This window comes from Lactuca virosa, chromosome 3 (assembly GCF_052849685.1).
Source record: "Lactuca virosa cultivar CGN04683 chromosome 3, Lactuca_virosa_CGN04683_v6, whole genome shotgun sequence".
Lineage (NCBI taxonomy): Eukaryota > Viridiplantae > Streptophyta > Magnoliopsida > Asterales > Asteraceae > Lactuca > Lactuca virosa.
This window is the reverse complement of record NC_136428.1, coordinates 109,413,220-109,485,308: the sequence shown is the minus strand read 5'-3', so window position 1 is coordinate 109,485,308 and position 72,089 is coordinate 109,413,220. Positions and strand designations below refer to the sequence as shown.

Sequence of the window (72,089 nt, the reverse complement as noted above, 5' to 3'; positions counted from 1 at the left end):
TCGTTTTTTTCATGGTGGAAATTGGTGAATCGTCATTCACCTACCTTCAAATATTTTATAGCTTGGATTATGGCATCCCTCTTCCAAGTTATAAAATATTGTGTTGGGTCCTAGCCTTAATATTTCATATTGGGTGTTATATTAAGGACTTAAAATCAACTAACTTGAATATCTCCCATTGTAGATGTCTGGTTTAGACAACTGTGATCTTCCCAAATCTCATGGAAATCATACTTCTCTACCTCCACCTCCTCCATTTATTCTCCCTGACCCACAAGCTCTAAGACTTAAAAAAATTCAAAGTCACTCAAGCCTTACTAGCAATGAAACATAAAGATGGAAGACCTGTGTGCACTCATGTCTTAGGAATGAAGTCACACTTTGACAGGTTGAGAATGTTGGGTGTCGTTGTCCCAAGGAAGTTGGCTATTGACTGGGTTCTTCAGTCACTTCCAGAGTCATATAGTGAGTTCATTAAGAACTACTATGTGACAGATCACGACATGACCCTAATAGATCTATCTTATTTGCTTGTTGATGCTGAGTCAGAAATGATGTGGCGCAATGGTCAAGCAAATATGGGTGGAAGGTCTATTTCTCAAACTTCCATGGACATTGACAATGGCAACATTGGAAGTCCAGAAAAACTTTCTCTTCCCAATGGAAAGGGATCGACCTTAGTCAACCCGGTTGACCAAAATGTAAAGGGAAAATCTAAGTATGTGATATTCTCGTGTACCATTCCCAACGAGTCTATATGTTTTCATTGTCAAGAGAAGGGGCATTGGTTGCGAAACTGCCCAAACTACCTGAAAGATCTAAGAGAAAAGGAAAAATCAAAAAGGTTTGACTCTGCTTCAGGTAAAGCCCATTATCTAACACTGTTAAGTTCCTTATTGGTGATTCTTAATACAAAATGTGACTCGGTTACATTTTGGTGTTTGGCAGGATCAAGCAAAGGGAAGGACACTTAAAGAAAGAGTATGCTGAATCTGATAGCGAAGATGGATTTCAATCGCATGGTTCGAAGATCGGATTCTTGAGCTACTACATAAGAGTTATGATAGATTGCTAGAAGATATGTAATAGCATAGTTTTCATTTAAAGTTGCATTGTAAGGAAAAAAAATTCCGCATTTATAAATAAATAAAATTTTGTTTTATTTTATTATATCTCCTTGCAATGGCATTTTATGAAAAATTGATGTTTGTATGGTTCTAGCAATAATGGAAATGTGCATTTGATTCTTTCATTTGTGGTAGTGTCTAAATTTATCAAATAAGGAAAGATTCTCATCACCCAAGGTTTCAATTGGACCGAAACTTGGAATCATGCAGGTTGTATTGCATGATGAATGAGAATTTTCATTTTTGGAAAGTTAAGACTAATTCCCTGACCACATGTATATGTGAGATAGGTGAAAGACTAAAGGATCAGGTACACTGGGTGTGTGCAGGTCAAAGTCCGCCACAAAGATCGATAAGACTATTCGTCATGATTTACTAAAGTTTAGTAAATATGGTTGTACCTACAAGTTTAAGTACAATTATGAAACATTGGAAAAGTTTCAATGTATGGCAGGGCGAATGGGAAGAATCAAATTAGGCAGAAAGATAAAAGTTTCTCAAATTTGAAAAGATGGGAGAGTACTTTAGTATCATGTTTTATGATCATCTTAATGATTATGGAACCATATCACAATTTGATTCTCTAAGGACATCTTAGTGCATTTGTATGGCTAAGAAGAGGATTCATGAATTGTTGGAATGGTTAAAATCGAGAAGATGAGTCATACTTCGTTCCAAAAACAAGTCTTAGAGTCATACTCCAAGATTATAACTTGAGTGACACATCTTAAAGAAGGTTTATAACAATTGTCAAATGTAAGAGTAAAATGTTTTCTACTCTTGTACATTTGAAATTGGTAAGTTGTGATGTTTTGGATAAAACAAAGACCAACTAACACCAATTGTGTGAAGTGTTTATCTTGATAAGAATCCGCACTGACTCTTGAATGTTTGTTTGGTTGTCAAGGAATGGTTCTTGACAAACAAAAACTTGTATGTCAAGAGGACAATGGGAGTCTTAAAGGTCTTGAAAATTTCAAGAGCTAATCAAGGATAAAACCTATAGTTTTTCACTAGCACACGACTTGAGGTTTGTAACCTATCGTGTTGACATAATTCTTGTTTTTGTGCCTATTCCGGTAAAGTTGACTATGTATGTGAGTTCTGTGAGTTCTCAATTGTGTGCATAACAACTTGGAAGCAATGGTGGGCCCTTGGGCTAACAAGAGGCAAGAAATCAAGATTGAACAAGTTCAATCCATATGGTTTTGAGTTTGTCACTAACCTTGTCTTGTGATTACGGTTTTGACAAATTCACATGGATAGGAACACATACACCATAAAATCTAAGTTTCATAAGGTTTCTTTCCGATTCATGAAAATGATGGTGAGGAAACGCTTTCACTAAGTAGATTTTAAGTAGATAGCAATTGTGATATTTTCATTCTCAAAGTCGTTAGTGGAGCGTGTGTGGTTAACCGGCACACTAACATGGACTTGTGAGAAATGGCAAACAGGTCTAAACATTATGATTACGGCATCCCTCTTCATAATTGTTTGGACACACATGTGAGCTATCTAAGGAAAGATGTATGAGTCTGAGAAGCTTAGATAAAGTTTTGTCAAAGCATCTCGTATCAAGAAATATGAACTTTGGTAATGAAAGTCAATAAAGTATTGATTTCTAGAAGTCGATTTCTGAGTACATGTCAAGGCTAGTGGGAGCATAATTGTTATGCTAAATAATTATTATGCCAGTGGGAGCATAATCAATTATGATGAGTATTGTTATTTATAGAAAACAAGAGTTTCACTTGGAAAAGGTTGTTTTGCTATAATTAAGGGAGAGAAGATTTTATGTCATTTCAATCCTAAAAGTTTAGATTGAGATTTCAATCATCTTTAGTCAAGGATATTGTAACGTCCGTAGATTCGGGCTAGTCAATTTAGACACAATGAACGTCAAAAATGACTTTTTGATGGAAGATTATTTAGAAGGATTAATCTTAACCAAGTTATATTATATGTCACAAGGGTTCCGTACATATAAATAACGCCGAAATCCGAGTTATAACAAAGAAGTTATGACCCGTCGAAGTTTTACGGCAAAACCGACACGACACCGAGAATCGTAAAAAGTGAATTTACGATAAAATACTTTCTAGCCTTAGTAATCTAAACAAAATTCATAGTATATGTTAAACCGAGAGTGTGCATAAAAAGAACGTCCAAATCTGACTTCGTATGAGGAAGTTATGATTTTTCTAAGATTTAGCATAGCAGTGCACAGCCCGAAATTCGAATTTTAGATCGGTCGATTTTTAGCCAAAATAATCTAAATGAGAAATGAAGATATCGTTAATAGGAGTTAAACGATAAAAGGACAGTCGAAAACGGAGCTCGTATGCGAAAGATATGGACGAAGTTTAGTCTCTACTCTTCAAGCGCGTCGAATTCGATGCAGTTTTGTAAATCTGAGATAGAATGAGAATTAGCCGACGTGTTCTAAATGAAAGTTGTAGTACTCATAAATACCAACACGTGGATATAAATAACGTCAAAAACGGAGCTCGTATGCGAAAGATATGGACGAAGCTTAGTCTCTACTTTTCGAGCGCGGCGAATTTGAATACAGTTTTGTAAATCTGAGATAGAATAAGAATTAGCCGACGAGGTCAAAATGAAAGTTGTAGTACTCGTAAATACCAACGTGTGGACATAAAGAACGTAGAAAACGGAGCTCGTACGCGGAAGATACGGACGAAACTTAGGGTCTACTCTACGAGAAAATCCCTATAAATAAGATATGAACTCTTCATATTTTCTTCACACCATAAGCCTTTCTTTCTCTCTCTAACTTCTCTCTAGAATCCATAAACCCCCCCTAAAGTCTAGGAAACTTCCCTAGCGCTAGAAGAAAGCCCCGGAGCGCTCGACGACTCTGAGAAGAAAAGCTTTCGGCTCGGAAACGCTGCTCCAGCGAATCCCGGTTTTTAATAACAACCCGTTGTAAGTGAGCTACGCCTATACTATATTTAATATAGCTTTTATTTAAATATAGTAATGTTATTAGGACCTTATAATAATTATTTGGGCTATTATTATGGGCTATATAAGTGTCGTTATAATATCTTTTTAACCACTCGCGGTACGGGGAATCCGGTTTGGAGGGCCGCTTGGGTTGCTGGATTCAGAAGTGTTATATGCCAAAATGATCCTGCCCTCCAGTGTTTCATGTCTGGCCCCTGTCTGTACATAGTGGGTGAAGAGTATTGTTTAATGCTTATATAATAGTAATAATAGCTAGACTATTAATTAGTCTCGTTGAACATTAGACTAAACTCTAGTGGTAATGATACTAGGTTTTGTCAAAGGAATTGTTTTAAGATTGACGAAGTGCTGTCCGAGTGCAGAATCACCACCTTAAAAGGTGAGTGCATAGTTACTTTCATCTTACACATAGATATGAAGTATTTAATATAAATTACATGCTATGTGTGCATATTGTCTGTATACTTACCGTCTATGTTGGGTGAAAGATTTTTATACATGCTTTAAATGATTTAAACTGTATATATGTATTTTATATCTACAAAATGTGTTGGGTAAAACGTGGGTAGATGAAATAATTGTTGTGTGAAAAAAACAAAATGATGAGAGATGATACAGACCATGAGATAAGAGTGAGAGGTAAACCATGAGAGAAGTCTTTTACCCATGTGTTGGCCTCGTCATTCAGCAGAGTATGGATGACAACCACAGACTATTCTAGACAGTCCAGTGGACACTAGCAGGCTCGCAACCTGTAGGTGTTTTGAACTGTGTATTCACCAGCTGTACTCTAAAAACCCATTGACATGTATTGCGAGTGGATTCTCGGAAACGATACTGTCGATAAACGAGATAAAAACCCATTGACATGTATTGCGAGTGGATTCTCGGAAACGATACTGTCGATAAACGAGATAACCCTGGCAGTTATGGATTTAGTGCCTGATGAGCAAACCCTGGCAACTACGGATTTAGAGTCTGTTGAGTAAATCCTGGCAACGATGGATTTTGTGCCTATTCCTTAGGATAATCCTTAGGAAAGAATGAACGAGGAATAGCTAATTCTTAGGGTAAATCCTTAAGAGTAAAGAAGATAATGGGGATGGGTAATTGAGTTAATTGTTTGATGATTAAACATAATAATTATATTATTGTGGGTTGAAAACCCTATGTACTCACCAGGTTTCCCAACCTGACCCACTCCAGCTTATTTCTATCACAGGTGTCGATATGAAGCTACTTTACACTGAGAGATTTAAAAAAGATGTAGATCACTAGTGTAAATGAATGTAAGCTCTATTTATGCTTATGTTTCTGTATTGAGGATGACATCCCAAATGTTTTGAAAATGAATAAAAATACATTTCTTCGAAAATGCTTTGATAACGTATTTATCATGTTTTTCCGGGAACGAATTTTGCAACACATTTCTTCAAAAGGGTACTTTGATTTTTATAAAGCATAAACAAAATCGGTCTTTTCTGGCCGTGAAAATGGGGATGTCACAGTTGGTATCATAGCATTAGTTTAAGCGAACTAGGAATGTGAATTTATTTCTAGACTTAAACTTAGAATGCTAAGCGATGATTGTGAGGAGTGTGTCTAATAAAATTTAGGTAATACACCTGAATAGACACAAGCACTAGCTTATTTAGGGAAAATGCCTAACATTCTTTTATGTTCTAAATGATTTGCGATGCTTTATGCTATCGTTTGATCGGATCTATGGTCTATTGCCGACCAGATCTGGAAATTTTATGTGCTTAGGTTTCTAAACGTTTAATTACGATATTAGAACTGGCATGTAACTTTTTGGAGTAATAAGGAGGAATACACGTCTAAACCTTCCTCTATCTTTATTCTCGTCTCGACACACCAAACGACTGCTTTAGTGTGCAAAACATCATAGTGAAGACTCGTAGTGAATTGAGTAAATGGAGGAAATGAGAAGGCTTACGATATTGAGTGGTACCTATCGGAAGATATCGTAAGAGTGATATCTTGCCTTTAGAACGCGTCTAAGAAATAATACGTCTAGTACGGGAGAAGTACACTTTCGATTAGCAGAAAGAAAGATTTTTGGTATAATCCATGAAGTTATCCCATCGTCTGACATTTCCATCACCAACCGAGTTGAAGCAGAATTGATGATTGAAGATACGCATGGAAGAAGTCCTAGTAGAGTCTAGGGAAAATTATATGATTGTTTGGACACATTTGTATGTGTTAAAAATTGTTTTTGTGATAATGACTTGGAGAACTGCGAGACAATACTTGGGACGAGTAACAGTAGGTGTGAAAGGTAGTAGAGGCCTATACTACCGGAAGCACATGACTCACACTTGGATCAGGGAAAGTCACAAGGTTACCAAGAAGCTAGTAGTTGATTCCGTTTTGTTCATGTATGTCATTACCATTGTTTCGGTAATGACTAAGAAGATGATTGTTATTCCGACCCTAGTGGTCATATCAAATTGAGTCCTATTCCGATGAGTATGTTAAGTGGTTCAGAGAACCAAGTTCGATGTAGCACCTGAATTAAGCCGGAAAAGTTAATCAAAGCGATCAATAGAGGTATCGCGACGGTTGCTTGTAGCTAGAAATGCTACCTTTTAAGATGAGATTAGAACATGAAGGAAAGTATAGTCTGTTCTGGAAGACTGTAAGAGACCTGAGTCTAAGCGTTGCAACATACGATGATAGGTCATTAGAATATGACACATCGTTCCATTGTAGTAATAAAAAAAACTTATCTTAAGTTCGTATCCAGTGAGGATCGAGATTGTGACTTGAAGGTCATAATTTGGAGTCTAACGTGAGATAGGGAGCAAGTGCAAGATCGAGCACTGCCTGCAGTCGAGAAGTCCAAGAATTAGATACTGATTCGAAGGAATATAGAAGTTACGATTATTACCTAGGATGAAGATAGAACGTACGGAGTCATTATACAAGCCCTGTTTTGTTGATGATTCCGGGACGTAATCATCCTAAGGAGGGGGGGATAATTATAATGCCCGCAGATTCGGGCTAGTCAATTTAGACACAATGAGCGTCAAAAATGACTTTTTGATGGAAGATTATTTAGAAGGATTAATCTTAACCAAGTTATATTATATGTCACAAGGGTTCCGTACATATAAATAACGCCGAAATCCGAGTTATAACAAAGAAGTTATGACCCGTCGAAGTTTTACGGCAAAACCGACACGACACCGAGAATCGTAAAAAGTGAATTTATGATAAAATACTTTCTAGCCTTAGTAATCTAAACAAAATTCATAGTATATGTTAAACCGAGAGTGTGCATAAAAAGAACGTCCAAATCTGACTTCGTATGAGGAAGTTATGATTTTTCTAAGATTTAGCATAGCAGTGCATAGCCCGAAATTCGAATTTTAGATTGATCGATTTTTAGCCAAAATAATCTAAATGAGAAATTAAGATATCGTTAATAGGAGTTAAACGATAAAAAGACAGTCGAAAACGGAGCTCGTATGCGAAAGATATGGACGAAGTTTAGTCTCTACTCTTCAAGCGCGTCGAATTCGATGCAGTTTTGTAAATCTGAGATAGAATGAGAATTAGCCGACGTGGTCTAAATGAAAGTTGTAGTACTCATAAATACCAACACGTGGATATAAATAACATCAAAAATGGATCTCGTATGCGAAAGATATGGACGAAGCTTAGTCTCTACTTTTCGAGCGCGGCGAATTCGAATACAATTTTGTAAATCTGAGATAGAATAAGAATTAGCCGACGAGGTCAAAATGAAAGTTGTAGTACTCGTAAATACCAACGTGTGGATATAAAGAACATAGAAAACAGAGCTCTTACGCGGAAGATACGGACGAAACTTAGGGCCTACTCTACGAGAAAATCCCTATAAATAAGATATGAACTCTTCATATTTTCTTCACACCATAAGCCTTTCTTTCTCTCTCTAACTTCTCTCTAGAATCCATAAACCCCCCTAAAGCCTAGGAAACTTCCCTAGCGCTAGAAGAAAGCCCCGGAGCGCTCGACGACTCTGAGAAGAAAAGCTTTCGGCTCGGAAACGCTGCTCCAGCGAAGCCCGGTTTTTAATAAAAACTCATTGTAAGTGAGCTACGCCTATACTATATTTAATATAGCTTTTATTTAAATATAGTAATGTTATTAGGACCTTATAATAATTATTTGGGCTATTATTATGGGCTATATAAGTGTCGTTATAATATCTTTTTAACCACTCACGGTACGGGAAATCCGGTTTGGAGGGCCGCTTGGGTTGCTAGATTCAGAAGTGCTATATGCCAAAATGATCCTGCCCTCCGGTGTTTCATGTCTGGCCCCTGTCTATACACTGAGAGATTTAAAAAAGATGTAGATCACTAGTGTAAATGAATGTAAGCTTTGTTTATGCTTATGTTTCTGTATTGACGATGACATCCCAAATGTTTTGAAAATGAATAAAAATACATTTCTTCGGAAATGCTTTGATAACGTATTTATCATGTTTTTCCGTGAACGAATTCCGCAACACATTTCTTCAAAAGGGTACTCTGATTTTTATAAAGCATAAACAAAATCGGTCTTTTCTGGCCGTGAAAATGGGGATGTCACAGATATATATATGAATTTTATGTTGGAATGGTTCAACATAAGGAAATTCTATATATATTGCGTTCTCAAATTCAATTATGATTACGGCATCCCTCTTCATAGTCAATTTTTTAGAACATGGCAAATAAAAAAATATATTATAGCAAAAGACTGATCTAGTATCAAGTCTTTATGCGAGACATCATGAATCGTGTCCCATATGCTTCGGGTATAGGATCGATCACATGTGTTATAATATTTATCCGTTCTAAATTTTTCAAAAATGCTTAGGGCATTAAGAGGGAAAAGGAATAGAACCGGTATGACTGAAATGATTAAGCAATTGTCGAGAACAAATCTGAGGTTTACCTAAGATTGGTTTCTCATGGACAGTTGGAAGTATGATGTTGGAAAGGGCCATATTGACATATTCTGAAAAGAGGTAGCTCTTGTTCAGAAGTGATAGTCAAAATGGGAATATGAAAATGTTTTTCATATTGGGAGTTGGTTTTTAAGAATCTATGAGAAAGTTAGAAACTTTTATGTAAGAAGGATATTCAAAGGAATGTACTTTGAATGTGAGACTTCGTTTCCATGGAATTGATCTCCACTGGAATACTTTGTAATGTCTGTTGCCAGGTCTCTGTGACATTTGTGCATAGTCATTGCAATAGGAACGATGCATATGAGATTAAAATCTAACAGATTACAGTAAATGACAAGAATTTAATATCCTTACATTTACGGTAAGGATTTGGGATTGTGAAATGAGCATCATTGGAATCATGTTCAATTGATCTACTTCACAAAGTATGGATCATAGAAAAACATAGTTTGCATACTTGAAGTATGGCATGACTATTGTTTAGAAAAACATAGTGTACATGCTTGGAGCATGGGACAACTATTGTTTTAATTCAAGTGTTAAGTTGATAAATCGAAACAGAATAATGTGGAATCAATATGGTGATGAATAAAAGGTGTTTTATTTATATTCATAAGTGCTGAGACCATATTAGATTCAATTATTCTTGTGTTTCACTTTGCATGTTTTGACTTCCTTAATAACTAGGTTATTCTTTCCGAATGATTAAGTTATTCAAACTTCCACAGTCGATCATACGTCGGAAGTAGGTATGAATTAAGACTGTCATGAATTGGGCTTGTAGATGACTAAAGCTGTTTAGCCATAGCAATGGTTGCTACAACATTCATGAGTACTCATAAGTTCTGAGTATTGGAATAAACCCACGCTCACTTGCATCACTTCATGGAATTTATCTCGAGTGATCGTGAGACGGTAATATCATATAAGTCTTCAAACCTAGAGATATGAGTTGTTACCTATAAGTTGGTTGTACATTGATTGCACGAAAACGCATTAGTAACTTGATGTTATAAAACGTGCCTTTGTGTATAATTCAACAAGTAGTAGAAACAAGTATATGAGTCGAAGTTTATATGTTCCTTCTAGTCCTTGGAGGATTAGAAGCGATATTTGGGCCCCTCGATGATTTTGTTTTGACCTATGTACCGGGCTCGGTCAGAACCTAATTGATGTGTTCAATTTAGTTCTATGTCAAACAAATCGGAAATCGGGAAACAAACTGATGGACAATAAGTACGACGTTGTTCCATGTATTTGTCCGGCTGATATCTTGAGAACAGAGGATTATATGATCACTTATCTAAAATGGCGCTTCATATTTCAACAGAGTTTTGAGAGCTATGATTGTCGGTTGGTTCCTGAAGTCATATCTGCAAATATGATATTAGACTTATCCAAGTGGGAGACTGTTGGATAAGGTGTCTAAGTCCATAACATTATTTGAGATGCATTTGACCCGACCTGGCATGGTCCATTTGGGTTGCACTTCACCCGAATAATTTGTATGGATAATCTTTTGAGAATAGTATGTTCATGATTTATTAATATATTATAAGTTATAATATATTAATATGAAATCATATTACTTAATTAGTATTGATCATAAATTAATTTAGAATTAATTTGGTGATCAAAAAGGTGACTAATTAAATATGGGCTCTTGTATTTTACGTAGTGTGGGCTAATAATCATTTGGAATGGGCTTGGCATGCATGGGAGTCCATGGATAGTCCATGGAGCTTTTAACCCATGGATCCTTGGAAAGGAAGAGTCATGGGTATTAGGGTTTACATGGATGTAACCCTAATCCTCCACACTATATAAAGGAGCTTATGATGCTTGAAATGACACTAGTTGTGTGTGAACAAGAGTGGTGGCCGAATTTCTAGAGCACATATATTATTCTCTCAAGTTTCCAAAGTTTGTGGTGATTTGTGATTCCACTTGAGGCATTCACACTATTGGTGCTAGGCTCTCAAACTCCAAGCAATCAACTCACTACAAAAGGTATGTCATTCTTCTAGTGTATTCTGATTCTAGTTTTCCATGCTATGCTAGTTAGGATGTAAACCTTGGAAATTCTTATTTGCATGTATTTTAGAGAAAACATAGATCCAAGGTTATTAGGTTGCATGTACACCTTAGGAGTGTTAGAATGTTCAAAAACCAACATATTCAGCACAGGTGTGCAGCTTATTTGGCTTATGTAGTTGACACTCGATTTGGGGATCAAATTTCAGTTTTAGAGGTTCCAGTTGTCAGGGAGTTTGCTGGTGTATTCCCGGAGGAGTTACCCGGTGTACCTCCCGAGAGGCAAGTCGAGTTTAGGATTGACCTTGTGCTAGGTGCGGCCCCGATTGCCAAAGCATCGTACCACTTGGCACCGCCTGAGATGCAGGAGTTGTCATCTCAGATACAGGAGCTGCTAGGCAAGAAGTTCATCCAACCGAGTAGTTCTCCGTAGGGAGCGTCAATACTGTTCGTCAAGAAGATGTTGGATAAGGTGTCTAAGTCCATAACTTATTTGGTATATACTTGACCCGACCCGGCATGGTCCATTTGGGTTGCACTTCACCCAAACTGTTTATGGATAATTTTATGAGAATTGTATACTTACGATTTATTAATATATTATAAGTTATAATATATTAATATAAAGTCATGTTATTTAATTAGTTTTAATCTTGAATTAATTATGAATTAATTTAGTGATTAAAAGGAAGAATAATTAAATCATGGGCTATTATATTTATATGGTGTGGGCTAATACTCATTTGTTAATGGGCTAAGCTTATATGGAAGTCCATGGATGATCCATGGAGCTTTTAACCCATGGATCCTTGGAAAGGAAAAGACATGGGTTATTAGGGTTTCACCCTAACCATGCACACTATATAAACAAGCTCATGTTGCATGAAATAAGACACTAGTGTGTGTGTAAGTGTGGTGGCCAAAATCAAGAGTTAGTATACTCTCTCATACATTTTCCAAGTTTGTGGTGATTTGTGATTTCCATTTGAGGCATTCACATTATTGGTGCTTGGCTCTCAAACTCCAAGGAATCAACAATCAACAAAAGGTATGTAATTCATCTAGTTCTTTTATAGTTAAAAGTACCCCATGCCATGTTAGATAGGTTATAAACCTTGGAAAATAATATTTTGCATGTATCTTAGACAAACATAGATCCAAGGTTTAATAGGGTTGCATGTACACTTAGGAAGTGTTAGAATGCTCAAAACCCAACAGTGGTATCAGAGCCTAGGCTTGTTTGTTTGATACTTGATGCAAAATAGTGATAAAAAGTCGATTTTTTGCTGTCTAACTGATGAACTCGCCGAGTCCATGGGGGGACTCGCCGAGTTCATGTGTAAACTCATCCTACTCGCCGAGTAGGTTCGTGCACTCGGCGAGTAGGAGCCTCAGAATGCAGATTTTCTACTTTTGCTGCTGGAAATGGACTAGAAACATTACCCTAAACTGTTTTGGTGTTTTAAAACTTGTTTTAGTTGGTGTAATGGTAGTTCTAATCCATTTACAATAGCTTATATCAAAATTTCATGCTTTGTATGTGTTCATATAATTCTTGAAACTTTGATGATCATGTTCATGTTCTTATGAATTTAGAAGGTGATAGGAATTATTTGCTGAATTGTTTAGGATTAATTCTTGATCATTTATGTGTGTTAATGGAGTCCATAATTTGTCCTCAAGTTATGGATATCCAAAGGTCACATCTTTTAAACACACACTTAAAACACATAAGTTACATAAAATGAAGAGTCTTCATTTTTATGAACCTTTAATTCATAAGTTATGAAATGAAAAGTTTTGGATAGTTACAAAACTTGCCCTCAAGTTTTGGAATTTGTAAAGTTTCACACACTTTAATAAACTTTAATTCCAAACCCTTAGAGTTTTAAAAGTTAAAATTCAACCCTTATACTATTTATAACATTAATGGTTAATTATTATATATATGTATAAGATCAAGTCGTTTTACCGTTAGTAGGCCTCATTCACGAAGCCGGTCTATAAGGGGGGTATAAGGTTGTTGCCTATAAAATGGCAACTTAATGGGTGTCCATTCTCACCCACCGCTTCCTTGATCGGTGGAGGGTCGTTAGCCGAACGGGTAGGACAATGACTTTAAATTCTCATTAAAAGTATAATGAATATTATAAAGTAACTAAACCTTTTATAAATTCCCAATCTTAGTTACTTTAGGAAAATGTGAATATGGTGCTAACCCATGAAATTCACACTTTGTACCTTACCAAGTCGTTGGTGGAGCGTGTGTGGTTAACCGGCACACTAACTTGGACTATTAAGGATCACGAAGGGTGACTTAATGTTTATCATAGATCGGTGGAGCGTGTGTGGTTAACCGGCACATCGATTAGGTGATAATATTAAGGGTACCAAGTGAGTTTGCATGGTTATTCACACCTTGTTTTGTGATCCTCGGCATCCCAGTCACAAAACCTGAAGGGCACAATCGAGATTGAAACATGCCATTGAAAAGTTCAATGAATCTCAAAAGATCTAGGAGTTTCAAATCCAATTAAAACCTAATAAATTATTTCGTTTTTCATGGTGGAAATTGGTGAATCGTCATTCACCTACCTTCAAATATTTTATAGCTTGGATTACGGCATCCCTCTTCCAAGTTATAAAATATTGTGTTGGGTCCTAGCCTTAATATTTCATATTGGGTGTTATATTAAGGACTTGAATCAACGAACTTGATTTTATCCCATTGTAGATGTCTGGTTCAGACAACTATGATCTTCCCAAATCGCTTGGAACAAGCTTTCCTCTTGAAGATGATGTCCCTCAACATCATGCTTCACTCCCTCCACCTCCTCCATTTATTCTCCCTGACCCACAAGTCCGAAGACTTGAAAGGTTCAAGGTCACTCAAGCTCTACTAGAAATGAAACATAAAGATGGAAGACCTGTGTGCACTCATGTCTTAGGAATGAAGTCACACATAGACAGGTTGAGAATGTTGGGTGGTGTTATTTCAAGGAAGTTCGCTGTTGACTGGGTTCTTCAGTCACTTCCTGAGTCATATAGTGAGTTTATTAAAGACTACCATATGACAGATCCCGACATAACCCTAATAGATCTTTCTTATTTGCTTGTTGCTGCTGAATCAGCAATGATTTGGCGCAATGGTCGAGCAAATATTGATGGAAAATCTATTTCTCAAACTTCCATGGACATGGACAATGGTAACATTGGAAGTCCAGAAAAGCTTTCTCGTCCCAATGGAAGGGGATCGGCCTTGGTCGACCCGGTTGACCAAAAGGTAAAGGGAAAGGCTAAGTCTGTGATTGCCTCGTGTACCATTCCCAAAGAGTCTATATGTTTTTATTGTCATGAGAAGGGACATTGGAAGCGAAGCTGCCCTGAATACCTGAAATATTTGAAAGCAAGTAGAGACAAAATGTTTGACTCGGCTTCAGGTAAGTCCACTATCTAACTTTGTTAAAGTTCCTAATTGTTGATTCTTATTACATGATGTGACTAGGTTGCATCTTGATGTTTAACAGGATCGAGCAAAAGGAAGGTTAAAATAAGAGTGTGTTGAATCTGATCACGAAGATGGATTTCTATCGCATGGTTCGAGGATCGGATTTTTGAGCTACTACTTAAAAGTTATGATAGATTGCTAGGAAATATGTAATATCATAGTTTTCATTTGAAGATGCATTGTAAGGAATATTTTTTCGCATTTTAATAAAGAAAAAAAAGTTTTGTTTAGTTTATTTTATATTATATCCCCTTACAATGGCATTTATGGAAATTGATGTTTGTATGTTTCTAGCAATATTGGAAATATGAGCTTGATTCTCTCATATGTGGTAGTGTCTGAATTTACCAAATGAGGAAAGGTTCTCATCACCCAAGCTTCAGTTAGACAGAAACTTGGAATCATACAAGTTGTATTGTATGATGAATGAGAATTTTCATCTTTGTAAAAATTGAGACTAATTCATTGATCACATGCATATGTGAGTCAATTGAAGGACTAAGGAATTAGGTACACTGGGTGTGTACTGGTCAAGGTCCACCACAAAGATCAATTCGTCATGATTTACTAAAGATTAGTAAATATGGTTATACTTATAAGGTTAGGTATAATTCTGTAACATTGGAAAAGTTTCAATGTATGGCAGAACGGATGAGAAGAATCAAATTTGGCAGAAAGATAAAAGTTTCTCAAATCTGAAAAGATGGGAGAGTACTTTAGTATCATGTTTTTATGATCATCTTAATGATTATGAAACCATATCACAAATTCATACTCTAAGGACATCTTAGTGCATTGTTATGACTAAGATGAGGGGTCATGAATTGTTGGAATGGTTAAAATCAAGAAGATGGATCATACATGGTTTTATGATCATCTTAATGATTATGAAACCATATCACAAATTCATACTCTAAGGACATCTTAGTGCATTGTTATGACTAAGATGAGGGGCATGAATTGTTGGAATGGTTAAAATCAAGAAGATGGATCATACTTCGTTCCAAAACAACTCTCAGAGTCATAATCCAAGATTGTAACGTTGAGTGACATAAAGTAAGATTTAAAACACTTATCAAATGTAGTGTAAAATGTTTTCTACTCCTGTACATTTGAAATTGGTAAGTTGTGATGTCTTGAATGAGACAAAGACCAATTAAGACCAATTGTGTGAAGTGTTTATCTTAATAAGAATCTGCACTATCCCTTCAATATTTGTTTTGTCAAGGAATGGTTCTTGACTAGGGAAACTTATATGTCAAGAGGACAGTGGGAGTCTTAAAGATCCTGAAAGGATTTCAAGATTTAATCAAGAGTAAAACCTGAGTTTTATCACTAGCACACGACTTAAGGTTTGAAACCTATTAAGTTGACATAATTCTTGTTTCTGTGTCTGTTCCTATTAAGTTGTCTATGCATATGAGTTCTGTTAGTTCTAAACTGTGTGCATAACAGCTTGGAAGCATTGGTGGGCCTTGTGCTACCAGATGACAAGAAATTAAGATTGAACAAGTTCAATCCATGTAAGGCTGAATTTGTTACTAACCTTGTCTTGTGATTATGGTTTTGACAAATTCACATGGATAGGAACTCATACACCATAAAATCTAAGTGTCATAAGGTTTCTCTCCGATTCATGAAAATGATGGTGAGGAAATGCTTTCACTAAGAAGATTTTAAGTAGATAGCAATTGTGATGTTTGCATTCTCAAAGTCGTTAGTGGAGCGTGTGTGGTTAACCGGCACACTAACATGGACTTGTGAGAAATGGCAAAGGTCTAAACAATTAAGACTATGATTACGGCATCCCTTTTCATAGTTCTGGAAATTGTTTAGACACACATGTGAGCTATCTAAGAAAGGGTGTACGAATCTAAATTTCAGAAGTCCAGCTGATTTCTGGAAATATGTCAGAGCTAGTGGGAGCATAAGTGTTATGCTGATAATCATCATGTTAGTGGGAGCATGATTATTATGTTTAGTGTTGCAAGTTAGCAATGTTAATTATAGAAAAACAAAAGTTTCAATTCGTAAAGTTGTAGGGGTTGAAAAAGTTGTTATGCTATAATTAAGGGAGAGGAAATTATACTTCATTTCAATTCTAAAAGCTTAGATTGAGGTTTTAATCATCTTTAGTCAAGGATATATATATGAATTTTATGTTGGAATGGTTCAACATAAGGAAATTCTATATATATTGCGTTCTCAAATTCGATTATGATTACGGCATCCCTCTTCATAGTCGATTTTTGAAAACATGGCAAATAAAAAAATATTGTAGCAAAAGACTGATCCAGTATCAGGTCTTTATGTGAGACATCGTGAATCGTGTCCCATATGCTTCGGGTATAGGATCGGTCACATGTGCTATAATATTCATCATTTCTAAATTTTCCAAATGCTCAGAGCATTAAGAAGGGAAAAGTCTAGAATTGGATAAGACTAAAATGATTAAGCAATTGTCGAGGACTATCTAAGGCTCACCAAAGATTGGTTGCTCAGGGACAGTTGGAAGTATAGTGTTAAATTTTGGAAGGACCATATGGATATATTCTGAAAAGAGGTAGCTCTTGTTCAGATATGATAATCAAAATAGGAATATGGAAATTTTCCATATTGGGAGTTGGATATTAAGAATCTATGAGAAAGTTAGAAACTTTTATGCAAGAAGGATGTTCAAAGCAATGTACTTTGAATATGAGAGTTCGTTTCCATAGAGTTGATCTCCTTTGGAATCCTCTGTAATGACTGATGACAAGGTTTTGGTGACCTTGTGCATAATCATTACGAGAGGATCAGTGCATATAAGTTTAAAATCTAACAGTTTTTTTTTTTTTGGTAAATGGTAGGAATTAGGAATTCTTACATTTACAATAAGGATTTGGGATTGTGAAATGAGCATCATTGGAATCATGTTCAATTGATCTATTTCACAAAGTAAAGATCATAGACAAACATAGTGTGCATACTTGGAGTATGGCATAACTATTGTTTAGAAAAACAAAGTGTACATGCTAGGAGCATGGGACGACTGTTGTTTTTGTTCAAGTATTAAGTTGATTATTTGAAACATTATACAATGAATAATGTAATCAATATGGTGATAAATAAAAGGTGGTTTTATTTATATTCAAAAGGGTTCTGAGACCATATTGGATTCGATTATTATTGTGTTTCACTTTGCATGTTTTGACTTCCAGAATAGCTAGGTTATTCTTTCCGAATGACTAAGTTATTTAAACACTCCACGGTCGTTCATATGTTGGAAGTAGGTATGAATTAAGACTGTCATGAATCAAGTTTGTAGATGGCTAAACGTGTTTAGACATAGCAATGGTTGCTACAACATTCATGAGTACTCATAAGTTATGAGTATTGGAATTAACCCACGCTCACTTGTATCACTTCATGGAATTTATCTCGAGTGATCGTGAGACGGTAATATCATATAAGTCTTCAAACCTAGAGTATGAGTTGTTACCTATGAGTTGGTTGTGCATTGATTGCACGTAAACGCATCAGTAACTTGATGTTATAAAACGTGCCTTTGTGTATAATTCAACAAGTAGTAGAAACAAGTATATGAGTCGAAGTTTATCTGTTCCTTCTAGTCCTTGGAGGATTAGAAGCGATATCTGGGCCCCTCGAGGATTTTGTTTTGACCTATGTACCGGACCCGGTCAGAACCTAATTGATGTGTTCAATTTAGTTCTTTGTCAAACAAATCGGAAATCGGGAAACAAACTGCTGGACAATAAGTACGACGTTGTTCCATGTATTTGTCCGGCTGATATCATGAGATCAGAGGATTATATGATCACTTATCTAAAATGGCGCTTCATAGTTCAACAGAGTTTTCGAGAGCTACGATTGCTGGTTGGTTCCTGAAGTAACATACGCAAATACAGTTATTAGACTTATCCAAGTGGGAGACTGTTGGATAAGGTGTCTAAGTCCATAACTTATTTGGTATATACTTGACCCGACCCGGCATGGTCCATTTGGGTTGCACTTCACCCAAACTGTTTATGGATAATTTTATGAGAATTGTATACTTACGATTTATTAATATATTATAAGTTATAATATATTAATATAAATTCATGTTATTTAATTAGTTTTAATCTTGAATTAATTATGAATTAATTTAGTGATTAAAAGGAAGACTAATTAAATCATGGGCTATTATATTTATATGGTGTGGGCTAATACTCATTTGTTAATGGGCTAAGCTTATATGGAAGTCCATGGATGATCCATGGAGCTTTTAACCCATGGATCCTTGGAAAGGAAAAGACATGGGTTATTAGGGTTTCACCCTAACCATGCACACTATATAAACAAGCTCATGTTGCATGAAATAAGACACTAGTGTGTGTGTAAGTGTGGTGGCCAAAACCAAGAGTTAGTATACTCTCTCATACATTTTCCAAGTTTGTGGTGATTTGTGATTTCCATTTGAGGCATTCACATTATTGGTGCTTGGCTCTCAAACTCCAAGGAATCAACAATCAACAAAAGGTATGTAATTCATCTAGTTCTTTTATAGTTAAAAGTACCCCATGCCATGCTAGATAGGTTATAAACCTTGGAAAATAATATTTTGCATGTATCTTAGACAAACATAGATCCAAGGTTTAATAGGGTTGCATGTACACTTAGGAAGTGTTAGAATGCTCAAAACCCAACAGAAGAAGGATGGTTCATACCGGATGTGCATTGATTACCGAGAGTTGAACAAGTTAACGGTGAAGAACGGTTATCCCATTCCGCGGATTAATGACCTTTTTGATCAGTTGCAGGGTGAATCTTGGTTCTCCAAGATAGATATGAGGTATGGGTATCATCAGGTGAGAGTGAGAGAGGAGGACATGGAGAAGACTGCGTTTCAGACTCGTTATGGGCATTAGGAGTTCATGGTGATGCCATTTAGTCTCACCAATGCGCCTGTTGTGTTTATGGATTTGATGAATCGGGTATGCATGCCGATGCTCAATCGATCTGTCATTGTGTTTATTGATGATATTTTGGTGTATTACAAGACCAGAGAGCATCATAAGGAGCACCTTCGAGAGCTTTTGGGGGTACTGAGGAGAGAACGACTTTATGCCAAGTTCTCAAAGTGCGAGTTTTAGTTACGAGAGGTCCAGTTCCTGGGGCACCTCGTTAACCAGGATGGGATTTTGATCGATCCGGCCAAGATCGAGGCTGTGATGCAGTGGGAAAATCTGAAATCTCCCTCAGAGATCAGGAGTTTCTTGGGTTTGGCAGGGTACTATCGGAGATTCATTTAGGATTCCTCCAAGATTGTGGTACCCCTCACTCGTCTTACGAGGAAGGGGGTGGATTTCCGATGGGGCCTTGAGCAACAGTCTGCGTTTGAGACTCTTCGGTAGAAGTTATGTGAGGCCCCGGTATTGACCCTCCTGGAAGGAATTGAGGATTTTGTGGTATTCTGTGATGCATCCATCACCGGCTTAGGGGCGGTCCTCATGCAGAGAGGACGAGTGATTGCTTATGCTTCGCGGCAGCTGAAGCCGCATGAGACGCGATATCCCACTCATGACCTAGAGTTGGGGCAGTGGTCTTTGCCCTCAGGATTTGGAGACATTATCTTTATGGGGTCCGTTGTACGGTTTAAGAAGACCACAAGATTTTGAGACATCTCATGGATCAGCTGAACCTGAACATGAGGCAGCGCAGGTGGCTGGATGTGGTCAAGGATTATGACTGCGAGATCCTTTACCATCCGGGTAAAGCGAATGTGGCAGCGGATGCTTTGAGCCACAAGTCGGCTGTATCTTCGGTCGGGGAGATGTGTATGAGGATATCTGTTGATTCTCCGTTTTTGGGTTTGATTAGAGAGGCTCAGGTTGAGGGAATTTGGAAGGAAAATTGGAAACAAGAGAGGATCAGGGGTGAGATTGATAGATTTCGCACGGATAGTCAAGGATTATTGACCCAGTGTGGTCGGGTTTGGGTTCCAGTTTCTAGTGGGGTCAGGCAGATTGTGTTAGAGGAGGTTCATAAGTCTCGCTTTTCTATACACCCGGGAGCCACCACGATGTATCGAGATTTGATATTGAGCTATTGGTGGACGTGTATGAAGAAGGAGATAGTCTGGTATCTTGAGAGACGATTAACCTGCAGGATGGTCAGCGCTGAGCATCAGAGGCCGCATGGCAAGCTGCAGCCCCTGGAGGTTCCCATGTGGAAATGGGAGCAGATCACGATAGATTTTATCACCAAGTTTCCGAAGACGGCGAACGGTTTCGATACTATATGGGTCATCGTGGATCGATTGACCAAGAGTGCCCACTTTTTGGCCATCCGGGAGAGCTCTTCGGCCGAAAAGTTGGCCGATGTTTATGTCCGAGAGATTGTTGCTCGTCATGGGGTTCCGGCCTCCATTGTTTTGGACCGGGATGTTCGGTTCACTTCTCGTTTCTGGCAGAAGTTCCACAACGAACTGGGCACGAGGTTACATTTCAACACTGCTTATCATCCGTAGACTGAAGGCCAGAGTGAGCAGACGATACAAACCCTTGAGGAAATATTGTGGGCCTGTGTTATTTATTTTGGTGAGAGTTGGGATTCCTACCTACCTCTTGAGGAGTTCTCCTACAACAATAGTTATCACTCCAACATTGGTTCTCATCCATTTGAGCTCTTGTATGGGTGGAGATGTCGTACCCCGGTTTGTTGGGGCGAGGTTGGTCACCAGGCTATGGGAAGGACCGAAGTAGTCCTTCAGACCACAGAGCTTATCCAACAAATCAGGTAGAGACTACAAACACCTCAGATTCGGCAGAAAAGTTATGCCGACCGGCGCCGATCCGAGTTGGAGTTACAGGTTGGTAAAATGGTATTACTGAAGGTCTCACCTTGGAAAGGTGTGATACGCTTTAGGAAAAGGGGAAAGTTGGGTCCCCGGTTTATTGGACCTTTTCGAGTGATTGCTAGGGTTTTCAAGGTTACTTATAGGTTGGATCTACCTAAGGAGCTCAATTAGATTCACAGCACTTTCCACGTTTCGCAATTGTGAAAGTGCATATTGGATGATGAGGCAGTGGTCTCCTTGGGCGATATTCAACTCGACGAGCTCTTGAACTATGTTGAGAGGCCGGTAGTGATTCTAGAGAGAAAGGTAGAGGTCTTGCATAACAAAGAGATACCTTTGGTAAAGGTTCAGTGGAAACATCGAAGAGGCTCCGAGTGGACCTGAGAGTCGGAGGCGGAGATGAGGGAACATTACCCCGAGCTAATGGTCACTGCAGAACTTCGAGGACGAAGTCTAGTTTGAGTAGGGGAGAATTGTAACATCCCGTCGATAAGGTACTTCTAATTTTAACCCTTATGATTTTATTATTTTGTAAATTGGACCCTAGGGGCATGAATGTGTTCAATTAAGCCATAGTGGCACTTCCGTAATTTTGAGGGTATTGGAGTATGCCATGCGTATATGAGTACGTTGGGCGTACTAGGGCACTCCTTAGTACACTAGGCGTACGCTCGTACGATGGGCATACGTGGCCAGATCCCAAACCCTAGTTTTGAGGGTTTTTCACATATTTAAACAACATTAAGCCTCACTTCGCTTCTCATTTCCAACCTCCATCATCATACTCGTGTTTTCTTGAAAACCCTAGCCTCATTTGAGCACTTGGAAGATTTAGTGTGAGTTTTTGTGTGTTCCAAAGGAAGAGGAAGGTGGTGGTGAAGCTTGGAAGCTAGAAACAAGCTTGGATCTAGAAGTTTTGCATCCTTCTCCATCATTAGAAGGTATAAAGTTCAAACCTTGATGGCTAGTTCACTAGATCTTGCTTATGTGTTGATTTTATGTCCTTTTTGGTACCAAATTGTTAATCTCGAACATGGCATGTTCTTGACTCATTAGTTTGTACTTCCAGACTCTATTAGTGGGGTTAAGTCATAAAAAATGGAGCTTTAATGGCTAGTTTTATCCCATGCATGTTAATAGGAGTCTTAAGGAATTAAGATGTTGGGTCTTTATGGATTAAGCACTTTTTGTGCATGCAAGGTCATAAAGTTTCCAACTTTATGACTCCTTATGGCATTAGGACCTTAGATCTGCAATTAGGTACATTAAGTCGTTACAATAAGCTCTTAATGAAGGAATCACGTTTCTGGGGTTACGCCCCGCATACCTGGGAGTACGCCCAGCGCACGCGGTCAAGGGTCCCGATGAGGTCAAGAAGGAGTACGCCCAACGTACCTCCAGAGTATGCACCGCGTACTTTCTCTGGGTCGACTCGGCTGAGTTGACTCGGCTGGGTTGAATCGGTTGGGTTGACTTAGTTGACTCAGTGGTTTGACCACTTTGACTTTAACCTTGACCTAGTTTGACCAGATTTGACCTTAAGGGTATTTTGGGTATTCTGGATTACGACTAAGAATTGGTCATTGTGATGATTAGGTGTCGAATTGAGCTGAAATTTGGAGTTAGTACCTCAGCAGCTAATGTTCAGTCTGAGGTGAGTTTTCCTCACTGTATCCATGGTTCGAAGGCACCAATGTCGGCCCATTCTGTTAAGTATCCTGATATGTAGGGTGTTAGCATGCAGTAGTGATCTGTGGATCTGTTATCTGTTTACATGTTGCCTGGTTATTTTTTTATCTATTGTGCACATGTCGACATGTTATGGTGTATGATGAGACTGGACTGCTTTGTGCGTTAGTCAACAGACCAGGGGTATTCCAGCCCAACGCTGATTGGACCCGACATGTTAGTATTCCAACCCGAGGATGATTGGGCCAACATGCTTATGATACGAGGGTATTCCATCCCGAGGATGACTGGACCCATCGTGGACATGCCTAGTATTCCAACCCGATGCTGATTGGGCCAGGCATGAGTGTTTGTATATGTGCTTTGTTTTGTGGTGGTATTTTGGGGAACTCACTAAGTTTTGGCTTATAGTTTTAGTTTATTGTTTCAGGTACTTCGGATGACCGTGGAAAGGCGAAGGCGTGACCGTGTACATCCTCTTGTTTATGGGTTTTTATGATTTTGGGATACTCTGATATTATATAAACATTTTGAAACAATGGTTTTGTAAACATTTTTATACTTGTGGGTTGGTTTGAAAAGTTTAAAATTGTTGTGATTTTCACTAGTGTTACATCATGTGGAGGTTACACGTTTATATTGTTGTTTACACGATCGTGTTTTATGGTTACACAATTGTGTAACTTTCATGGGGTCCCAAAATAGCAACTTACTTCATTTAATATGAATTGGACACATTTTTCATGCTACATGACGCATTAATACCACTTACGCGCCACATAAGTGGTATGTTTTTAGAAAAAGTCTATGGATACAACTATTTTTTGACCTAAAGGGTCTTCACCAAGCATTACTCATTCCCTACCTTGTCCAAAACAAATTTCCGGCCGTTCTAACGTTTTATGGCAATTTATGAAGATCTAAAGATCATAACTCGACCAATAGTTTAGTTTATTCAGATTTATAGTTTAGACTTTATTTATATCGTTTTGATTTGTTTTTTGCCATGTCTAGCTAAAAACCTTAGTTTTCAATTTTGCAAAAACTTCTACTTTTTATGTGATTAATCATTAGATTTAGTTTTTAATTTGTGTTTTTGTTTAGTGGTTTCATTTTTCGTTTAACCCAACGTTTGATTTTAGTTCGATTTAGATTGATCACATGAATTAGGATTAGTCAATCTACTTAACCAGCTGTTAAAATTCATAATTGTTTTCGTAACTGGTAATAAGTAACAATCAGGAAATTGGTTCTTTGATGGGATTTAATGTTGATGTAAACTGAAAATGACATATTTTTACGCTTTTGAACTTATGAAAAGTATTGAATATTGTTGGGAATTTTACATAGATGATAATGCAACTTTTCTGATTTAATTAAGAGTACTAGATTATGACTCGCGTTAAACGCGGAGGAACGCATAAATAAAATACAAATGTATATAGATATTGCAGAATAATTTTAAAAAAATTAGGGTTATTGGTATTATTGAAATGTGTAGAAAATACACTGAAATTGGTAAATATATATAGTCGTTGAATGACCTCTTTGTAGACAATATTTTTTTGTTTTATTAGTTGAAGGACCTTCCTCGTCACATATAAGTACCTTTAAACATTTTTACTTGTGACACAGGAAACAACTACATATAGCTTATCATGCGTGAAACGGGTCTACGCAAATATAATCCAACATTTGACAATGTATATTCAAAATACATTGTTATTTTATGGTTATATTGCAAAATAGAACTGTTTATTTAAAAAATAACAACTTATTTATGTTCCTTCAAAATGAACCACATAAACCCCTCACAATATTAAATATAAAGAATCTCTAACCGATAAATATAAAAACAGTTATGTTTGCTCGATTTAGATATTGCCCTGACTCATTGAAAATGTCAAACGACAGAATTGGCACACAACTTACTTGTTATTATGAGACAGATAAAAAAACCTGAGGACGGGACAAAAAAAAGCATGTAACACTACAAAGTTGCAAACAACAAAAACACATGATGTTAAAAATCTAGAAAAAAATAAAATTAAAATTTATACCTGGTTGTAAGGTGAGCGTAAAGAACTTGTGTCAGATTTTTTGAGACATTTCATCAAACACCTAAGGTGCTTTGAATGTAACATGACAAAAAAATCCAATGTTACAGGAAAGTGTATGAAATGAACTAAATTAACATGTATTTAGATTATGCAAATTATTTTGAACAATGTTCCTTCAAAAATATACTTATTGTTGTTGCATACCTACATACAAAGTTTAATAAAAATATGTTAATTGTAATTATGCAATTTGATTCTACCATATAAATACGACCGTATAAAAAATTTAAGAATCAAAAAAAAAATTTGTCTATAATACCGTAAATATGATATTCAAGGAAATAAGATCATTCATAATTTGGATTCTAACTTCTTAGCATACTTTTGATATGATTCATGTACTAATATTTAGATAAACCAGTAGGCAAGGATGTTGATATTAAGTGTTGTATATTGTTGTTACCGATAAAAAACTAAGTTGTAGTTTAAAATTAAAAGTTTTTTTCATTGTAAGTATGTTGCTATAATTTGAAAAAAAAATACATAGCTCTTGATAGATAAAAAGAAACGTATGTTGCTATTGCAGTTTGTAGAGGTTGTTGAGGATCGAGTCCAAGTTAATAGGTTAATCATTTAATATGAAAAGTTATACATTGTTGTTTTGTTTGACTTAATCTAGACTGAATGATGTAATATGTTAAGCCAAAAAACCTTATGTAATGTTTTATGAGATTTAAAAAATAGAAACATAATTTTGTTAGTTAGAGAAAGTAAACTTTGAAAGGTTGTATTTAGTTTACAGAAACATATATAAATTAGAATAATTATAGTTTAACCCTTTCTGGTTTAAATTGTTTATAAAATCCATCCCCTTAATAGTGAATAAAAGATAAATTAAAAGAGACATTTAAAACACTAAAAAATCACAACATGTTACTGTTAAAAATGGTAGAACAATGTACTTTGAAAGTACATTCCTAAAAATGGTATAATATGAAGTTATTATATTCAACAATAAGGTCAGAAGGAGTAACCAAGTTGAGATAATCAAACAAATAAAAATAATAGCAGCAACCGATTTGATCCATTTTTAAATTAAATTACCAACTTACCCTTCTGATGAACATTGTCCATACTAAATTAATGATTTACCCTTCGGATAAAAAATGGAAGTATCTTGCTAAAAGAATAATTTTAGTACACATGTCATCTCAATATCAGCCAGCAATTTAAGATATTATATACAATAAAAAATAGTAACCAGGTTGAGATAATCAAACAAACAGAAATAGTAGCAGCTCACGATTTGACCCATGTTTAAATTAAATTATTGATTTACCCTTTTGATGAACATTATACATACTAAATTAATGATTTACCCTTCGGATAAAAATGGAAGTATCATGCTAACAGAATACACAAAAAAACTGATTACCATGAACAGGAAAATGGGTAGGGATGCATTTGTCATTCCATCAAAGTACTTTGCTATAATGTGTTTTAACCGGTTTCCATCAAAGTACATTATTTTTTTTGGATTAAAGGTACATAATATCTTTTCCTTTTTATTTGAAAAGATTTAGAAAAGTAGTTAACCAATTTCATGTAATTTGTGACAAAGAAAATCAAAAAATATATGTAACAACCAAAATTTTCAAAAGAAAATTTTCATTTTTAATTAATCCAACCATTTCTATAAACCATGAAATCCCAAAACAATTGTTTTCAAATCCACATTCATTACAACTTTATTTAAAAACATCAGAGTGTCCCATAAAATGTTGGTGAGAGAGTGCACCCCACGCCATCAAGCCTTGCCCTTGCCCTTGGGCTCAGATGTACCTGAAACAAATCCACAAACTGTAAGCTAATGCTTAGTGAGTCCCCCAGATCATACCCCACACACAAGCCACAAGCCACATATCATATTAGCTATAAAATCTATCTCTACCACATAACATATCATATTAGCTATAAAAGCTATCTCTACCACATAACATATTATATTAGCCATAAACCTATATCTCCCATATAACATTAGCTATAAAAGCTATCTCTACCACATATCCCTACATAAGGAAGCCATGGGCTCCTTCACATGGCCTTACACCTAAGTGTCATGGGCTCCCCCCCCCAATTGGTCTTTCTATGTCAGACAGCCATGGGCTCCCCCACTTGGTCTTATATCCAAGTGTCATGGGCTCCCCCATGGTCTTTCATGCAAATGTCACAAAATCACTAGCATACAACTTAGCATAAGGCTAACTATCATACCACATATCTCTACTACAACTACTGTACCACATATCAGAAAATGGGCCAGCCTTGGTGCCTTAGACCCATTGGTATGGTGAAAAGACTCACCTCTCACAAATGTTGTGCTAGAAAACTAGAATCAGATATGTACCACGTGCTGCTCCAACTCAACTGCCTATAAACATTAAATGATTGACTTGTCATGATCCCATAATTACTCTCAAAGTCAACCCTGGTCAATCCTGGTCAAATTCAAGGTCAACAGTCAAGGTCAACAGTCCCTGTTGACCTCAACTCGTCGAGTACATCCAGCAACTCGTCGAGTTAGCTGCCTAACTCGTTAACTCGCCGAGTTACCTTTGTAACTCGTCGAGTTCCTCCTGAGTCCATTCCACTAAATCCCACCTCGGCTCACCGAGTCACCCTAGTAACTCGTCGAGTTCATCATATGTCCAGAAAACTAATGTCTAAACGGACCAAAACCCTAATTCTTCACTGCACTTATCCAGAAACTAAAAACCAGGCAAATCCTACTCTGACTCGTCGAGTTAGCTAAGGCACTCGACGAGTTCCTTCAGTCCATTCCAAGCTCAGCCCTTTTCAGTGGGATCTATGGTCCCAAACTCCAGATCTAAACTCCCTTAGTGCAGATACCACGTAAAGTTGCAAACTTTACGTGCATGCAAGGCCCTCCAAGGCCATAACCTCAAAACTAGGCTTCTTACAATGTTTTTGTAGATGGAAAGGGGCTAGGATGCATAAAGTGAGCAACTTTATGCCATTGGAGACCTTGAGAGGTCCAGATCTGGAATTATATCCTTGTGATAAGTCCAGATCCAAGCTTGACTCCGTTTTGCACCAAAAATGGCCATTTACTTCCAAGAAAAGGGATCTAATAAACTAGAGATCAAGGTGACGACTTTATACCTCAAAATGATGGTCAAGACAGAGTAGATGTTGGATCTACTGCTCCTCTCCTTGTTCCTTCCTCTTCAAGCTCTAGAATCCTTCACAAATGCCCCAAAATCACTCACAAAAGCTCTTTCTCTCACTCAAGAAGCTTCAAGATCGATCTAGGGTTACCTCTGGATATTAGGGTGATAAGGGAGGCCACAAGAGGCGCAATAAGTTCTTTAAATAGGGTGCAAACCCTAAAAATTAGGGTTTCCTTTTACAGCTCCTACTCGTCGAGTCGGGACCTTCCGAATCGTCGAGTAGGACCCAAACCCCGCGTCCCTTAACAGTCTCTACTCGACGAGTTGTAGCGCCCCAACTCGCCGAGTCCATGCATAAAACCCTAAAAATTATAAAAATAAATCAATACCTGGAACAAGTGTTACAAGTCTCCCCTACTTGAACTAGACTTCGTCCTCGAAGTCTGCTGGCTCGAACAAATTTAGGTGGTGTTCTCGCATCTCGTCCTCCGGCTCCCAAGTCCACTCGGAGCCCCTACGATGCTGCCATTGCACCTTTACCAGCTTCACTTCCTTGTTCCGAAGAACCTTGGTCTTCCTATCTAAGATTGCGACCTGTCTCTCAATGTAGTTTAGGCTCTCGTCCACCTGAATATCGTCCACATAAACGATTGTGGACTCGTCAGTGACACACTTCTGAAGTTGTGACACATGGAAGGTGTTATGAATCTGGCTAAGCTCATTCGACAGCTCTAATTGATATGCCACCTTGCCCACCCGGGCCGTAATCCTGAAAGGACCTATATACCGTGGCCCTAACTTGCCCCTCTTTCGAAACCTGGTGACCCCCTTCCAGGAGACACTTTCAATAACACGAAATCTCCCACCTGGAATTCCAGATCCGATCGCCGCCGGTCGGCATAACTTTTCTGACGGCTCTACGCGACTAGCAGCCGGTCACGCACCTGCTGAATCAGCCCGGTAGTCTTGAGCGCCACTTCAGTGCTCCCCATGACTCAATGTCCAACCTCGTCCCAGCAAACCGGAGTCCTACATCTCCTGCCATACAACATCTCAAATGGAGGTCGGTCAATACTGGCATGGTAACTGTTATTGTATGAAAACTCTGCCAGTGGGAGGTATGTATCCCAACTCCCTCTAAAATCCAACACACATGATCGCAACATATCCTCAAGTGTCTGGATCGTCCTTTCACTCTGGCCATCTGTCTGGGGTGGTATGATGTACTAAAATGCAGCTGAGTGCCCAGTTCCTCGTGGAATTTCTTCCAGATGTAAATCGAACATCTCTGTCAGAGACTACCGATACTGGCACCCAGTGCCTCGCCACCACCTCCCGTACATAAATATCCGCCAACTTCTCAACGGAGATACTCTCAGAAATCGGAATGAAGTGGGCACTCTTCGTCAACCTGTCCACGATCACCCATATGGCATCCACACCCTCGCCGTCCTTGGTAACTTCGTGATGAAGTCCATAGTGATCTCTTCCCATTTCCACATGGGAATGGGTAGCGGCTGAACCTTGACATGAGACCGCTGATGCTCGGCCTTGACCTTCCTGCAGGTCAAGCACCACTCCACGAACTAGGCGATCTCCCGCTTCATGCAGGGCCACCAGTAACTCAGCCTCAAATCTCTATACATTTTTGTAGCCCCTGGATGTATAGAGAATTTGGACTTGTGTGCCTCCTCCAATATCTTCTGCCTCACTCCTCCTGACACTGGTACCCATACTCGGCCACACTGTGTCAAAAGGTCGCGACTATCCTTAACAAACAAATAATATTGCCCCCGAATCCGCTCTATCTTCCATTTCTCCTTCTTCACCCCCTCGACCTGATCCTCCTTGATCATATCCAACAATGGAGAGATCACAATCATCCTCAAACAGACGTTAAGGTTCTTTTGATCCATCAAATACTTCAAACTCTTGTGATCAGTATAGATGGTGCACCTCACTCCATACAAGTAATGCCTCTACATCTTGAGGGCATACACCACTGCCCCCAATTCCAGGTCGTGAGTGGGGTAATTCGCCTCATGAGGCTTCAACTACCTCGAAGCGTACGCTATCACATGCCCCCTCTGCATCAGTACCACACCTAACCCTAAAATCGATGTGTCATGGTATACCACCAAATCATCTAACCCCTCGGGTAGTACTAGAATTGGAGCCTCACATAGCCTCCGTCTCAGGGTCTCAAAAGCCAATTGTTGATCTGTACCCCATCGAAATGTCACATTCTTCTTGGTCAAGCGGGTCAAGGGCACATCAATCTTGGAGAAATCTTGGATGAATCTCCGATAATAGTCCGCTAGGCCCAAGAAGCTACGGATCTCGAAAGCATTCTTCGGTACTTCCCACTGCATCACTGCCTCAACCTTAGCTGGATCAACCGAAATACCCTCCTGGTTGATGATGTTCCCCAAAAATTGTACCTTCCGCAGCCAAAAATCACACTTGGAGAACTTGGCATACAACCTCTCCGCCCTCAGGGTCTCCAATACCTCCCTCAGATGCTGCTCGTGCTACTCCTTGGTTTTGGAGTAGACCAGGATATCATCAATAAAATCGATCACCGACCGATCTAGCATCGGTCTACATACCCTGTTCATGAGATCCATGAATGTTGCTAGGGCATTGGTGAGCCCAAACGGCATCACCACAAACTCATAATGCCCATACCGAGTCCTGAAAGCTGTCTTCGGTATGTCCTCATCCCGGATCCTCATCTGAACGTATCCCGACCGAAGGTCAATCTTGGAAAACCTAGACGCACCCTGTAGCTAATTGAACAAATCATCGATCCTCGGTAGCGGATAACGGTTTTTCACCGTTAGTTTGTTCTGATCTCGATAATCAATGCACATCCTGTGTGATCCATCCTTCTTTTTCACGAACAGGATCAGAGCTCCCCACTGGGAACTGCTCAGACAGATGAACCCTCGGTCTAGCAGCTCCTGAAGCTGCATAGATAGCTCCTGCATCTCGGACGGTGCTAAACGGTATGGTGCCTTCGCTATCGGAGCGACACCCGGCACCAAATCAATCACCAAATCAATACGAAACTCAACCTGCCTCTCCGGAGGCACTCCTGGAAACTCCTCGGGAAAAACATCACGAAATTCCTATACAACCGGCACACTACCCACATCTGTAGTAGCCTCAATCCTTGTATCCGAGATATAAGCCAAAAATCTTGTACATCCCTGCTGCAGAAATCTCCTTGTCCTCGCAGCCGAACAGAGAGTCGGTCCCTGTGAGGCCCTCTCACCATGTATAACCAGTTTCTCCCCCACTTGGGGTTCGAACCCTCACTAACTGGCACTCGCAGTCAATCAAGTCCCCGTTGGCCCCCAACCAATCCATCCCGACAATCACTTTCAGCCCCCGCAACAGTATCGAAACCAAGTCAATGTGAAACCTCTCTCCAAACACATTCAGAACACAGTCCTGATACACCCTCGCAACACTCACAATGCGGTCTTCAGCAGTCTCTACCTCAAGCGGGGAATCCAAAGTTCCCAAAGCATCCCGAAACTTCTTGCTAAGTGCAAGGGACACGAACGATCGGGTAGCGCCCGAATCAAACAAAACATGAGTCGACATACCATTGACCAAAAAGGTCCCTATACATAAACACATTACACATATAAGCAATACAAATAAATAGAGAGCATAGAAGAATAAACACGTACCAACCACGACGTCTGGCACTGCCCGAGCCTCCTCGGTAGTCAGCTGACATGTGTGGCTCTTCACCGCCGGAGCATCCGCCTTAGCAGGGCGGCCATCGGTAATCCTCATCGTGGCGGGCGTGGGCGCCGCCACTGCTCCTCCCCCTACCTGCAACCTCGGACAATCGACCCTCTTATGGCCGGTCTTGTTGTAGTGAAAACAAATCAAGCCCTTCTTGGGGCAATCCCTGCTCAAGTGGCCCTGCTGGCCACATGCGTAGCATCCCGAGCCTGTGATCCGACAAGCTCCATTGTGCGGCTTACAGCACTTGGCGCATCGGCCCCAGCCCTGCTGGCCTCTACTAGATAAATCCGAGGTCTTAGGCTTTTTATCCTGACCCACTGCTGTCTGTGCCTGCTCAGGCTTCCGCTTGGTGCGGAAGTCTAACTCCATCTCCCGCTCACGGGCCTTCTCCACCATATCGTTCAGGGTTTTGCACCCTGTGAAGCTCACAAACTCTCAGATATCATCCCTCGACATGGAATGATACCGTGTCCTCCTCATGTCCTCATCTGTAGCGTACTGTGGAATCAACAAAGCTCGTTCCCGAAACTTGGTGGTGATCTCCGCCACAGTCTCGGTGGTCTGTTGAAGGTCATGAAACTCCCTCACAAGCCGTTGCACCTCAATGGCTGGTGCAAACTCCAAGTCAAATTGCCAAACAAACTCGGCCCATGTCATCTCAGCCACACCGGCTGCTCCCACCTGGCTGGTCACCTCTCCCCACCAACCCCGAGCTCTGTCCCTCAACATACAGGAAGAAAAACCCATCTTCGCCGCTTCAGGGCAAGAACTCGTGCGCTGGGCGTTCTCCATGTCCGCCACCCAGCGTCGGCTAACGATGGGGTCCCTGACCTCGAAAAACTTCGGCGCTCCACACGCCTTGAACTCCCGAAATGAGGGAGTTTGGGCCCCGATCTGGCCCGCAGCAATCTCGGCTCTGAATGACCTGAGCCTCTCCTCCATGATCTCCATAATACCCTCCTTGACCATCCCAAAGATCACTGGGGTAGCGTCAAGGATGCCCTTCGTAACCTCTGCTGCAATGATCTCGCACAGCCTCTCATTCATGGGCTCTGCACCGCTGCCCGATCCGGATCCAGATCTTGATCCCCCTATCCCAAATCGTGTCACCACCATGCTGAACTGAAATGTCATAATCCATAATAATCAGGACATCTATAAAGGGGATCTTCCCACGCTGGTCCTCCTTAGAGCTGTCAGATCTAGCATTAGTTTGGGTACATGTCATGTGCTTTCAGTAGTACGGGCCCAATACTACCTTCCACACCTACCTGTACCTTTCCCCAAAGCTGTACCTGATAACTCCAATTCTTCTCAAAATAAATCATATACCACAAATCATCGCATAACCCAAACCCCAGGTTGTCCTAAGATTTGCTCTACCCATATCAATCAGACCAATCATAACAGGTTACCTTTATGCATGAAAATTATACACAGAAGAGGATCAAAAAGACCTTCGAATAAGAGATTCTACCCTAGGATCACAACCAGACAAGGAACAGGAAATAAGGCCAAATCAATCATTCTAAGGCTATAAGCTCCTAACCGTGTACAATTTTAAAAGCATACACATAGCAAGTTCCATACGATTATCACAGCTCAAATATCAGCATAACATGGCTAACATATTGGGGAACTGCTTACTTGGCTCGGCCGATCACGCGCGTTGCACTCTCCTCTTTTCCATTCCTTAAAAGTTTTTAACTTTTATTTTTGAAAACAATTTTACCATTTCCTTAGTTTGAGTCCTGACACACCCGCGAGTGTGCCCGAATCCCTCAAATCAAGGCTCTGATACCAATTTGTAACAACCCAAATTTTCAAAATAAATTTTTCATTTTTAATTAATCAAACCATTCATGAAATCCCAAGACAACTGTTTTCAAATCCACATTCATTACAACTTTATTTAAAAACATCAGAGTGTCCCATAAAATGTCGGTGAGAGAGTGCACGCCGCACCATCAAGCCTTGCCCTTGCCCTTGGGCTCAGATGTACCTGAAACAAATCCACAAACTGTAAGCTAATGCTTAGTGAGTCCCCCAGAGCATACCCCACACACAAGCCACATAACACGTATCATAATAGCTATAAAAGCTATCTCTACCACATAACATATCATATTAGCTATAAAAGCTATCTCTACCACATAACATATCATATTAGCCATAAAGTTATCTCTACAATATAACATTAGCTATAAAAGCTATCTCTACCACATATCCCTGCATAAGGAAGCCACGGGCTCCTCCACATGGTCTTACACCTAAGTGTCATGGGCTCCCCCATGGTCTTTCCCTGCCGGACAGCCATGGGCTCCTCCACATGGTCTTATATCCAAGTGTCATGGGCTCCCCCCATGGTCTTTCATGCAAATGTCACAAAATCACTAGCATACAACTTAGCATAAGGCTAACTATCATACCACATATCTCTACTATAGCTAGTGTACCACATATCAGAAAATGGGTCGGCCTTGGTGCCTTAGACCCATTGGTATGGTGAAAAGACTCACCTCTCACAAATGTTGTGCTAGAAAACAATAATCATATATGTACCACGTGCTGCTCCAACTCAACTGCCTATAAACATTAAATGATTGACTTGTCATGATCCCATAATTACTCTCAAAGTCAACCCTGGTCAAAGTCAAGGTCAACAGTCCCTGTTGACCTCAACTCGTCGAGTGCATCCAGCAACTTGTTGAGTTAGCTGCCTAACTCGTTAACTCATCTAGTTACCTTTGTAACTCGTCGAGTTCCTCCTGAATCAATTCCACTGAATCCCGCCTCGGCTCGCCGAGTCACCCTAGTGACTCGTCGAGTTCATCATATGTCCAGTAAACTAATCTCTAAATGGACCAAAACCCTAATTCTTCACTGCACTTATCCAGAAACTAAAAAACAGGCAAACCCTACTCCGACTCGTCGAGTCAGCTAAGGGACTCGATGAGTTCCTTCAGTCCATTCCAAGCTCAACCCTTTTTAGTGGGATCTATGGTCCCAAACTCCAGATCTAAACTCCCTTAGTGCAGATACCACGTAAAGTTGCAAACTTTTCGTGCATGCAAGGCCCTCCAAGGCCATAACCTCAAAACTAGGCTTCTTACAATGTTTTTGTGCATGGAAAGGGGCTAGGCTGCATAAAGTGAGCAACTTTATGTCATTGGGGACCTTGAGAGGTCCAGATCTGGAACCATATCCTTGTGATAAGTCCAGATCCAAGCTTGACTCCATCTTGCACCAAAAATGGCCATTTACTTCCAAGAAAAGGGATCTAATCAACTAGAGATCAAAGTGACGACTTTATACCTCGAAATGATGGTCAATACAGAGTAGATGTTGGATCTACTGCTCCTCTCCTTGTTCCTTCCTCTTCAAGCTCTATAATCCTTCACAAATGCCCCAAAATCACTCACAAAAGCTCTTTCTCTCACTCAAGAAGGTTCAAGATCGATCTAGGGTTTCCTCTGGATATTAGGGTGATAAGGGAGGCCACAAGAGGCACAATAAGTTCTTTAAATAGGGTGCAAACCCTAAAAATTAGGGTTTCCTTTTACAGCTCCTACTCATCAACTCGGGGCCTTCCGACTCGTCGAGTAGGACCCAAACCCCGCGTCCTTTAACAATCTCTACTCGACGAGTTGGAGCGCCCCAACTCGCCGAGTCCATGCACAAAACCCTAAAAATTATAAAAATAAATCAATACCTGGAACAAGTGTTACAATATGAATACATATATTTGATACAAGAACAAAAAAATAATCGAAAAAAAATATAAAAAGCGAAAGAAGGTACTAACCTTCTAGTGCACAACAATGAAGGTTTGAAGTAAATAATGATTATGTAAGTTATAAGTAATAATAATGATGTTGTAGGAGAAGGCTTGAAGAAAAGCAACAATTGAAAATAAATGTGAGCCGCGGTTTTAAGGATGAATCATATATGTATGTGATAATTTGAATCTGATTTTTTGGTATTAATGGTTTCCTAATAAAAATGCATTTTATATTAATTACTAATATAAACCGATTTATATTAATGGTTGATATTTAATGCTTTAATTGAAATTGTTTTTAGTAATAAGTTTTTCAAGTTAACCATATTAAAATCTTTATAATCGGAAATTCAATATTTAAAATATGGAAAACTTTTATTGGAATTAAATGCATTCCATTTCAATGGATATAAGTTAATTTTGTTTGATAATTGGAAAGCTTTTATTGGAATTAAATACATTCCATTTAGGAAAGATGATGTCATCAATTTGATCTAAGGGTGGAAAACATATGATTGAAATATAATCAAGGGCCCAGATTATTTAAGATAATGTCATAAGATTTCTGTTGTAATATATATTAAAGATGAGAGAGAGGGGGAGGGGGTGAGGCTATTGTATATTCTAGATATAGGAATGAGAAAAAGAATGTCAAATATAGAGATAATATCTTAACCATAATATTGTAATAATATAACAAATTCAAACACCTAAAAACATACTTAATACTTACAACATTTTTATGATTTTATTAACTAAACAACTCACAGGTCATGATCCTAAAAAACGAAATGGGCAAAAAGTTCAACAAGACCCGTAACAAAGTTTGAAAAAAAAAACAGAAAAAGGGAACCGTAGGTCTCTTGAGTCACCCACGGTGTACAACCAGTTAATGCACAAATTGTGCATTAATTGGTTGTACACTGTAGGCGACTCAAGAACCTACGGTTTCCTTTTTTTTTGTTTTTCAAAAAAAATGTCACCACTACTATTAGATTTCATTCTAAACAACTATAAGAAAAAGAAAAAAAAAACAGAAGAATACAAGAAAAAAATCTGGTTGTTGGGAGCCGCCATTGAAAGAGTTTTCGCTAATCACATACGTTTTGCATGACTATCTTGGGCTAAGGGATTTTTATTTTTTTTGCTATTAAGTGAAAAAGCATTACGCAATTTGGCTAGCTTTGTCATTTTCTCTAAAAATAAATCACAGTTAGTTCCAATTTTTTTCTAGTTTGGTACTTCGCTGCCCTTGAGCGATTTCATGGAATCTCGTTTACTTGTTAGATTTTGAATCAATTTCTTTTTCTAGGTATGTCGTGACCTTGTGTGATATTTGGAATCAATTTCTTTTTTTTTTTGAAGTACATATTGTTTACTATACGTAATGGATTGGCTCAACATGTCGATGTGATCTCGATACACACTGCGCCACGATCTCATCAATGGATAGTTGGTAGCCCAACTCGACACACTACTACCAAGTATTTCTCCTTCTTGACTTCTTCCATATTTTTTCTTTCCAACTCTGCAACCCACCCCCTCTCTTCTTCTAAATTTTCCTTTTTTTTTGCTGGAGCTCGGTGGGCTCAACACCACTCCCCTCAACCTTATGGATCTAAAATTTTTGTGTGATTCCTGGAATATTGTTATTTGTTCCATTTTGATGGGTTCTTGAATGTATCTATATGATTTATGTTTTAAATAGAATATCTAATGTATCAAAGTTTTATGATTTTTGTTAAAAAGTTCCAACCGCTATGTGTTAAGTGTAAGATCCAAATGTCTCAAAAAAAAGTGATTTCGATTGAATGATGACAACACCACCAAAAATATATTAATGATATAAGAAAAAGAATAAACCATTGTTGTTATAATGGTGTGATTTATGGAATATGTGTGTATGTTGTTTACATGATTACATCTTGGTATTTAAATATGTAATTTTCAAACAAGAGACGTAAATCCCCATAATAATGTTGTTGATTATGAAAAATATAAGAAAAAGAATAAACCAAAAATCCTATTAGATAATGATACCTTAATGGCTTTATCGATTTGTGTAAACTAAAAAAAAGGGGAATATAGACCTTGTAGTCATATTTTAATAAGGTTGGATCGACGAATTTAGAGAAGAACATGCCGGAAAAAAAACAGACAAAGTCTTTGATAGAAAAACAACTTAAAATCAAATGGGACATTATAAAAAAAAGAATGAAAGTTATGAGACTGCTTAGAAATACATTTTGGTGAGGATGAATATTGGTTGGTATAAAACCGAAACCAACCCATACTAATCCGCTTTAGCTTTAAGAAACCATTATAATTATCGTAATATTAACTAATGACTTATCCATAATATATGTAAATGAGTTTGGTTAAACATTTTTATTTAAAATCAATAAAATTGAGTTGATTTATAAGACCGATAAAATACAACACAAGTTATATATCAATCGTCTTTCAACAAAAAAAATATGGAAAAATAGTAGCCATTAATCCTAGGTAATCATGTATTTTATTTAGTTGTGTTCAATAAGGCATTTAAATGTATAATTTTAAGAATAAGTCACTTAAAATAAAAATCAGTTGAAACTTGAAAGTTCTTTGAATGCAATTTTCATTTTGAAAATGTGAAGTTTAAGAAACTTAAAGGGTGAGTTGTGACAACTAAAGGAATTTAACTATTAAGGAACAATGTACACGGACTCATGTGCTCAAATCTCTCGATCGCCATTTCTTGTGCTTTTGATCCTCTCTCTCTCGTATATGAAACTAGGCGAATCTTCGCGCGTTGCGCGAGAATAGAATTATAGAGTTAAAATTTATTACCAAATTATTATTTAATATTTCTACTTTGAAACAAAATGTTAGTAGTAAAGCAAACATATAGTTAACATATTAGTTTTATTAAACATTATAGTTTAATTTTTAAGTCATTGTGATATATACAATTATTTGATAATTTTATAGACCGTTTAAAATTGTGTAAATTATATATCAAATGAATGATAATATAACGGGTAACAAAACGAATGAACAAAAATATGAACTGCAACTTTTAGTAACATAAAAATATAAAAACATCTATTATAACATTTGTATTTAAAAAGATATATATACAACGAATAATAAAAAATATGAAAAATAAACACTATAACTTTTAATAACATAAAAACACCAAAACATCTATTATAACATTTATATTAACACTTCATATTTAAATCACAAATCTCTTCAAATACATTAATGTTTTTAATGAGCAAAACTTTACAACCTTATAAAAGAAAGGAAAATAAAAAGTTATTAGTGATTACTAATTAATAATCATAAGTTAAAAACTCTTGAGTTGTAACTAATAAATATACATAAATTATAAAACTCTTGAGTTGTAGTGTGAGTTTCAATTGAATGCGGTACTTGGAAATGTATATTTATTATTATTATTATTATTATTATTATTATTATTATTATTATTATTATTATTATTATTATATTCGTCTAAATAATTGGTTTTGATGCATCATTTTAATCCCTTCAATTATTAAGCATAATGATATTTAATTATAAATTTATAACATACATAGGTGCATATACATGTTAAACAAATCACATATAATATATATATATATATATATATATATATATATATATGTATGTATATTCGTAAATGTCATATGTAATTCTTGTCGTAGTAATATGGATAAATTACTTTCATATGAAGAACATATCATGATAAGTCTATCATAATTACATATCAAATGTTCAAAATTATGTTATCTTTTAAATATTGTCTTTTAAATATGTTGTGTAGAATAACCCAGCAAAAAAATAATAGAAAATAAACATAATCAAAACAGAAAAACTACAATCAAATAAATAAGAGCATTGGGTGGTTGAATATATAAATAAAGATGTTACATAAACATACATTTAAATCAAAAGAAAAAACTAACATTCGTCAACTTTGCTCAAATAAAAAAACCTATATCCATTTTATGAATCTTCTTTCTTCATTTAACACCACTCAACCATAGAAACTTGATGACAATTCTTCACTAACCTGCAATCAAAATATTTTTCTTGAAAAAGAAGAATCAGAAAGATATTCCAAGCAAAACATTGATGTTTGGAGAATCATATTCAAGATTGAGTAATACACACAAATCACATACTCCCTCCGTCCCAAAATTATTGTCCACAGACAAAAAACACACAGATTAAGAAAACATTAATTACTACTAACTTTATACAATAAAATGACAGTTTTGTCCTTACTTTGCATTTAATGTTCCATTAAATGCTTAGTTGTTTAGCAATAATGAAGGGTTATTTTGGTAAAAATGTTATTTATTTTTAGAAGTGGACTATTATTTTAGGACAAATCAAAAAGGAAAGATGGACTATAATTTTGGGACGGATGGGGTATAAAGATTAAATGAGAAACTGAATATAAAGAAAGAATATAAAAGCTTCATTTGTTTTGGTTGAAAGAAAAAATCATCTTACAATTACCATCGATGTGAAATAACTCATTTCTTTAAATCATCATATTTGGATCGTGAATGCTTCAACTATATGAAAACTTTTGAATCACAATATCTTCAAATCCTTCTTACATGTAAGATTTTATATAACACAAAGACACAAAAGATTGGCCTTTTTATAGTAAACTTTTCACTAAATGCTAATTAAACATAATATAAGTTATAAAACTTTTGAGTGTTAAATCATAATTAAGAAAACTTTTGAGTTGCATTAGTTAAAAAAGGGGGTTTCAAATGAATGTGGTTTGAGGAAGTTAAAAAAGGGGGTTTCAAATGCATAAGATTCAAGAAAAAATGCTAGTTTTATAAGTATGTATGATTGGAGCATCCCAAATCCTCAGTCCCTAACCTTTTGCTGCCCGATTTCTCAACAGAAGCGAAAAGGTTTCCATTAGAGGTTCGCTTCTATCTCTCATGGGTTTTGTGCTAAATCCTGGGGTTTCCCACACATATGTGTTGACGGGATTTCAGTCATTTTGAAATTGGTAGAACACTGGTATAATCTGTTGTTTGATTATATTACCTCCTGAGGCTATTGTAAATGGGTCTAGGAATTTGGATGTAGATCTGGAGGCTTATAACTTGTTTCTCTTGATTCGAGTATTTGGATCTTCAATTTCATGATTATGAACATTGTTTAACTTGAATTTTGGAATTAGATTAACATTTTGTTTGTGATTTCGCACCAAGGAAACTCGATCTCATGGTGGTACTTTAATTCTATCAAGGAGGGGGATTCCCTCTTTGCTAGCTGCTCTTCCTTTCGAATTACTGTTTACCATACATGATCGTGGAAATTGTAATGAAATAACAAACAATTGTAAAACATGCAATAAAACTTTTAATGAATTTGATTTCCAATAAATGTAAATCTAGACTTCTGCTGTTTGTTTGAGGTGATATAAAGGTTCACTCTCTTCTATCTTCACTTGAACTAATGTTAACATGTTTGTTTCATTTTTCCATTAGGATTGCTAATACTTAATAATATATTAAACAACATGGGGTTCCCTTTCTTATAACATCTAGCTTTATCATAGTACTAAGGAATATATGTTTGAAATCAACATTGACTAGCAGAATATTTCTGTGTGCTTGTGTTTTTAATCTTGATAACATCACATGTAAATAGTTATAATGTTCTTTTACAATTTTTATAGATTCTAAGTTCTAACTATGTGCTTTTTTGTAGTCCTAGGTTTGATATTATGTCTATGAACTGGGCTCAACGCAAAATCTTCCTTTACAATGTCACTTTTGGACTATACATGTTGGATCCATGGGAGCGCTATTTGTTCAGTATCCTTTTTCATCCATGATTCAATTTGTTATTTTTTGTTGGTTTTTTAAGACACAAGTGGATGTGATTGGACAAGCTTTGTAGGGATATTTTTGATGATAAAGATGCATAGGGCATTCACGTCTTTTTCAAATACAAGAGATCAAGAGCAAGTCATGTCCCACCAACAAAAATTGCAATTTTTGTCCCATTGACATCGTTCTTAGTTTAATGCATTCAAAGTTTAAATCTTTAGATTGTTAAATCCAAAAATACATAATACCTAATAGTTGGTGGATTGCATTTTATTTCATGAACATTTTCCCGAGTCTTTTGACTACTTAACTTGTGATAGATGCTTTGGTAATTGTCTTGATGTGGTTCATATTCTACAACGGATATCGGAACCTCAATGAATTATGCAAAAGGTTAGCATCTTTTCTTCTTGTCTAAGCTTTATGAAAGTGGAAAGGAAAAATAAATGAGGGAAAAAAGAAAAACACTTATATATAGCTTACCAGATTAAGTCATCTCTCTTTTAATTCCATTTAGTAAAAAAGAAATAATACCTAAATTATGCATTTACATTGTCTCCGGTATTTATGGTGAAGGTTGACCCTTGAATGAAATCGAAAAGGAAAAGGAAAAGGACTAGGAGGATTTTGTGCAACTTTTGTTTTTGGATAATGAAATCAAAAAGTATATTTTGAATAAAAACACCATCAGTGGTAGTTCAAAAAGCACATCTTTAACCAACCGAGCTATGATTACTTCCTGGCTGCTCGTTTGTTGTGTCTGACTTCTTTCAGGTTGTTGTAGCTTGCATCATCTGTACAATTTTTGCCTCATTTCAAAGTTTTTTTTTTTCTTTTCATTTTGTGAATCAGTAATAATAATTATTCCGATTGTTTCATATATCAATTGAATTGTCATTTTTGTATACCTTTTAGTTTTGAAATTTTTACTCAAACATGATTTTCACCTTGCTCACTGTTGATTTCTTTCATGGATGCCCGCAGTTGTAATTTACACTTGCCCCCCTTCTGTATATTGATGATTTTGCCTCTCAGAACACCCAAGCAATATATATTATATTCATTCTCTGTATGGATAAGTTGATATGATTGAGAAAGTGTGAACTTGTGATTGGCAAATTTTTTTCAAGCATGTAGTTTGAAATATGGAAGGAATACACACCTTATATACTCTATCAAGAGGACCAATAGTTTTAACATGAATGAGTGTTAAAACATAATAAGAAATGGCATCCTGAAACTTGAATGAACAAAGCTGATACCTAGGTTTTTTGTTTATAGTTTTCTTGACTAGATTATAACTCGCGTTAAACACGGAGGAACGCATAAAAAACATACAAACGTCTTTGGAATTTATTATTTAAATATTATTTGTTTTTTTTTTATTTCGAAGTATACTTTGTTATTTTAGGGTTATGAACAAAACCTATATAATTTCGATTGTTATTTTAGGGTTATGTCCTGAAATATATAATTTTATTGAGTTCGAAAAACTATAAAAAAATTATTAACAAAAAATAGTAACATGAACAATTTCTGTTATTTATAGCAACATACTTTCAAAGTAAGTTGTTATTTTTGCTCATTTATGTTATCAACATGTGTATTACACAGATTTCAACCTATAAATGGATCTTAAAATTATATTATGTTCTATAGGGCATAATTATATTAAATGTCCTAACATACATAATATATATCAAATATTAAAATAAAAGTATATATTAATTTAAAATTTAACAGTCTAAAAAAACTTATATCTTATTAATTTTAATGAACACACCTGCAATTGTGAGGTTCGTCTAATGTGATATGGTAATAAATCAAAAGTAAGCAATGTCCATTTGCTGAACATATGGAAATAACAGTTTTGCCAACACCTCTAGCAAATAGAGTTGTTGAAGCATCTATAACAGTCCTCATGATTATACAAATAATGGAATTAAAGAATATTGGTGAAGATAATAACGAATTAAAGTTGGTTAACAAATATAGAGATATAATTGGAAAACATGTGTCGTGATTTTATATTAAATAAAAAATATATAAAAAATAGACGAATTAAATCCTTTTTAATAAGATTAAATTAAATGATTGTTTCTAAATTGATAAGGGTACATGATTTTGAAAAGATTTAAAGATAATATTTACTTATTAAACGATTTAATCATAAATGTCTGCATTCTATATATTGAAACATGATAAATATACATATAATTATTTTGGAAAGTGTTTATGATTGACGGTATAATTGGAATGATAATCTGCATAAATAAGAATATAAGATTCATGAAAGAAATTAAAATTTATAGAGTATGTGCTCGTGTTGACAATTATACCCTTGGTCATAAGGAAATTACCTTTAAACTTAAAACAAATTGACAATAATAGACTTGGTAAACATAGTTTGTTATTTAAATTTAAAACAAATTAACAATAATAGACTTGGTCAACATAGTTTGTTAGGAACAATAAAAAAAAATTATTGTTATAAAATCTTGTTTGTGGAATAACAAACTCAATGGCTTAAGCCAAAGATTAAGGAGATTACCTTTAAACTTAAAACAAATTGACAATAATAGACTTGGTCAACATAGTTTGTTATTTAAACTTAAAACAAATTAACAATAATAGACTTGGTCAACATAGTTTGTTACGAACAATAGTAAAAAATTATTGTTATAAAATCTTGTTTGTAGAATAACAAACTCAGTGGCTTAAGCCAAAGATTAAGGCATGAAGAAGTAACTTTTAGGCCAAAGTCTAAGCGGTAAAGTCAAATATTGAGATCTTGTTGCAGATTTGCAAAGTAGGATGATATAATGTGTATTTACTTTTAAAAAATAGTTGAAATATAATTGTTATTAATGATAATATGGGACAACATTGAAAGTGAAAATATATTATGATCCATGTGGCAGAATATATTGAATACATGTTCATTTAGGAGATTGTAACATAAATGGTCCATATTATTTGTAAACATTGTTGCCTAATACATCGATATATTCCAGCATGTTGGCTTTATGCACCTTGACAGCGATTATTGTTGTCATGATTGTTGTTTTAATGAAGGAAAAAAATGTAAACCGCACCTTCACCAAAAAAACAGTTTTCAATTCAATAAAGACTGAAATCAAATAACATTCGGCAAAGGAAGTTCGATGACAGAATGTGAATTAAGAAGAGTTAGAATTATTAAAAAAAATTAACACGAACAAAGGAAAAAATAAAGCAGTTTGCATACATGATAAACATATTCAAAACACCATTCCATACATGATTCATAATATAACAACAAAAACAAACATTGCAGAGGATAATGAAACTTGTTATGGATGATGAATGATGGAAGTAGGCAGCAGCAAGTGTAAAGAGAGGTTGAAGAAACAATTTTTTTTCGTGATTGAGAGGTTGAAGAAACAATTTTTTTTCGTGATTTGTATGATACGTAATATTATATAGGGTTAATAAAGATATATAGAATGGTAAACAATGATTTTATAAGATATCTATATCTATATATCTTAACAAAATATGGAAAAGGGTATAATTGGAAAACATGAGTCCTGATATTATATTCTGTTAAAATAGTTATAAAAAATATATGATTTACATCCATAATAATAAAATATAATTAAATGACCGGATTTGAAATTGATAATGGTACATGAATTTGAAAAGATTTAAAGATAATATTTCCTTATTAAAGGATTTAATCATAAATGTTTGGATTCTATGTATTGAAACATGATAAATATACATATAATTATTTTGAAAAGTGTTTATGATTGACGGTATAATTGGAATGATAACCTGCATAAATAAGAATATAAGATTCATGAAAGAAATTAAAATTTGTAGAGTATGTGCTCGTGTTGACAATTATACCCTTGGGCATAAGGAAATTACCTTTAAACTTAAAACAAATTGACAGTAATAGACTTGGTCAACATACTTTGTTATTTAAGTTTAAAACAAATTGACAATAATAGACTTGGTCAACATAGTTTGTTACGAACAATAAAAAAAATTATTGTTATAAAATCTTGTTTGTGGAATAACAAACTCAATGGCTTAAGCCAAATATTAAGGAGATTACCTTTAAACTTAAAACAAATTGACAATAATAAACTAGGTCAACATAGTTTGTTATTTAAACTTAAAACAAATTGACAATAATAGACTTGGTCAACATAGTTTCTTATGAACAATTAAAAAAATTATTGTTATAAAATCTTGTTTGTGGAATAACAAACTCAGTGGCTTAAGCCAAAGATTAAGGGATGAAGAAGTAACTTTTTGGCCAAAGTCTAACCGGTAAAGTCAAATATTGGGATCCTATTGAAGAATTGCAAAGTAGGATGATATAATGTGTATATACTTTTAAAAAATAGTTGAAATATAATTGTATCATGCTGCAAAACAGAACTAATCAATATGATTCCAAACAAAATTTTCTTTTAATTAGGGTAAATATCCTAAATGTTGACGAATTATAAGAAAGTTTGGTAGTAGAAATCAAAATTAGTACCTCTAAATCAGTAAGATTGCACTGATGGATGAATCCAGAAGTATAATCATAGTATGTGTAGGTGGTAACAATGCCATCGGCTGTGTTCTGACCTACTGCTGTCTTCAAATTTGAAGAACACATTAGTGTTTTTTTGACTTAATACATAACATACTTAGTTAATTCAGAAACATAAATCGGATACGCATAATATAAACCTAAAACCCAAATAAGAGTGATTCAAATCAAAATTCCCTTTAGAATAATCAAAATGGAAAACCAGTTGCAGACTCATAAAAATTCAAATACCTTGAGAAGAAGAAAAACGCAATAGGAATAATCTTTGGTAGTGAATCTCAATTTCAAGTTGTTGGTGACAAACATGATGCAGGAGATGCATTGATGGAGAAGAACATTGATAGAAATTGGAGAGATCATCGGCTCTTGAGGAGGAAGAACATGTGATAGAAATTTGAGAGATCATCGGCTCTTGATATTATCTTCATCAGAGAGAGAAAGAGGAAGAGAGCAATCCCTATTTTGGAGGAAAAATGGTTATAGACGGTAACAAAGGTGTATTTGTAGTTCCCTTTTGTTACAATGACATCAACAAAATTGATCCAGTGGTTTAAAATAATCAATGAAAAACATTGAAGCCAGATTGTTTTAGGTGATGTAAGTAGGTTTCTACTTTAATATGTATAGAGATTTGATTAAGTTAGTAAAAAGTTAGTCTTAACTCATAAAACTTGTTTTGGTTAAATAATTTGGTAAAAGATAATTGATAGAGCTTGTTAGTAGTTTTAATACCAACTTAAATAGAATGCTTATTAAATAAACATATATGGATTAACTGCATCATTAGGAGAGTCGCAACAAAATTTAAACGACTTTTAATATTGAATTTTCTCAAGTTTTATTTTATGCACTTTATTATTCTACAATTTGTTATTTACACTGTATTTTTATTCGACCCCCTTTTTTTAATTTTCCTGTTTTGACTAATGTGTGTCTGTCATAAAAAGGCATTGGCTTTTCAGTCATGTCCATATGGATTCGACCCTGCTTACCATGTGCTACCCTTTAGTGCAACCAAACAGTTAACTTTATTATTTGTTTTAACATGATGTAAACTTGATTAATGTTTGTAATTAAGGTTCTGATGGTTTAAAAAATCAATTCAAATCATAACTCGAGCTAAAACTCCTTGAAAGCTCAAAAGAGTCAAAACTCAAAATCTTCAACGAATGAAGTTCACGCTTTATAGAACGAAGTCTTAACTTAGATAAGTCTAATATATGATTACATAATAACTAGTCGATTATAATCGAAATCTAATGTATAATTACCTCATCATCATTATATGCGGTTCATAAAAGCCATATAGAGTTGAAAATGAGCAACAATATAGGAAAATGATGAGTGATTCAAAATCTAATGATAAAATCAAAGCTATAAATTCATTCTAACACCAATTCCAATATAGAATCTTGAATTTGCAATCATTCAAAATCCTAGATCGCTAGACAAGGTAGATAACTAAAGATTTATATTTTAAGCTAGGAATTTGAGCTCATCCAATTGACTTCAACCTTCCTTCGGGTCTTCAAAATTGACCCTTACTCTCTCTAATCTCTCTACATGTCATTGCAAATGCAAACAATGAGACAAAATTTAAAGATATTATTCTTAAGTTTACTAATTTGCACATTTAGTCCATTAGTTGTTACTTTTATTATTTGACCATTAAATGACCTAACATTCGACTAACAACAAAATATTTAAAACATTATCCATAGACCATCTACTTATTAATGCATAATTACTTCCAATACTAATGCATAATTACATCCTCATCATTATCTATGGTTCATAAAAGCCCTATAGAGTTGAAAACGAGCAACACTGTATGAAATGATGAGTGATTCAAAATATAATGATAAAATCAAAGCTATAAGTTCATTCTAACACCAATTCCACTATAGAATCTTGAATTTGCAATCATTTGAAATCCTAGATTGCTAGATAAGGTAGATAATTAGAGATTCATACTTTAAGCTAGGAATTTGAGCTATTTATTAACTCATCCAATTGACTTCAACTTCCCTTTAGTCTTCAAAATTGACCCTTAGTCTCTGTGATATCTTTACACGGAGACAGAAATTTAAAGACACTATTCTTAAGTTTACTAATTTGCACATTTAGTCCATTAGTTTCGACTTTTATTATTTGACTATGAAATGACCTAACATTCAACTAACAATAAAATATTTAAAATATTATCCACATACCATCTACTTATTAAGAAAATTAGTCCAAAGATGGTTAAAAATAATTAAATAAGGGTTAAACCTATTTTTTCTCACGTTTAATCAAATAAATCATAATTTCCAATTTAATTTAATTTTAATAACTTAATTTAACAAATTCACCAAAATTACTTTTAGTCAGATTATTATTTTATTAATTTATTTTTCTTAGTTTTTATTTTAAATAAAATAAATTTACCCCTATAACAAATGTGTTATATTTACTGTCCTCTTAGGATGATTCTACCTTATAATCACAACTGAAGGCCAAAATAATGGAAGTGAAGTATATAAGATTCTAATGTATCACACTTAAGTAATTGCGGCTATATGGACCTTAGGTAAATCTAAAAAATGAATCGCGTCTATATATCCTTCGACCTAAGATATATGTTGGTTGTTGATTAACTGAAATATTATATCTTGATGTATTTAAAAGTTGTTTTGAGCAAGACATTTATAAATGGCTAAATGCTACTATCAAATATGATCTCCATCTTGATGATGAATACATATAGTCAATATGAGATTTGTTAATCTAATTTGGAGTGCAATATCGATCGGATCTTTTCACGAATTGAATAGATATGAGTATATTGCCACATTGACATGATGATCAAATATGTCTGATAATCTTATTCATATTCACCAATCAACAAACATATATGAACGTTAATGAGAATGATTGAATACATACATCATATTCAATGATATCATAACAAACAAAGGCAAACTAAGATGACAACTCATTTACTATTAAGTAGTTAATAAATGTTTTATGAAGACAAACATATATGGTTGGTGGCAGTGATATCAATATCTCTTTAGTTGATTGTTTTGTCTCGTGTGTAAGTATGAGTCTATTAGATTTAATGTGTAATAATTCTAATTATAAACTTTTTGTTTAAAATTTAGAACAAATTACTGAAATCGTCCATGTGGTTTGCCAAAATTTCGTGTTTGGTCCCTATCTTTTTTTTTTGCACTCGGATGGTTCCCAAGTTTTGATTTTCTTACGGAGAAAGTCCCTCCCTGGTAGGATATGACTATAATGCCCTTGATATTTCATTTTTCAGTTTTTTTTATTAAAGCAAAATGAATTATTTGATTAATTGACTAGTGGGACCCACTTGCACTCCTAATCCAACCACTCCACCACCGGTCATTGGACACCACCAGTTATCGGCCACCACCATCAGTCGCCGACTACCACTCACCAACGCCAAAAAACAACTTTCTTTTGTCTATCCTCTTTCTAGAATAACCTCTCTTCGTCTCTCACCTACCCGACAACCATCACCCTTACCTACCACTACCGTCAACCACCACGACCACTGCCATCAACTATCCCCGACACCACCAATGTCCCCATCGACACAACCTCCTTTGTCATTGACTACCACCACCATGACCAACAACATTACACCACTACCATCAACACCACTAACAATCCAAAAAATTCCAGAAAAAATGAACAAGAACAATCATAATAATTCTAGAAAAAATACATAAGAAAATAACAAAAATCTGTAAAACTCTGAAATATACATTAAGAACAATCCCAAAATTTCTCAAAACAATCCCAAACAGAATTTTTGTTTCAGTAAATCTAGAAAAAAAAACCCAGAGTTCATCGGTTTTTGGTTCTCGTTTCTGTAAATCTGACAAGGAAGAAGGTAGGTATATGAATTTGTAAATCGTCTTCAAAGACAAATCCTAAAATCAAACCTGAAATCAACATTAATAAGATTTTGAATGCTTAAAGCTTAAATCTTTTGCGTGTGGTAGGATTGTCGGACATTGATAGTGTCGATTTAGGGCTTGGATGGAGGCAACGATAAGAAGGGAAATGCGATTTAGGGCTTGGACATTGATTCATCGGAAGATGGAGATGGCGATTTAGCAGCTCCGACCGCTGAGAGTGGTGAGGAAGACGACGTTGGGGAGAAGGCAGAGACACTAGAGATTTTCACGTCACAGGTGATCGAACACCATTAACTCCACCACCTCACGTCACGTCTGCTCCGATTCGGTCTTCTGTAACATCAAACAAAGAGAGTGGTGGTGGTTTCCGGTAAGGAAGCATGTAATCCATGGTGGTTTCCGGTGAGGAAGAGGGAGGCAGAGAGTTGGGGCCGATGAAGTACATATGGAGTAGGGATAATAAGGGGTTAGGTGGGCCCACCTATTAAAATATTTTTTTAATAGGTTAATGATAAATAAAACAAATAAAATAATTAATAAGGGTGTTTAGGTTATTTTAAATCGGTTAGGGACGAAAAACGCAATAAAATCATACTATAGGGATGGTCCGAGTGCAAAAAAAACCTTAGGGACAAAACGTGCAATTTTGACAAACCATGGGGACGATTTCAGTAATTCGTTCTAAAATTTAAAACTCCTAAGGCTATGGGGAGTGGTTACACCCATGCCACCGAAAAAGCACTGTCAACTCAACGTCACGTCAGCTCCACTACAAACCCACCACCAACCCACTAGACATTGGAAATGGTTACCACTCTACAATATATTTTTTAATTTTTTAATTTTTTTAACATTAAATTAAATTAAAAATATAATTTAAAACATAAATACAAAACTTCATAAATGGTCCCTATGGTTTTCAAATATCTGAAGTTTGGTCCCTAAGTTCAAAAAACCTCACAGATGGTCACCGTGGTTTTAAAACTTTTAACAAACGGTCTTTTGAGCTAACTCCGTTAGATTTTGGTTGTTAACTATTATTTGATTATAATATTCTGAGGGCATTTCTGTCATTTTACTACCAAGGACCATTTATGATGTTTTGTCTTATTTTATATATATATATATATATATATAATTTAATTCTCTCTCTCTCTCTCTCTCTTTCTCTCTCAGGAACATGAATACCAAATCGTTTGTTCTTCATGTAGCCAACCCAAAATCAAGATTCCATTAATTGAAATTAACAAAGCTACAGATACATTCAATTACAAGAGCAATTCCACATTTTAATTTATATGAATTGGATCAATGAATTTCCCTAATTCATATTTCATTATTCATATTCATCTTTCTAATCCGACACTATTTATCAGAAATCAAACACTTATTTACAGGAAGATTCAAGAAAGATGATCATCATCAACTCTTCAACATCATCTCTTTGAACTCCTCGAAATTGACATATCCATCACCGTCGGAATCCACCGACTTGATCATTGTCACACAATCATCAACCGTACATCTCTCCCCCAACCAAGTTAAGATCTGATGCAACTCAGTTGACGAGATCAACCCATTCTTGTTTAAATCGTAAAACTCAAACGCTTCATGGAACTCATTGATTCCTCCCTCTTGGTCTCCGACGTTTGCTTTGTAGAATCCGACGAACTCCTCGAGGTTGATGAAGTTGTCGCAGTCTGTGTCAAGTTTAGCCATCACTTGCTCCGTCTCTTCAACAGAGATGTCGGATCCTAGTGCCTTACAGCGTGGACCAGCTCCTCAACAGAAATCTTTCCGTCGCCATTGGTGTCGAAACGGCTGAAACCTCTGATTCCATTCCGATTCATGTTCAAGTTCAAGCGCCTAAAACCTATGATTCCATTCTGATGCCAATTATCAATTGAACCCCACTATTTGTTAACATCAGGATCGAGCTTGATCATAAATCAATATTAACACACTGAAATCAAAAAACTGTTTCTAACATAGTACTTCCACCAGACAAATGCAATCAAAACTTGAGCATATCAAATTAACACACCTGCAAATCAAATCTTGAACATATACAAACCTGATTGGAACAAAAGAGATGATGCCTTGTAGTCGCAGGAGGAACAAGATCCAACACACACACAAGTGTAGAGGACTTTCACTAACTAGGGAGTTGATTTTAGTTCCGAATTCACATACGCACACACGATTTCATCGGACCCCTTCGTTTTCTCGAAACTGCACTTGAGTTTGTTACTTGCGAAATTGATATCTTCAAGCCTGATTATGTGGTCAAGGATGTTAATAGGATGGTTCATAGGATGTTAATCGAAACACCAAACCCTCGATTTCTTGTCACTAAGGATGAAGACGAAGGGCAGGGGCAGAGATAGGTCTGGTGGGGAAGAAAACGGGTTGGGGGTTAGGTTTAATATATATATATATATATATATATATATATATATATATATATATATATATATATATATATTAAATAAGACAAAAGTGAAATGACAAAAATGCCCTTAGAATATTATAATAAAAAAATAGTTAACGGCTAAAAGCTAACGGAGTTAGCAAAAAGGACCGTTTGTTAAAAGTTTTGAAACCACATGGACCATCTGTTAGGTTTTTTGAACTTAGGGACCAAACTTCAGATTTTTGAAACCACAGGGACCATTTATGAAGTTTTGTCAAACATAAATAAATATTTTACATTAATTAAAACCACATTACATTAATTAAAAAACATAGAAAATTAAACCTAAAAAAATAAAAATTAAAGCTAAATTACTAAAAAAAACATAAAAAACATAGAAAATTAAACCTAAATTACTAAAAAAACATAAAAAACATAGAAAATTAAACCTAAATTACTAAAAAAAACATAAAAAACATAGAATCTAGTTGCGATATTTTTCGAGAACTTTTTGTTGATTTTTTAAAAATTCACTTAAATTTTCCGGGTCGAGGTCCGGTTTCAGTGATCTCTCAAGCAATTCCAAGCACTGAAAGTGCGATCCCTTTTGAGAGGAGGATGACAACTAGTTTCCCGACTTTGGGAGGGAAACACAAGCGTATCCCGTGAGAGGATACACGATAGTCGACCTGGGGGAGACAAAAAGCGAGCGAGTCGACCTTGCTTAGGGAGACACCCATTTCGCTTGGAACTAGATTGTCTTTTGACTTATGTCACGTCGATCGTTGATAAGTGCTCGATATGGGATAGGCTGGCTGGGCACAGTTTTGGAAATCAGATTATTGAGTTCGCCTGGACTACGCTGGTTGTGGGATGCCAGGCTTGATGCTTCAAGAAAGTTCCAAACCAATCTTTGGCGATGACTTGGTGAAGGGAATCTATGAGAGAAGGTTCACGACGAACCGGGTGCTCTGATCTCTCTTTAGCAGTTGCAGTACGATTCTTTAATTCATCTCCTGTCCTTTATAGTCGTAATCGTTAGAAACTCTATATTTGCGGCTTCGTGTTTGAAATTTGAAGATCGGTGAGTGCCATTTTTCGCCGACGAGCTTCCTCCATTGATTCAATTTTTTTTTTCTAAAAAACATAGAGTTTTGTCTATTTTGTCCGCTAGCGCATCCTCGTTGGTTGATTTTCCACTTGAAGACGCCCCCTTTCTCACTTTGTCCCTTCCCGGTGGTCGACGAAGTTGGACGTCCGGTGGACCCTCCCCTTCGGTGGCGTCGAACTCATCATTGAGGTCGAGGTTAACACCAATGTCCGACTACGAAGTTCTTGCCCTTTTGTTGGAGCCGGTGGTAGATCCCGAATGCACAATTTCGGGATAAATAACACATTTTGGACCATTACGCCAAACTTCCCATGCTTTTTGGTTGTCGAATGGTTTACCATTGTTGGTAATTTTGTATTGGTATAACGCGGTTGATAAAATGTTGAAATCGTTGCTACCGCTTCTATGTATATTTTTAAAATTGTCAAATACGTCGTTAAATTTGGTGCAAGTCGCTCTAAGGTCACACCATTTTGCATTGACCGAGTCGTATGTCCGGTTCGTTTTCCTTCCTAATAAAGCGTGGAAGTGGTCTAAAACACGATTCCAAAAAATTGACCCGTTTGCGCGTTGCCGACATCCCGTCTTGTGATATGAAAATCCAAGCTTTAGCTAATGCTTTCTCTGCCTCTTCGGTCAAATGCGTAGTTTTTTTTGGATCTTTTGATATTTTTTGCCTTCTACGATTTGCTTGTGTTTCTTCACCCATTCGTCGTCGTCTTCATTGTCGAGGTTTATAGGTTGAGATTAAGATAATGAGACTTGAGATGATTGTGAAGCTTGTGCGTGAAATTGTTGACGTTGAGAAGCTTGGGATTGAAATTGCAGAGAAGGTTGTTGTTGAAAGTCTTGAAATTGGGGTTGATTGAATTGTGGTGGTTGTTGTTGTTGGTAGTAGTGTGAATGATATGGAAGATTGGTGAATAAATGTTGTTGTTGATCGAAGATGTTATCAATTGCATGTAACCAAGATTTGCTAATGGATCATTTGGAGTGTTTAGAGTGAGTGAGGTATTTTGATTTGGATCCATAGGTAGAAAATAAAGAATATATGAGAAGAGTGTGTTTTTGTAGTGTAAAATGTTAGTAAAATAGTAGATATTTATAGTCGTAGTTGATAGGTTTTTAAATTGATTTTTTTTAGTATGCAACGGTAGAAAATTGGTCGAAATGACCGTTGCCAAGTTCCTCTTCTCCCATTGGCTGTCTTCTTCCATCCTTGCACCCACGTCACACCCAGAGCACCGCCCCTAGGGGCGGTGTTCACGCGTCTTGCACCCTTCTACGTCAGCAACTCATGCGTCTTCCTGCTTCCACTCCGGTTAGCCTGAAAACTTCCAAAAATACATTCGCCGATATATCTTGAAAATAACACAATTAAGACGATTATGTAGTTTTGGGAACGTCTAATCGAACTTTATGAATTTATAAATATACTGATAATTTTTCTTATTGTCCAATATCTTACATTGTTTTTTTTTTTTTTTTCTTATCATTCTCAAACTAGAATGGTAGAAATGAAGGCCCAAGGAGTAACCCAATCAGCCCACATACGGCTCAAAATCAAATTTGTTAACGCCATTGCCCCCATCCCTAATGTTATATATTTGCATTAGGGTTTCATTACGACCTTCTCTACCTAAGAAGCAGCGCAGAGGGAGGAGGCCGCCGGTAGTGAGGAGAATATCAACCAAGTAGCCGCCGTATCGACGTTGAACAACGATGGTTCACGTCTCTTTCTACCGCAACTGTAAGTTTATATCTTTCTCTTTAATATATGGATTCTATACATACATCATTTTATTCTATCTTTTCATCTGTTCGTTTTAGGTTTTAAGTCATGAGAACCCATTTCTCCTGTCCAATTTGACATCCAGATGCTTAGAATTATTTCTTAGAACGAAAAATATATGTCGATTTAAGTCGTATGATTGAGTGTTACAGTTGAATTGATGTCTGATTCAGTAATTTGCCAATGGTTCTATAATCTATTGTTCATTGAAGTCTGCTTATTTAGGATTTCCGAATTTCTATTAGTGTATATGTTCATTCTCACATCAATCAAAGTACCAAACGTTGCTTGAGTGGTTTGATTTTGTCTACATCGTATGATCTGTTTCAGTTCTTGCTTATAAAATTGATAATCTAAGAAACATTGAAGCACTATCAAACTGATTACAACTGAATACCAAAATCTATTTCAGATGGAAAAACCTTCAAGAAGCCACGTCGCCCTTATGAGAAGGAACGATTGGATGCTGAGTTGAAGCTAGTAGGAGAGTATGGTTTGAGATGCAAAAGGGAGCTATGGAGGGTGCAATACGCACTTAGCAGAATCCGAAATGCTGCAAGAATGCTTCTAACCCTTGAAGAAAAAGACCCACGTAGGATCTTTGAAGGTGAAGCCCTAATGAGAAGGATGAACAGATATGGACTCTTGGATGAGAGTCAAAACAAGCTCGATTATGTTCTTGCCTTGACTGTTGAAAACTTCCTTGAACGTCGCCTTCAGACACTTGTGTTCAAGACTGGTATGGCAAAGTCAATCCACCATGCTAGAGTCCTCATCAAGCAAAGACACATAAGGTATTTATATAATGATCATAGTTTTTATATATTGTTGAAGAGTTTTAACTTTTTAATGATGATTTGGATGTTGGTTTTTGTAGGGTGGGAAGGCAAGTTGTGAATGTGCCTTCTTTCATGGTGAGAGTTGACTCACAGAAGCATATTGACTTTTCACTCACGAGTCCATTTGGAGGTGGCAGACCTGGAAGAGTGAAGAGGAAGAACCAGAAGGCGGCTGCAAAGAAGGCTTCTGGTGGAGATGCTGATGAGGATGATGAAGAATGAAAAGCTTGAGAGATGTTATGAGGTTTATTATGAGTCCTTTTGTTATCTTGATAATAACTCTTTTGTAGGAAGTTTTGAATGCTTTTGGAAGATTTTTTGTTGGTTTTGTTTACTTGTTTTTTTTTTGTGGATTCAGTTAATGATAGATTATGAACTGGAGTTGGAAAAATTGTGTTGAATCTTGGGATTTAAAGTGGTCCAACCAATTACTTGTGCATGTTCGATAGCATTTCATCGAACAGTTTATGGAAAGTTAATACTGTAGTTGAAACCACTTTAACATTATAAGAAAAATTAGCTTTTTTTTTTTTTTTTTTTTTTTTTGGAACAGCGAAAAAATTAGCTAAAATAGTTGATCCTTGGGAGGATAAGCCCATCCCTCCTCACCTAACATTAGCTTTTTTATATCATATTTTTTCCAACCCAGATCAAATTATCCATTTACATCATTATTTTTTTTTTAACTAATTTAGAAAATATAAAATAAATAAAACATAACATTTTTTTTAATAAAAATAAATTTTGTTAGTTTAAAACAAAAAAATCTAAAATAATATTATAAATAATAATAATGATAATTGTTGCACTGAATAATAATGTTGATAGTTTTAGTTTTATTGGTCGCATCGGGATTTCATTAAAGGTAACCGAAGAATTTGAGTGAAGTGGAAAGTTTTTAGAGAAAATTATGTAGAGTTGAGTGAAGTTGATAAAAGTATACAAAATTATATAATAAACTAAGAAGAAAACAACAGTTTTTTTTTTTTTTTTATTTTTTAATTGGGTTAACAATCGAGCTTCCAAACTAAATGTGAATTGGAATGTTTGGTTAACATGTCTTTTGTAATTGATACTTTTGGTTTTAGTTTCTTGCTAGAATCTTTTGAATATGCGAGTATCTAGTTAAAAAAACATGGAAATTTTGTTTACATTAGGAAGAGAGGTGGTTGCTGATTAAGCCATGGGCATGACATCCAAAAACTTCCATGATTTTTATGAGCTTTGCAAGTAATTCGGAATTAAAAAATGTAAATTTGTCGGTATGGTGGAAATATAACCATAATTTTTCGATGTTGGCAGCAATTGTTTGAGATTTAACAACCATCTAAGCTTCTACGGTAGTTTTAAAATTCATGGTAATATACAACAGAGAACAAAACTTACACCGCAATCAATGATAAGTGTGTATGTGCTTGAAAGATAACTTAAGATAACGTAGTATTTGAAGGCGATGTTAAAAAGACAAGCATATTAAAAATGAGATACAAGAACAAGAAATAGAAAAAGGTTGCCTCTATTACTACAGATTATGGCGATCACTATGATGAAGATGTCAAACTGGAAGATGAAAAATAATTCAAAGGCACCAAAAAAGACCAAAATTATCGCGAAGAAGATGACAATACGACTACACCAACATAAGAATATCGTAACTGTTGAAGAAAAATAAAATTCGAACTTGCTTTTTTTCTTATATTTTATTATCTGACACGATATAAATACATTTTCTTTGAGTAAAATAATTGTTATAACTTAAATCTTACCAAAAAAAAAAAAAAAAAAAACGTTTTTGTGGCAAACCAATTCGAACCGATTTATATATGGGACATATTTTAAGACGAGTTAAATCAGGATACCAATTTGTGGCCCAGGTCCAAGACAGGTTTTAGGCAACCCAGTTTAGCGTATGGAGACGAACCCATACGCATATAATATTTATGTGCATCGTTTAAAAACACTTTTAAATTATATTTTATTCCTAATACTAGTAAAATTTAGAAATTTAGCTTAAAAGTAAAACGAGGTGTAACCAGGCCATATCATTCAAATGAACTGAAGTTATCAAAAAGATATTTAAATCTTATAATTTTCTAATATTTTATTAAAAGTATATTATTATTTCCATGACATATTTTTAATATATTAATTGGATGAATTATTTATAAAAGTAAAATACGTGAACAGAGAAGTCATTTTAACTCGACCTATCCATTAATCTTATCGCCTTTACTCCCTAATATACTTTGATATACGTAATTTATGCATATGTAAATTGGACGATCATAGTTTTACTTAAACCAAAGTACCGGTATTCTTTGTTATCCTTGAAACCCAAAAAATGCATATCGATGAATTTTATTTTTGTATGACATGTTGGAATTCCTAAGTCAAGTAGGACTCTAGGATCCAATTTCTTGGGGTTTAAGTAAGTTGGTTTAAGTTTCCTAGTCTTACTCTTATTCTTATTCTACAAGTTTGGTAGTTTAGGAGTATATACATATACATAGATAATGAGTCATGTTAATGTATGCAGAAACCAATTGACTTTTGAGTTATTTTCTCACTTAATCAAAGAGTTAGTTTGATTAATTGTTTGTGTTCTACACTTGAATTGGTATCAGAGCCAATAAAAAAGATATCCAACGACTGAAACAAGGAAGGAAGTGATCGAAAAATATCGTTCTCGATAAAGGATTTCTGTCGACAAAAGTTGATCTTCCACATTGTATCTGATTTTAGTCATTATCATATTTGATTTCAGTCATCATCCTATCTGAATACCCGATCAATTGAGAGTTAATTGAAGTGAATTCAAGTTTGATCGATCACTGTTTTCTTAATCAATCATACATAATTCAAGTTTCCAATTACTATTTGATCGATTTAGTTTTCCTATTGTATTCACGTTCTGATTAAAGGGGTAATAAATTGAAGTAAATTCTTGTATAATCGATTACTTGGTAATTGGTTCAGTCAACAAAAGCATTAGATTATCAGTTTTCTTTTTTCATACCTCAATCGATAAAATAGTGTTCAAATCATGAACAATAAATTGTGAACAATAACTTCATCGTTTTTTTGTTTAATACAAAACATAAATCGATTGCTTCCTGTTTTTTTTCATAGAACAAGATTCTTGCTTTCTATTAATCAGTCTCCTGATTTCGAGTTCTTCTTTTCTGATTTGAGTGATCACCATGTCGGGTGAGTCCTCGAATTCAACACCATCAAAGGAAATCGGAGCAACCTCTATTCACTTCCCGATGTTGACAGCTACAAACTACACAGTTTAGGTTATGAGGATGAAGGTAGTGCTAAGGATTCACAAAGCTTGGGAACGAATTGACCCAGGAACCACCACAAACGTTGAGAAAAAACGACTTAGCCATGAGATTGCTATACCAATCACTTCTGGAGAGCTTGATCATTCAAATAGGTGATCAAGATACAACCAAGAAACTTTGGGATGCAATTAAGGCAAGGCACGTTGGAGCAACACGTGTTCAAGAAGCCCGCTTGCAAACTCTCATGTCCAATCAATCATTGATTTGTTTCCATTACACGATTCAAGTATAAAAGGAGACATTGACCATCTCATTCAACACACGAATGAAAATACTCTTCTTTCTCCTGCTTCCGACGACTCTTTAAGGAAAGTGAAATATCTGGCAGTACACCACTGTTAAGGTTTTTGTACCCTGGGAACAGACGGCGAATCTGTTTAAGGGAATCGAGTCCAACTCGAGCCTCAGCCACCACGTTTGCTACTAATCTTTTTCTTTACAGGAAACTTTCAAGAGGAAAAACGAAGTCTTTACACTAATAGTCTTAAACAGATTCCTATTTTGTTCTAAAACTTTCGTTTTTTCTGTTCTTTTATTCTAAATGGATTTTGTATCGATTTTTTCCTGTAATCTATTTTACTGTGGTTACGACTCTTTCAGAATGTCTGGAACTCCTGTTGCTACTGGAACTCCTGCTGCTGGTGCTACCCCTCCTGTGAACCCAAATGCACCGGTTCCAAACATCATGGCCAATAATGCTGAGAGACCTGAAAAATTTTCTGGTCTCAACTTCAAGAGGTGGCAGCAGAATATGCTATTCTACTTGACCACCTTGAACATAGCTCAGTTGCTAACAGAAACTGCTCCTGTAATTGGTGAGGGGCAGGCTGATGCTCAATCTGTGAATGCAGTGGATGCATGGAAGCATTCAGAATTTCTGTGCCGCAACTATGTGTTGAATGGGCTAACTGATGCACTTTACAATGTTTATTGTAAAGTTGCAACTGCTAAGGAACTATGGGAGTCTTTGGAAAGGAAGTATAAGATAGAAGATGCTGGAACTAAGAAGCATGTTGTTGATAAGTTCTTGGAATACAAAATGGTTGACTCAAAATCTGTTATGAGTCAAGTCCAAGACCTTCAGGTCATCATACATGATAACAATGCAGAAGGGATGGATCTTAATGAGTCATTACAAGTTGCATCAATGGTTGAAAAGCTTCCTCCTGGTTGGATAGACTTCAAAAACTACCTTAAGCATAAGCGAAATGAGATGTCTGTGGAGGAACTGGTGGTGCGTCTTCGGATTGAGGAAGACAATCTAATGACCTTAAAGAAAGGCAGTGAAGTTAAATCTTCAAAGGTTCATATGGTGGAAGCTGGTCAAACTTCCAAGAGCAAAAGCAACGGACCTCACAAAGGCAAAGCAAAGGGCAAAAACCTAGGACCCAAGGCAGGAACTTTCAAGAAGAAGTTCAAGTGCTACAACTGTGGCCAACCGGGTCACAAGGCTTCGGAGTGATCACAACCTAAGAGGGAAAACCTTCAAGCAAACATGGTGAATGACAACATGGAGTTGGTGGCCATGATAACTGATCTCACGGCTATGGTTTCTGAAGTGAATCTCATGAATACAAATTCAAAGGAGTGGTGGATTGACACGGGGGCTACTCGTCATGTGTGTCATGACAAGAGTGTTTTCAACACCTACAAAGAAGTTGAAGATGGTGAAAAGCTCTACATGGGAAATGCAGCTACCACAGATATCAAAGGTGTTGGTTATGTCATTCTAAAAATGACTTCGAGGAAAGAAGTGAAGCTTAGGGATGTTTTTTATGTTCCTGAACTTCGTAAGAATCTAGTGTCGGGTGGTTTGTTGAACCAATTTGGTTTTAAGCTAGTGTTTGAGTCGGACAAGTTTGTTTTGTCCGAAAATGGTATGTTTGTGGGAATAGGATATGCCTTGAATGACATGTTCAAATTGAATGTAATGGTGACAAACAAAATGAATAATGAAAGTTCTAGTTCTGCTTATTTGCTTGAGTGTTCAAATGTTTGGCATGGTCGCTTAGGACATGTAAATTACAATTCTATTAAGCGATTAATTAAACTAGAATACATACCCAAACTTAATATTGACTCAAATCACAAATGCCCCACATGTGTTGAAGCGAAACAAACTAGATTGTCTTTCCAAACAATCAAAAGAAACACCGAACCTCTTGATTTAATTCACACTGATGTGTGTGATTTAAAGTCAATTCCTACTCAAGGTGGAAACAAATACTTCATTACATTCATCGATGATAGCACAAAATATTGCTACATATATTTACTTAAGAGTAAAGATGAAGCAATAGACAAGTTTGTCTTGTACAAAAATGAAGTTGAGAATCAACTCAACAAGAGAATTAAAGTAGTTAGAAGTGATAGGAGTGGATAATATGTTTCTCCCTATGCTGAATTTTGTGCGAAAAATGGAATTCGTCATGAATTCACATCACCCTATTCACCTCAATCTAATGGAATTGCTGAAAGAAAGAACCGCACCTTGAAAGAAATGGTCAATGCCATGATAATAAGTTCGGGTGTAAACCAGTCAATGTGGGGGGGGGGGAAGCTATTTTGTCGGCCAACTATCTTTTAAATAAGATACCTCGCAAAGAAAAGAATGAAACACCGTATGAACTTTGGATGGGAAGAAAGCCATCGTATAAGTACTTACGAGTGTGGGGGTGCCTAGCTAAAGTTGTAGTACCACCGCCTAAGGTACAAAAGTTAGGACCTAAAACAGTGAATTGTGTATTCATTGGATATGCACAAAGTAGTAGTGCTTATCGTTTCCTTGTGCATGATTCTAAGAATCCAGAAATACACAAGAATACCATAATGGAATCAAGGAATGCTTCATTCTTTGAAGATGTGTTTCCTTGTTTGAACAAGGAAGTTGAAAGCCCATCTTTACCAAACAACGAAGCTGTTCGAGAAGAAGAACAAGCTCAATCCGAGGAAGAATAGATAGAACTCAGAAGAAGTAAGAGGGCTAGAGTTGAAAAATCATTTGGTGATGATTTTTACACCTATGTGGTGGAAAGTGAACCTAAAACCTACCAAGAGGCGGTTAATTCTTCTGAGGGACCTCAATGGAAAGAAGCCATAAAAAATGAGGTAGAATCTATCTAACAAAATCATACGTGGGAACTAGTGGATCTACCTCCAGGTAGCAAGCCACTGGGTTACCGCTGGATTTTTAAAAGAAAGATGAAACCTGATGGCAGTATTGATAAATACAAGGCAAGACTAGTAATCAAAGGTTATAGACAAAAGGTCTAGATTACTTTGATACGTATTCGCCAGTAACGCGGATAACATCCATTAGATTAGTTCTTGCCATTGCAGCCATTAGAAACCTGCAAGTTCATCAAATGGATGTGAAAACTGCTTTCCTAAATGGGGAGTTGGAAGAAGAAATTTATATGGAGCAACCTGAGGGTTTCATTGCCTCGGGACAGGAGAACAAGGTTTGTAAACTTGTTAAGTCTCTATATGGATTAAAACAAGCTCCAAAACAATGGCATCAAAAGTTTGATCAAGTCATGATGGAAAGTGGCTTTAGAATCAATGAGTGTGATAAATGTATCTATGTGAAAAGCACCACTCATAGGTATGTCATCTTGTGTTTATATGTTGATGATATGCTTATCATTGGTAGTGATGACAAGATAATAAGATCTACGAAGGATATGTTGAAATCCAGGTTCGACATGAAAGATATGGGTTTAGCTGATGTGATTCTTGGAGTCAAGATCACAAGAACCCAAAGTGGTTTGATTTTAAGTCAAACACACTACGTGGATAAGATTCTTGAAATTTTTTCTAAGGGAGATACTAGCATAGCTAGAACTCTAACTGACACTAGTCAACATCTACGTAAAAATAGAGGTGATAGTGTTAATCAAGTGGAATATTGAAGAATTATTGGCAGTATGATGTATCTTATGAGTTGTACCAGACCTGGCTTAGCATATGCTGTGAGCAGACTAAGTAGATACACTAGTAAACCCAATTCTGAACACTGGAAGAGTATTACTAGGTTACTAAGGTATGTGAGATACACGCAAGAATATGGACTGCATTATGGCAGACATCCAGCAGTTATCGAAGGATACACAGATGCAAATTGGATATCTGACATAAAAGATTCTAGATCTACAAATGGATATGTGTTTACACTTGGAGGTGATGCTGTAGCATGGAAATCATCCAAGCAAACAACTATATCTAGATCCACGATGGAATCTGAATTTATCGCCTTAGATATTTGTGCTGAAGAGGCAGAGTGGCTACATCAATTTGTAGAGGACATCCCTAAATGGCCTAAGCCGGTAACGGCCATATGTATACATTGTGATAACTAATCGACAATTGGTAGAGCTCAAAGTACAATGTATAATGGGAAATCAAGGCACATTAGACGTAGACATAAAACGATACGACAACTAATCTCTACGGGGGTTATCACGGTTGACTGGGTATAGTCAAAGGATAACATTGCAGATCCGCTTACAAAAGGCTTGAGTAGAGATGTAGTTTATAAGTCGTCAAGAGGAATGGGACTAAAGCTCATGAATGAATAAATTCATGCAAAGGAAACCTTACCCAGAAGACTGGAGATCCCAAGATCTGGGTTCATAAGGATAACCTAATTGTATGAGTGAGGCAGGTCACTGTGTGTGTGTGTGTGTGTGTGGGGGGGGGGGGGTTAACAATACTTCCTAGTCCATTCCTATATGTAGTGACAAAATTAGGCTAAACATATGGTTTTTAATGATTCATGGAATCACCTATGTAAGAGAGAAGTGGGGTCTCTTCAAATGGAATTATAAGGGCACAATTCCTAAAGCTCTTGCAGTACCAGGTTAGTGTTCATGACCAAAATGAACATGTCTATGAGGATATGGCCTTGTCAGGGAGAGTCCTGTGAGATTTACATTGTCGTCTACATAAATGGCAGCTTAGTTCAAAGACATCGAGATCTACTAACTGCTAGGAGATTAAGTGTAACATCTTAAGGGAGGGTTCAAAGGGTAATACCTACCTATCCTATGCAGGATTCAACTGTTGAAAATTTCGTTTGGAAATTACATGTGCATAGATCGATCTCCATTCATGTGGGGGATTGTTGGAAAGTTTAGTATAAATATTTATATTTTACTAACTTTGGACATATATAAATATATACATATGTTGTATATATAACTAACTCTAAGTGGGTTTGTGTTCTCCTCCACGAGGACTTCGAAACGATATATTATATGTCCAAAATGGAGTATATGTGAATGAGATATCGATACTCAAAGAAGGGTATTTGAGAATAAATTTAGCAAAAAGAGATGAATGTGGGAATGAGTCCCACATTGGTAGAAAGACCAAACTCAACAAGGTTTATAAGCTTGAATGCATGAAAGGCTTACAAGCTTGTGTCTATGGTTTTACTACACTTCCTACCCGCGTGCAGGGGGGGTTGCAAATCTTGGATTTCGTAGACCAAAAACACCGAACTTGTGCATGGGCGCGACCTGCGGACACGAATGCAGCTCCGAAAACTCGGGCTAGCGCTACCCTCATTTTTGCTAATCTTGACAGTTTTGGTCCCTATTTTGAATTTTGTAACGGATGCATTAATTACGTAATTAATGGCATTTATTGGCATTATCGTTCAATCATTGATTTGTTTCCATTACACGATTTAAGTATAAAATGAGACATTTCCCATCTCATTCAACACACAAATGAAAATACTATTCTTTCTCCTCCTTCTCTGTACTCCTGCTTCCGACGACTCTTTCAGGCAAGTAAAATATCCGGCAGTACACCACTGTTAAGGTTGTTGTACCCTGGGAACAGACGGCGAATCTGTTTAAGGGAATCGAGTCCAACTCGAGCCTCAGCCACCACATTTTCTATTAATCTTTTTCTTTACAAGAAACTTTCAAGAGGAAAAACGAAGTCTTTACACTAACACTTTCAAGGAAAGTCGGGACAACAACGACTGATGACGGAGATCTATTATATACCGTATCTCAAGACTAACATCCTTAGCCTTGGACAAGCAACGAAAGTTGGATGCGAAATTCGGATGAAAAACAATGATCTAATGATGCACGTTGAAAACAATTGCTTGCTTATGGAGGTTCAAAGAACTCCAAAACATCTCTACAAGATAAAATTAACAATTGGAATCCCTATTTGCCTTCACTCAAAGCTAAGCTAGAATACGTGGAGATGGCATGCAATACTTGGGCACCTTTATTTCGAGTTAATGAAATTAATGTCAAAGAAAGGTCTAGTCAAAGGGTTACCACACTTCAATTATGAGAATCAATTATATGAATCTTTCTTGGTGGGCAAGCAAACTAGAAAATCGTTCCCCACCATGACAAAGTACAAAGCAAATCAACCATTAGATCTAGTACACGATGATCTATATGGACCAATTACTCCAGCTACCATGGGAGGAAACAGGTACCTTTTCACATTAATTGATGATTCTCATGATACATGTGGATTTATCTAATGAAATAAAAGAGTGGAGCGTTTGAAAACTTCAAGAAATTCAAAGCTTTGGTGGAGAATGAAACGGGAAAGACTTTGAATATTTTTAGAAGTGATCGAGGTGGAGAATTCACATCACTCGAATTTCACAATTTTTGTGATCAACATGGCATAAAACGACATCTTACAGCACCATACACACCTCAACAAAACAGGGTGGTGGAATGAAGAAATCACACACTTATGGAAATGACAATAAGCATAATGAAGGCTATGAAATTTCCAAACTACTTGGGGGGGGGGGGGGAGGAAGTAAATCACTCGAAAAATTTGATAAATCACATGTACACACGAGTCCTAGTTGATGAAACTCCGTACGAAAGATTCAAGAAAAAGAAGCCGAATTTAGAAAATGTTCGTATATTTGAGTGTCTCGCATATGCAAAAGTAGAACCGGTGAATCTAAAGAAGTTGGATGAAAGATAAAGATCACTTGTACACCTTGGTTCCGAGCCGGGAATGAAAACCTATCGGATACTTAACCCAACAACTCAAAAAATAATTGTAAGTCGAGACATTATTTTTGATGAAACCAAAGGGTGAGATTGAATTAAAAATGCAGGAACCAATATTGAAGAATTTGGTTCATTCACGATACCATGGGACAACCAAAATATCGAAGCTAGTGATGACTTATATATGATAGATCCAAACAATGAAACAAAGTTTGAATCGAATGATCAAGAAGATGAAGATCAACCAAGTTTATCCAATAATGAACAAAACCATTGCAACAAAAAACGCAAACAGTGACCGGTTTACAAAGGCCTTCAAGAACAATTGTACCTCCAAAACGATTTCAAGATTATGTACTTGATATTGATGAACTCGATGAACTTTTATTAGCAACCAATGATGAACCAGTAACGGTCGAAGAAGCAAAGAAGCAATAGGAGTGGGTCAAATCCATGAATGCAGAAATCGACTCAATAAATAAAAATAATACATGGAAGCTTGTGGAGAAGCCTACGGGGGTGAAATCAATTGTTCTTAAATGCGTTTTCAAAATAAAGAAGAATGTGGATGGCACGATAAACAAGTACAAATCAAGGTTAGTTGCTAAAGGTTACGTGAAACAACCGGGAGTTGATTTTCAAGAAGTATTTGCTCTGGTAACTCAAATTGAAACAATTCGTTTTCTTATAGCTATAGCGGCTATTAATGGATGTGAATTACATCATTTAGATGTCAAAACGGTGTTCCTATATGGTGAATTAAAGAAACCGTCTATGTATCACAACCGGAAGGATATATAAAGAAAGGAAATGAGCATAAGGTATATCAACTCACGAAGGCACTATACGGTCTAAGACAAGCAACCTAGAGCATGGAATATGAATCTTGATGGAATTTTGAAGAATATGAAATTTCAAAGGTGAAGAAAGAACCATTGGTGTACCGAAAAAATGAAGGGACTAATTTACTAATTTTGGGAGTTTATGTTGATGACTTGTTTGTTATAGGTACAAGCTTGAGCATTATTAGAAGACTCAAGATCGAAATGTCAAAGAATTTCGATATGTCAGATCTTGGAAAGTTGACTTACTACCTTGGTATAGAAGTTAAGAAAGAAGAAACTGGAATTACAATTAGTCAAGAAGCTTATGCACAAAGAATCCTAAAAGAAACCGATTTACATGATTGCAATCCAACTCACATTCCAATGGAACCTGGAAGAAAGTTGAAAAAGGGTGAAGATGAACCATAAATTGATCAAACTCGATACAGGAAGGTGGTAGGATGTTTAAGGTATCTCTTGCAAATATGACCCGATATAGCATTTTCGGTTGGAGTTATAAGCCGATATATGCAAAGTCCAAGAGAATCACATGGTGTTGCAATCAAAAAAATTCTAAGGTATCTACGAGGGACAACCTGACACGAAATAAAGTATGAGAGGACGAGACAAAAGAAGCTTGTGGGTTATAGTGACAACAGTCACAATATTGATCCAGATGGCGGAAAAAGTACAACTGGTCATATATTTTACTATGGTCATCCCCAATAACATGGTGTTCATAAAAGCAAGATATAGTTGCATTGTCATCTTGTGAGGTAGAGTTCATGGCAGCCAATGCAACTGCATTTCAAGCAATATGGCTTCAAGATATGTTAGGAGAAATCTTGAACACACCACGAGAAAAGGTGGTCTTAAGGGTGGATAACAAGTCTGTAATAGAGCTCATGAAAAATCCTGTTTTTCACGGAAGAAGTAAACACATAAACACAAGATACCACTTCATTCGTAATTGTGTTGAAAACGAACATGTGTGTAACATCCCAAAAATTTATAGTAAGATTTTCATTTTTAAAACAATAAACCATACAAATGAGTTGTTCCAAAACCGATCAAGGTGAATATATTATTTAAACATCAGAGTAAATATTGAAAATTGCCAATGCGGAAAAACTCTGGTGGATGCGGTGCAATCACGCCGGGCCCTTCCCTTTCATACCGGAAATACCTGAAACCATAAACATAAAATTTAAGCACAAAGCTTAGTGAGTTCCCCAAAGTACCACATACCATAACATACAAGTGCATTGGGCTACCCCTATGGTCTTTCCTTGCAATGCCGAGGGCCAAATCTTAGTCTTACATACAAGTGTCATGGGCAACGCCCATGGTCTTTCCTTGCAATGTCGAGGGCCAAATCCCGGTCAAATACAACTGCTATGGGCTACCCTTATGGTCTTTCCATGCAATGTCGAGGGCCAAATTCCAGTCTTACATACAATTTCCAAGGGCCAGATCCTCGTCTTTCACGCAAGTATCACAAAGACAACTAGCATTCTACATAACAAAGTAATGGGCCAACATTGGTGCCTTCGACCCACGGATATAGTGAGAAAACTCACCTCATATTCTGAAAGAATAGTTGCACCGATCACGACTCTAAAAGCTATCTCTACCGATCACCTATACAATTAACAGGAACCCAAATCTCAAACTATAAATCAAATTACCCAAAATGCCCTTAGGTCAAACTTGGTCAAAATACTGGTCAAAGCTAAAAGTCAATGGATTCGACTGGGTCAACTCAGTTGAGTACGATGAGCATACTCAACACGTACGCGGGGCGTACTAAGCCTTGACTAGAAGTCGAGGGGCTGACCAAGTATGTACAGTGTACCCTTTGGTATGCCTAGTGTACACAGCTGCCATCCTCTCAATCCATTAAGAGCTAAATCCTTTAAGCTCTTTCATCCAAAATCCAAATCTAACCCTCAAATGATATCCTTAACCATAAGGTTTCCAACTTTATGGTCTTGCATGGCTATTAAGTCTTAAACATCCAAAAACCCTAACTTCTTAACCCATTAAGACATCCAAGACCATGGATGGAGGAAAACTAGGGACCAAGGTCACATTTTTATGGTTCCTAATGACTCCATAATGGATAAAATTTCTAATTTTATCCATTAGAATGATCCAAACAACCAAGATCTAGTATTTAAGTCTCAAAGGGACCAAAAGTGCATCTTTTTCAAATTAATCCATTAAGTCCAAGTCTCCAACCTTTATATCTGAATCAATATGATGTTTAGATGGATATATTTTCCAACTTTATCCATAACAAGGTAACAAACTTTCAATATCTAAACTTTATGCACTAAAGTGACCAAAAGCTCATAACACCGAAAACTAGCTAGATCTAACAAATGCATCATCAGAATTCAAGCTTTTTACCTCTAGAAGAAAGATCAAGGTGAACCAAGTCTGGATCTACAAGCTCCAATGCAACCAACACTTCTCCAATGAGCTCCTTCTCCTCCAAGATGCACCAAGAACACTCCAAAGCACTCGAGAACACATTCTTTTTGCTCACAAGGCTCAAACTAGGTTTAGGGTTTCAAGGGAGGGTTTTGGAGAGGTGGAGGTTGACAATGGAATGAGTTTGGGGGAGTTAAGGAGCTTAAATATGGCTCAAACCACAAAAATAGGGCTTGGTCATTTCGTACGCCCATCGTACTCTATGAATGCCAAGTACGTCCATCATACGTGTCATAACCCAAAACCGCCCCAACTTCAAACGATCACAACTTCTTCGTTTCAACTCCGATTTCAATGATCTTTATATCCACGAAAAGGTGTTGAGGAGCTATACAACCATATCTAATTACTTTTGACTCAAAACACATCGAACTAAATTCCTTAATTCATAAAAGAAGTCTGAAACACCACTTTTCCCATTTTACCCTTTGACTCCAAAGCACCAACCAAACTCTTGGATCCTGTAATCTACATTACCCACATCCAAATATGTCTAAACGTCTCTTTCCCAAATCCCGAATCCTTATGATACTTGATCTTCGGGTCACGGTCCCGAATTATGAAACGACTCGAAACAAGGTGTTAAACCCCCCCCACTTAATTTAGATTTCGTCCTTGAAATCACTCCTTGCTACTTTCCAAGCAATCAGACGATCCGACCATATCTGCCAGATCCCTGATAAAAGTCGACTCTAACATACGATGGCCTTCTAATAATGGAAACCATCCTTAGCAGAACTCACATACTAGCGACAAATGAATCCTTGCTCCCGTTGACCTTAACCAATAATGCACAACCACCACTACTCTACTCAAATACCAGAATCCATTACCTTATCTGACATCCTGACATACAAAACCATTTTGACTTACATCCAATATGGCTTCTCCTCACCCTTTAATCTAAATGAAATCCTTACCACCCTAAATTATTTTGCTGACCAAACATTTGCATTTTCGATCTATCCAAGATCTTTTGAGCTCCGAGCTGATCTACCAATTATTTGAAGCACCCGATTCGTGACCGGACGTTGAAACTGACATCCTTTAAAATGACTATACCATGAGACTCTATCCAAGAGTCTGTCTGGAAAAGCTACCCTAACCTACTTTTATATAAGGCTTCAACAACTCCCTGTTCCAACTAGGGATATCACCACCAACCATCACACTAATGCAATGTAACTTACTTTGCTCTAAACGAATTCTACACGTCCAACTATAATCCTACATCACGACCGAACCCATACGTCCCACAACCTTCCTTGATTCCACGAATAATTTGGCCTTCCCACAGTCTCACTACCCATCTTGCTATGATCTAATCCCACCTAGAGGAAACTACAATTCAAATTATGGATTCACCACACTCTCACAGTTGCTCATGGACCAGGTGAATGCTACGGGTCACCCCACAGTCTTACAACACCTCTATTACTACCTGCCAACCTAGTGAATGCTACGGACACCCCGCAATCTTACAACACTTCCATCACTACCTGCCAATCTAGTGTATGCTATGGCCACCTCGTAGTCTTACAACACTTCTATCACTACCTGCTAACCTAGTAAATGCTACGGCCACCCCCACAGTCTTCCAACACTTCCATACTGCCATGGAACCAACCTATGGTCTTACCGTACATCTACCATACCAACCATAATCATCATGAGCTGAAACCACATCCGGATAATCGGGTGTTTGGGTTATGCTTCAAACCCCAAAGCCTTCATTAGACAAGAACATGTAAAGAGGCTCTAACATGATCCCTTCACCTGAACCTAATTACATACCTGCCATGAGCCACCACTAATGCGCAAGGTAACCTGAAACCTCATTCCATATGCAATCCCTTAGTCCAAGCGGTTCTCCCGCACTTAGATTCAACTGTGCTATTCCAACCACAAAATTGA

General features: G+C 36.5%; 3 protein-coding genes across 3 annotated transcripts; all 3 read left to right on the top strand.

The window, feature by feature from the left end:
* The first annotated feature begins 41,705 nt into the window (after window positions 1–41,705).
* On the top strand, window positions 41,706–42,235 carry LOC145163919 (uncharacterized). Its single transcript, XM_079082658.1, has 2 exons — window positions 41,706–41,802; window positions 42,138–42,235. Exons 1-2 carry the CDS (start codon window positions 41,712–41,714, stop codon window positions 42,233–42,235), a joined length of 189 nt encoding a protein of 62 aa, XP_078938784.1. The 5' UTR covers window positions 41,706–41,711.
* Window positions 42,236–55,465: 13,230 nt separating this feature from the next.
* Window positions 55,466–56,926, top strand: LOC145166360 (small ribosomal subunit protein uS4y). The gene is made up of 3 exons (XM_079085313.1): window positions 55,466–55,617; window positions 56,072–56,453; window positions 56,537–56,926. The coding sequence occupies exons 1-3, from the start codon at window positions 55,590–55,592 to the stop codon at window positions 56,718–56,720; spliced, it is 594 nt and encodes a 197-aa protein (XP_078941439.1). The 5' UTR covers window positions 55,466–55,589; the 3' UTR covers window positions 56,721–56,926.
* Window positions 56,927–60,446: 3,520 nt separating this feature from the next.
* Window positions 60,447–61,307, top strand: LOC145163918 (uncharacterized). The gene has a single exon (XM_079082657.1). The coding sequence runs from the start codon at window positions 60,447–60,449 to the stop codon at window positions 61,305–61,307; it is 861 nt and encodes a 286-aa protein (XP_078938783.1).
* The last annotated feature ends 10,782 nt before the right edge of the window (window positions 61,308–72,089 follow it).

Coding starts and splice junctions, on each gene's coding strand:
- LOC145163919 (XM_079082658.1), top strand. CDS start 41,712: ATGTCTATGAACTGGGCTCAACGCAAAATCTTCCTTTACAATGTCACT. Junction 41,803..42,137: donor ATGGGAGCGCTATTTGTTCA/GTATCCTTTTTC, acceptor AACTTGTGATAG/ATGCTTTGGTAATTGTCTTG.
- LOC145166360 (XM_079085313.1), top strand. CDS start 55,590: ATGGTTCACGTCTCTTTCTACCGCAACT. Junction 55,618..56,071: donor CGTCTCTTTCTACCGCAACT/GTAAGTTTATAT, acceptor AATCTATTTCAG/ATGGAAAAACCTTCAAGAAG. Junction 56,454..56,536: donor ATCAAGCAAAGACACATAAG/GTATTTATATAA, acceptor TGGTTTTTGTAG/GGTGGGAAGGCAAGTTGTGA.
- LOC145163918 (XM_079082657.1), top strand. CDS start 60,447: ATGTCTGGAACTCCTGTTGCTACTGGAACTCCTGCTGCTGGTGCTACC.